Source organism: Pongo abelii, chromosome 15 (genome assembly GCF_028885655.2).
Source record: "Pongo abelii isolate AG06213 chromosome 15, NHGRI_mPonAbe1-v2.0_pri, whole genome shotgun sequence".
NCBI classification, from domain to species: Eukaryota; Metazoa; Chordata; class Mammalia; order Primates; family Hominidae; genus Pongo; species Pongo abelii.
Window position 1 is genome coordinate 98,874,950 of NC_072000.2, and position 59,248 is coordinate 98,934,197.

Here is a 59,248-nt window from a genome sequence, read left to right on the forward strand (position 1 = left end):
CTGGGGAGGGCGCAGAGACCCCCCCACTCACTCTTCAATCGAACTTGCTGACAGGTTTAAACCGCAGGATCTGCCTTTGACAACAAGATAGGGAGGGGACAGGGGAGGGAGGGTGCCAGGATGTTCTTTTTGTGCCTGAAATGGACAAAGCTGGCGGCTACTAGCAGACTTCGTCCTTCTAATGCTGCCCGAGGGGCTGGACTGGCCCCGTCCCTGTTTCCCCATCCACCTGGATTCCTGGCTGAGCCCAGAGCTCCCACGTGGACACTCCGGGGCGGATAATTGGCCAAGGACTCACAGGGTTGGGACCAACTTTGTTAAAGCACTGAACTAGCTTCCTTGGAGCCCCAAAGGGAGGGGCGGGACCTTCACTTCAGAAATAAGAAGACAGACTCAGAGAGGGTTTGCGGCTTTCCCAAAGATACCTCATGCTAGGATTTGAACCCCAGTCTCTCACTCCAGACCCCAGGTACTTGCTGTGGCCCATACCTTCCCCAAATTATCCACCAACAGCCAGTCAACCTGGGGCAGGGTTGGGGGGGAGAAACATTTGTTTATTAAATCACAGAGTCCCTCTGCCCGCTGGAGGGGAGAGGAGAATGCTACCAAGTGGTTGGGGGTGGGGCATTGCATCCCAGCATTTGAATGGGCAGGGAGGAAATGGGGTACAGGACTTCTAGAACTTGCAGTTTTGCTCATTCGGGCAGTCTAGGGAGATGGTGACGGGGAGAGACTAAACTGAAATGTGCCTGTGACTTCCATCTCAGGAAGATGGAACATGTTCAACCCCAAGCCATGTTCGGGGTCTGCGGCAAGCAGGAATTCTCCTTTATTTTCCAATAGGGTTAACAATCTTTCCCAGGAAGAGCACGGAAGGTATTTTCTCGCTGTAAATCAGCAGCAGATAGGGTTTGTCTATCTTGACGATGAGTGGTGTCTCCATGGGCAGAGTCTGTGCTCCGGTGCCAGCGGCTCCCTCTGTACCCCTCTCATCCATCTTCAGCTCAGCCTTGTGCACAGCCTACGGAAGCCAAGGGCAAAGTCAGGGCCTGCCAAGCTGCTCGGCGACCATAGTGGGCCGGAGGCCCAGAGAGGATCAGAGAGGGAGACAACTTGGCCCAAGCCGTCCAGCACAGAAGCAACTTGGTTTACTCCAGGGATCCTGGCTCTTTTGCCATTAATGCTGGAGAATATTTGACAAGCAGATGCTGCGTGAAGGAAAAGATGGTGCAGGGGGAGCATCAGTTACGAGAGTTGGTTGGGGAGAGAGATGGAGTGGGGTTTGCTTCTCTTTCTCATGGGTTGCAGGGAAGCATCAACCATAGCCGTGGCAGAAAAGGTCTACTGGGCTGCAGCTGGGTGAAAGTGAGGTGGTGGTATCCCCACTCTGAAGCCTCCAGCACCTCCTTTCATCCACCTGGTGGATGGTTAAGAGGGAGAAGGATTCTGGATTAGCTCTTTGAGATGACTTGCATCCCAAATCCACTCCAAAGGCATCAACGTCTGTAAACAGGTGATCGGTACTGGGAAACTATTGGGCATGTGTGAAATCCTGGCACATTTCTTTCTAGCCTACAAAATTCTGACAATTTTACTTGCAGAAAACAGGATAGTATCCTGTGTTAGAATCACAGCTATCAGCAAACGTAACTACAGAAAGAAATGAGCCGTTAAACTCAACAAGACCTTCAGAGCTGGTGTTGAATGTTTGTGGGAAGTCTGTGGCAGGAAAGCTCAAAAGTGAGAAAATTCTAGTAACTGTGTTTCTTATGTCAACATGAAAAATACAGTGGAATCTGTGCCATCTGATTCAGAGCAGCGGGCTCAGCTTGGCAAGCTGGATCCTTCCCAGACTGGTTTGAACTTCCCATTTTATCTCCACTAAGCACCCAATCCCCACCACCCACTACTCCATGATATCCAAAAACCCCCAGCCTTGGCCACACTGCTGCACCCATCCCCGCACCCATCTCTGCTTGTTGAAATCTTTCCCCTCCTTCAATGCCTTTTTAACCCCAAAGTAGGGTTGCCATGTGAAATACAGGACATCCACTGAAATTTGAATTCAAGATAAACAATGAATATGTTTTAGTGTAAGTGTGTCCCGTGAAATATTCGGAACATACTGTCACTAAAAAAATTATTCATCATTTATCTAAAATTCAAATTTAATTGGGCATCCTTATTGAAATCTGCTAAATCCGGTGACTCTACCTATACGGTGCTCTCTTCTTGCCCCAGACAGTCAGGTGCTCACCTTTGCCAGAGGCCACAGGCCCCTTTGCTTGGTCATCTCTTCCTATGCAGCACATGCTTACGCCAACTCATATGAAACGTGTGGCCTTGGGCGTGGTGGCTCACGCCTGTAATCCCAGCACTTTGGGAGGCCAAGGTGGGTGGATGACCTGAGGTCAGGAGTTTGAGACCAGCCTGGGCAACATGGTGAAACCCTGTCTCTACTAAAAATACAAAAAAATTAGCCAGGCATGGTGGCGGGCGCCTGTAATCCCAGCTACTCGGGAGGCTGAGGCAGGAGAATTGCTTGAACCTGGGAGGTGGAGGTTACAGTGAGCCTAGAGGCGCCACTGTACTCCAGCCTGGGCGACAGTGCAAGACTCCTTCAAAAAAAAAATAAAAGAAAGAAAGAAAGGAAGGAAGAGAGAGAGAGAGAAAGAAAGAAAGAAAGAAAAAGAAATAAAGAAAGAAAGAAAGAAAGGAGAGAGAGAAAGAAAGGAGAGAGAAAGAAAGAAAGAAAGAAAGAAAGAAAGAAAGAAAGAAAGAAAGAAAGAAAGAAAGAAGGATGTGGCCTTTGGGAGAGGGTCTGGGTTAGACCTAGACCAGTTCTAGGCCTGATAACTGTTCCAGGCCTTGATCAACATTTGCTACATTGAATTGATTTCCAAAATAGCAGCAGTTTTAAAGACTGGAAGCATGAGGCTGGGGGAGGTTATGTGGTTTGCCCAGGATCACGGGGTTGGTAAGCGGCACAGCTGCATTCATTGCCGCCCTGACTAGTGGGTGGAGTCCTGGCTCTGACAGCCATTGTGACCCTGGCTCTGGCCCGGGGCTGGGGGAAGGCCCCTGTGTTGCAGGGAGTGGAGTCCAGGCTAGGCAGGCTTACCTCACCCACTTTCAGGCTGCGATAAGGGGCGATCTTGGTGAGATCACCATGTTCCTCAAAGATTTTGGAGACACCTATGTAGGAGAGAGTCTTCTTCAGGTTGAAGGTGCCCGTCATGTGGAGTCTGGGCACAGACACATCTACGACCCTGGGGAATTGACATGACAACGGTGAGTGGTCAAGTCCTGTTGTGTTGCAGGGCAAGCCTCAGGATACATGACGAATGAAACATGTGTCCTCCCAGCCCCAGAGGTCTCCAATCTCTCTCCATCCACAGAATGAGGAGAGGCTCCTTAACCCTGGGACCTTGGTTTCAAAACACCATAAGCTCTCTGAACCGTGTCCCCGCCTCCCAGCACACCTGCCCCAGAGCCCTCTACAGGGAGTGTTCTCAAGTCTCAAGTTCCCCCGTCTCAGAGCCCCTTCAGCCACAGTCACTGATGATGTCCCCACTGTAGTCGCTGCCATGCCTGAGCCCTGAGCCCATCCTGACCCCGGAAGACCTGACACTGGAGGGAACAAGGCTCCCAGAATCTGGAGCTAGACAGAACTGAGTTCAAATCCACTCTGCCTCTCATGAGCTCCGTGACCTTCCCTCTCTAAGTCACTTGTGTGAGAAGGAAGATGATCATCGTCGCTCCTGCGGGACACTAGGGGTGCTAAGGCAAATGCAGACAAGGCGCTCAGCAGACAGTTGGTGCTTAGCAGGTGTCCATCCTCCTGCCCTCCAACTAGCAGCTTCACATCCTCTGTGGCTGAACCGCGATCAGCCTCCTGCCCGGAGCCTGGGGCCCAGGGGCTCCTGAGGTACCTGCAGACCCTGGATTCCTGTTCACCTGGCCTTGCACCCTATTTTCCCACCTACCCAAGGACCTCATTCCTGCCTATGTGTCCTCTCTCTCCTGCATCATCCTTAAACAGTGCCCCTTTGATCCTCCTCTGGAGGAGGCCTCATGCTAGAGTGACCCTATCCTCAAAAACTAACGCCAAGAGATCTCTCTTGGCCCTGAATAGCCTCTCCAGCTTCCAGCTCATTTCTTTCCTTCCTTTTATAGCAGCTATCTCCACTCTCTCCCATGATTGCCTCAGTCCACTCCAGTCAGCTCTTTGACCTCAACTTTTTATGGAAGCAACTCTTTCCAGAGTCACCGTTGACAACCAGCCCCAAGTCCCAGAGTCAGCTCTCAGTGAGCCGCACCTGACGGTAATCCCTTTCCCCAAGGTGAAGCATTCCAAGTCCACCCCTTGAGGCTTCTCCTCCTTCCCCACCACTCCTGCCCCTGTCTGGCTCCACCCCACCCATGTCTACCAGCTATACTGCTGCTTCGAGGCTCAGACCTTGGTCCCCTTCTCTTTTCCACCTTCACTCCCTCCCCATGCATGTCATTCAGTCTCACAGCTTTGAATATCATCAACAGGCCCAACGACTCCCAAATTTACCTTTCCACTCATTCATTCACTCAACAAACATTTATTAAATCCCTACTGTATACTAGGTGCTGTTCTAGGTGCTGGAGATGCATCTATGCACAGAACAGGCAAAGATCTCTGCTCCTGACTGTGTGTTCTAGCAGGGGAGACAGGTGATAGAATCAACACAACAAAAAGTACCACCTAAACCTACATACATGTACTAGCGGTATGCAGAAGGCAGTAAGTGCTATGGAAAAAAAATAAATAGATCAACTTGCAGGAATTGAGGATTGGTCCAAAGTTTGAGCAAACCTTGAGGCAGGCAAGAGAGTTAGACAAATTGGGCTTTTTTTTTTTTCCTGAATAAAATGGGGAGTCACTGTAGGGTTTTGAACAGAGGAGTGACATAGTCTTGCTTAGGATTTAAAAGGATCATTCTGTTGCCTCTGTTAAGAACATACTCTTGGTGGTGGTGTTGTGTACAGTGGGGATGGGCAAAAATTGATGCTGGGAGACCATTTGGAAGCTAGTGTGGTCGTCAGATGTTGGGAGCCCCAGAGACGGCAGAAAGATACCAAATTCCAGATGTGGTTTGCTGTAGGCTAAAGCAGTTTCCTGACAGACCGAATGAGGCATTTCAGAGTGGTCAGTGTGACTCCAAGGTTTTTGGCTTGAGCAACTAAAAAGATGGAGTCACCATTGACTGAGATGGGCGGGCTTGGGGAGGTTCCTTGGGACAGATCAGGACGCCATTCTGGATGTGTTGACACTAAGCTCCAATTACACATCCAGGGGAGACTCCGGGTAAACAGAAAGATCCATGACTCTGGAATTTGGGGGAGAACAGGGGCTGGGGATGGAAGCATGGCAGTCGTGGTAATAGAGATGGTGTTTAAAGCTCTGAGCCTGTGCGCTCACTCAGGGGTAAGTATAGACAGAAAAGAAGGCTGAGAACTGAGCCCTGAGACACTCACCTCTGAGACCTGGAGGAGGAGAGGGGTCTCCAGCAAAGAAGATTGAGGAGGGAAGAGGTGGGAGGTGCTGTGAGAGCGGAGAGCTGGAAGCCAAATGAAGAGCGCCTTAAGGAGTTGGGGACACCAACCAGCCGAAGAGCGAGGCCTGAGACTGACTGCACTCTGCAACACAGACACCCTTGGGACCCTGGGAAGGGAGGTCTCTGTGAGAAGTGGGTGCAGAAGCTGGACTGGAGTGGATTTAGGAGAGGATGAGAGGAACTAGGGGCTGTGAACAGAGGCAACTGCTCCATGGTATTCACCTGCAAATGGGGAGTGGCGAAATGGAGGAATAACTGGGGGAAAGCAGAGGTCAAGAGAAGCTGTTATGTTGGGAAAAATAATAGCATTGAGATTTCCTGCAGGCCAGCACAAGCCATACAGGCCTGCCTGCACAGAAGGCAGACACCTGCTTTGTCTTCCTGCATAGTAGCCACTTCCATGAGCTGTAAGTTTTCCCTGGTCCCCTGCGAGGTTTCATGATGGGAAAGATAAGGGCATCTTTGTATCGATGGAAATGATTCAGAAGAGAGAAAAACACATGCCGACGTAGGAAAGCAAGGACAGGATTTCTAGGGTGATGTTCCTGAGTAGCGAGGGGCCGTAGGTCCAGTGCGTAAATGAGGAGATTGGCTTTAGTTTGTGCCAACGTGGGAAGGCACTAAATGCAGCTGTGCTGACAGGTGAGTGCATATACCAATATGTACGGAAATGTGGGGGAGGGCACCCAGGCTGGGAGTGGACCCTCGACACTTCTGAACAGGACAATGGCTATTTCAAAGCCACCAGCAGTTTTCTGCTCCTAAAGGTGGACCCTGGGAAACAGAGCTTTTCCTCTGGGGAAATCAGAGCAGCACCTGGCCTCAAATTATGCAAATCCAAAGCAGGTGTCTGCCTCCTGCACAGAGGCCGGTGGAAGTCATCCGAAGCCTAAATTCTGACATGTTCTACCCACATGTAAGTTGGTGTGTGTCTGTTGACTTGGTTACTTCTTTTAGGGAAAAGGTGATTTTTCTGCTCAGTGTCTTCTAGGCCCTCCAGTCTGGAGAGGACTGCAGAAAGAATGCATAGGTATAGCCCGTCCACCTCTGCTCTCCCATAGCGGGCCACTGAGCTGTCTGGACTAGGCTTCCCACCTGTAGATCAAAGCAACTTGACCACTTATCTTCCAGAAATAATGAGCTCAGAAGGTAGGAATATTTGCCTACCATGTTCTAACCAAACGTAATTCCCTGAGGACCGTGGGCAAGCCCCCTGTCCTGCAAGAGGATTTGGAGTTTCTTCTCAGGAAGGTGGACAATACCCTGTCTGTCATTCCAAGGCCAGAAGTGACTGGGTAGGCAAGACATCCCTGGGGTGAGAGGAAACTTCCTCTCCATGGCCTTCCTGGTGGGGAGGCCTGGCCTCAAGTCAAGGAGATGCGGAGAGCAGTCCCAGAGGGATGGGGGAGGCAGACCAGGCACTAGATAAATGGAAGGAGGTACCCTGGAGGAGATGCTGAGAGCAGCCTACACTTGGACTCCACAAGACGCCACTGAGAGCAGCCTACACTCTACACTTCGACTTCACAAGACGCCACTTCTATGCGCTGTAAGTTATCCTGGGTCCCTGTGAGGAGCTTTGGTTCTGTTATTCCCAAACCTCCAGGAAGTCTGGAACTAGCCTACAGAAAATCTTAAAGGTCTATTTCACTCTTGTGTAATGGTGCAAAAGGAGATGAAGCCTGAAGCCAGAGAGATGGTGGCAGTGCCCAGGGAACATCTCTGTGTGGTTGGTGGTGGCCTGATGGTGGTCACAATACCAGGGGCTGCAGAGGGCCCCAGTGAGGGGAATGTGAAGCCCCCAGTGTAGCACTTGAGCTGTAGCCCCATGGAGAAATTGTCAGACATGGCTTGGAGATAGGGGTGGAGTGCACTCAGGATGGTGAGTTCCAGCAAATCAACTGCAGGGTCTCAAGCCACTGTAATTTGAGTCCTACAGGAAATGTCATATTCTGGAGTCCATGTCTCACAAAGCCAGGACTTCTGGATGAAGTGGGGTGGAAGACCTGGCATCCCTCCCATTTCTCACCTTCTCTTCACCTTCTACACCCCCCAATTCCTTAGGGAGATCTCCCAAGACATCTCTTTGAACTCTAAAAATCTGTAGAGTGCAGGCTGAAACATGTCAGTGCCTTTGGGGATGTCCCCATGTTGAGACAACATGGGGGAACCCGTGGGTGGTAACTGAACTGAACTGATGTGACTCCTTTCACACGGAACGTGGCTTGGAGGCATTGCAGAATGCATCTCTGATATCTAGAGTGAGCTGCAGGCTTGAGAAAGGAAAATTATTGTTCTGAATGCTTTCAATAAAGTCACATATATTGAAGGGGGGAGCTAAGTGGCAGGGCATTCCAAGAGCACTGCCATCCCTCGAGATCTGCACAGCCTCACCCGCCCTCCCCACTGGGAACATCTTCTGCAGTGGAAGAGCAGCCAACCTAGGGCTTCAACCTGAGGGTAAGAGGGTCAGATTTGCAGGACACCTGTCATTCAATAAACCAGAAGTTCCAAAGTTCTGCTGAGAATCTTGGAGCTCTGCCTCTTTAGCCAATGGGAAGGAGAGAGGAACTTCATTTGGGTGTGTTTTCTGTGGGGCAATGCTATGCTAAGGCACATTTAATTCTCTCAAGAGTACTGTGGTGTTGGCAATATTATGGCCACACACCATAGATGAGAAAACCAGGTCTCAGCTAAAGGTTGTAACCTGGACCCCTCCTTTTGTTTCAGTGGCCAGACCCTGCCAACCCTTGCAGCTCCCTGGCTCCCAGTGGGAAGGGCAGGTGAGGCTACGCAGATCTCAAGGGATGGCAACGCTCTTGGGATGCTCTGCTACTAGGCTCCCCCATCCCAGTACCGTGACTTAATTGGAAGCATTCGGAATCAGAATTTCCCTTTCTTGAGTCTGCAGCTCACTCTAGATATAAGAGATGCATTCTGGAATGCCTCCAAGACAGTGTTCTGCATGAAAAGAGTTGCATCAGTTCAGTTACCACCCATGGGTTACTAAGCTCAGTCCTAGCATCATCTGTACCTCTCTTGGTACCGTCCTTGCTGCCTGACAGGACATTAGTTGTGGCAGAGGTTCTTAGTAAATACCTTTATGGAGATGCATGGGGAATGATGACAGGGACAAGGTGGAAGAGGGAAAGAGAACAGAGAAGAGGACATCTGACACCTGTCCAAGTGGAAGCTGCCCACTCTGCTACATCTCCTTCACTGCTCTGGCTACTAGAGGCCACTAGCCCAGCCACTTTCAAGGCACTATGTATGTCCATGCTGAGACTAAGTCCCCAAGACTTAAACCCAACACCAACTCTTACCTCTTCCCCCAAAATCTATCAGTAAGCAAGTGCCTGGGAGGAATTCTGTAGGCTTAGCATTAATCTAATATCAGTTTATGTTTTAAAAGAAAAATATTTACTCTCTTTGGTTCTTCAACTCTTATTTGTATAACTTACTTTGGATACTTCATGGGTTTTGTTGTGACACCACAGTTGACAACATCATTCTACTCACAACTCACAGCTCTCTTTTACAGCCCATGTTTGTCCTTGCAGTTTCCTTTGCTCCTCCCCCTTTCATACAGACTGCCACTCAGCCTTGAAGACTTGGCTCAAATGCTATCTCCTCTGTGAAGTCCTCCCTGACCACCGCCCTCCAGTAAGACTCCATCTACTGTGCTCTCACAGTCTTGATGAATCTCCCTCAAAGAGCCAAGCACTTCACTCTATTCCTATGATTTGTTCCCCAGTCTAATTCTCACCATGATATAAGTTTATTATAGAGCCCAGAAGAGGACTTGGCCATAAGGTAAGAGCTCAGACAGAAGAAATAAGAGAGAAGACAGGAGAAGGAAAAAGCTGCGAGGGCTAGGCACCCACTTTACCTGCGTGACAGTAATGTTTTCCATCTGGAGAAAGTGTCCACCTGCCATCCCTTCTCCAAGTGCTTCAGCTTGCCCTCATCAGGAACGATGAAGATGGCTGTGATATTTTTCTGGTAAGGTATTTCTAGGATGGTGCAAGAGAGCTTATCGTCATAGCCAACTTGGTACATGCCACTACGGAACATCATGGGCACCTTGACTGAACTGTTTTTCTCCAGAAAGAAATCTTCCTCTTTAGTTACATTTGGATCAAACTCATGTTTCCACCTGGCTTAGATTGAAGAAAGACAAACAGACATGTTATCCCAAGGGAAAAAGGTGACTAAATCCAACTAACCAGTAGTCTCTGTCCACACAGATTCAGGGTGAAAGGGGGTAGTCCAGGATATCAGGGAAGTCCTTGCCCTCATGCCACGTCCTGGAGATTTCTGATGAGATGGGCTCAGGTGCAATTATTAGTTCCCAAAGAAGCCAGGACTAGACTGCCAAATTAAGAGGGGAAAAGCAGACTACCATAAGCTCAGGTTCCCCTAAGCCTGACAAAGCCCACTGATTATGTCTTAACAGAGGGGACTGCATTACAATTAATGAGGGTTAATTGAGTCTGATATGAGTAGAAACGCTTGATTCTAATCTGAGTTAGTCCTGAAGGAGCTGCTCTCATGTGGTACTAAGAAAACTGGTGAAACAGGCTGCCACTGGGAGCTTGCCAAAGAGCAGTGAACACTGAAGCCTGGGTGCCTGGACTCTGAAGATACCTTGACCTATTTGGCATAAACTCAGACCTGGGTCTTTCAAACTTGCTGCCTCAGAGTCCTCATTATAGGGCCAACTCCCTGAGTTCAAATCTTGGCCTCATTGTTCTATCTACCTGTCCAAAAGGTTATCAAGGGTTAACCTTGGGTAAGTGTCTCAATCTCCCTGGACTTCAGTGTTCTTATTTGTAGAATGAGGATATTGACCGCTACCTCATAGCGATGCCTTGACATGTAGTGGGATAAGGCAGCACAGCTCAGTGCCTGTGTATAGTGAGTGTTGAGTAGGTGCTAGTCATCATCAGCATCATTATTTTCACTGTTATTCCTATTATTATCTAAGGGACATAGGGATTTCAGGAAATTCCAGATTCCCCTCTTTCCTTCTCTGGTTTGGGCAGATAGAGGTTTTAGACTGCCATTGGTCACCTTTTTTCTTCTTTAGCCATCAATCTGCCTGCGGATTTTGAGAACCCTCAATTTTTTATATTTAGTACCATGTTCCTGACACTCAAGCAGTGATTTTGTCTGGACTGATGGCTGTTGGCCTCTGATTCTCACCTATTTTGGCCAACCTGTCTGTGTACACGTGTTCTGTGTGGTGTTGGGGGATCAAGCTGAAATTTGGAAACATTCTTCCATCTTTTTTTTCTGTCTCTCTCCATCAGATCTGGGAAATATATAAAGTCTGATAAGGAGAATTTATACAATATATATATAAGGAGACCCACCAAGTGATCACCATCACCATAACCAATACAATCACCATCTCAGGTGTCTGCTTAGAGTGCTGGAAAGCACACAGTGCTAGGGCCAGGAGAAATGTGTTCCAGTCCTGACTGTCAATGATGGGCTTTGTAACTTGGAGTAAGTCAATTAATCTCTCTCTGAATTTTTTTTCTCATCTAAGAGATGGGAACAAAATGTCATTCCAACTTCTATAACCAATGTTGTGTTAGGATAATCACCAATAATGAAAATGATAGACTTCATAAAGCTCATTTCCCATACATTTTTCACTTTAAATCTCAATAATTGTATGAGTTATGTATCATGGTACCCATTTTACAGATAGGAAAAGTGAGGTTCTGAGAGATAAATCACATATGAATTCAAGGTCACAGAGCAAACAAGTGGCCAACCCAGGTTTTTAACCCAAGTCTAGTGGTCATTGTGTTCTTTCCACACCAACATGCCAAAAGCCTTACCTCGAAAGAAAATATAATTTGCAAGAAGCATCACAGTGCCAGGGTCTATAGTTTCGATCAGGTTGTTAATTTTCCCATGGGTTTTTTTACTGATAAAGTCATTGATCTGCTTCTGAGCCATTTCCAAATTCTTAAAGTTGGTAAGGATGGTTTCGGCACTGTAAAAGTTCTTGGCATCTTCCAAAAACTTATGCTGTGGCTGCAGCCTCTGTTCAATGAACAGCGTGTTCCCAATGCTCAGTTTGAGGTCCTGGGTCTTCTGGGTCAGCTCGTGGATGATGTATTGGAAGCCCTCATGAAGATCTTTTTCTGGCATCTTTCTGAAGTTGAACCCCTGCTTGATCTCATCTAGGGTGCTGTCCTGGGCACCCAGGCACAGCATGGAGAAAGCTGTAGAGATGCTCAAGGGGGATAGGAAGATGTTCCTGCCAGGGTTGTTAAAGGCCAGCTTCTTGAGCAGCTTAAAGCCAAAGTCCATGTTCTGCCTTGCAAGCTCCTTAGCTGCCATCCTTTGCTTCCACCCTTGGGCCTGGCTCAAAACTTTATAATTCCGTGGTGAGAAGCTTGGCTTTAGAAGACCTTTCACGGTGAGGAGGACAGCCAGAAAAATGGCCAGGCCTAGTGTGGGGTTCATTTTCCTTGAAGAATATCCTGTTGAGTAGTAGACCTGAGGTTAGCAGAAAAAAAGAACATGATAACCCCATTGCCTACATGTTACCCAGAGGAAGACAAGATGAAAGAAGAAATACAGTGACTAGTATGTGTTGTACATAGCAGTTTATGAGTGCTTTGACCCCTTTATAGCATTTAAACTTTATAATCACCCTGGGGACTAGAAATGACTTTCTACATTTTGTAAATAGGAGGACTGAATGTAGAAGACATCTCTTGTTTTTGTACCCTCTTTATGGAAACAGAGTCTCAATTCCTTTGAGAAACAGCTCTCCTTCCCTCCATTGGACCACAGTGAGGATACCCCATAGTGTAAGCATGTGGCCCAGACCTACCATCATAATACTTCATTCCTTTGCCACACTGGCTGGTTAAAGATGAGAGTGTGGACCAAAATCAGACCACTCAGTGTCTTTCTAAGGGAATGCAAAACCCCCTAAACTTTGGGGCAGCTAGCTTTGTGAAGTAGCCCTGAAGCTGAATGTGGCCATGGTTTCCACATGTAGAAGGAGAGGAGAGCGATACAGGGAGGTTGAAAGACAGAAATGGACTGACACATCCGATGACATCTTCGGAGACCCTGGACTAAGCTTTAACTCAGTTTGCTACCCACTTCCATGTTTCGAAGTTATAAAAGCCAATAAATTTCCCTTTTAGAGTTGGCTGGTTTGAGGTGAATTTTTCCCCTTCAGCCAAAAGAATTATGACTAATTTGCAGAGATCAAGCCCTTTGTTTAAGCTCGTATGTTCTCTAGGTGGTGGATACTCATTCCGGGAGGACTTAGGTCTCCAGGAAACCTTCTTCCTTCCACCCTTCCCAGGGAGGGAAGAGGATGGCACCATGGGAGAGGAACAGCCGGGTCTGCCTGGCTCTGGACTGCTGCTCCTTTCACCCTCTTCTCTGCTTTGACATCTTCCAACAGCACTGTGAGCTTCTGGGAGACAAGACTGTTTTCCCTTAATCTCCAGCCCTAATGCTGCAGAGAGATGCCAAAAGCGTGTTGGCCTAAAAAGCTTATTGATTTCTCTGGTTGGACATACTACTGTCAGTGATGGTTACACCCATTTATATGTAAAACGAAGGCAGATTTCTTTGCTTGGTCATCTGTTATATCATTTAGTCTGCTTTCTTCCTGTAATTTATATCTTACATGCCTGTAATCCATGGGTAATAGCCAGCCTGTCCACAGTAAAAGTTATTCACGGTTGTCTTAGATTGGGTTCCCTAGAAGCAGAACCTGAGATGGGGATTTAGGTACATGTTATGAATTGAGGCAGTTGTCTTCCCTGTAGGGAAGTGAGGGAAGTGGGATGGAAAAGGGAAGGAGCCAAGGTGACATCTAGCCTTGGCCTGATCCACAGCAGGAGGGCTCTCCAGGCTGGCCTTTTGGATAGAATCAGTCAGTTGGTGGCTGTGATCTGTCCTCTGGATGCAGGTCATGGTGCATAACTGGGTCAGTTAGGTCTTATCAGCCAAGGACAATTTTCTGGAGAGGGGAAGGCAGCTGTGAGCTGTCAGCAGCCAACCCTCACAGCAGCACCAGCAAAAGGGAACTGGGTCAGCCACCAACAGGGTCTGCACAGCTAAATTCCCTTGCCTGGCTCTTTCTGGTTGACTGAATAAGCAGATGAATGAACACCAGGCAGGGCCTGTACCTAGGAGTGTCCCCAGTTCCCAGGTTCTTCATGTCCAAATCCTTCTACACCAAGCACTGTGGATAGAGCCTTGATCACAGCAGAGGTCTTCAAGGAGTTTGTACTATAGTATTGGAAAATTCTAGTGAATACTGCTCATTGCTCCCTCAGCATCCATTCTCCCAGCTTCCCAATAGATCCTCCTCTTCCTTCTTCTCCTCTTCCCCCTCCTCCCCTTCTTCTCCTCTTATCCTCTTCTCCTCATCTTCTCTTTCTTTTTCTTCTTTTCAATAATATACTCTTCTCTCAGGCAGCCCATGTGCCTCAGGGACACAAGCCCCTCCCAGCTCCAAGGGAGGGCCTGATTGGTGCAGGGGCATCTCAACTCTCCTGCTATTGGTTGGTTCAGGAGCCAGACCTAATCCAATCAGTGCAGGTGGGAATTTCTGCCCTGATCCTTGTTTAGGGAGGGGCATGTGGCTTAAGGGGTGCAATGAGGGAGGATTTCAAGACTGTTTGTTGGAATGTTGGGGTGCTGACCTGTCTCTTTCCTGGGATGTCCTGGGCAGGAAGGCATGGCAGGCAGGGACTAACAGCAACTTTGCCCCATGAGGGAAGTGACTCTAAGACAAAGCCATAGCACAGAGGATGCATCCAAGGGCTCTTAAGAGAAACTGGAGCTGGGTCCATGGAAAAAGCTGACCCCAGAGCCCACCCTGCCTCTGGACCCCCAGTGACGTTGAGTTACATGGTCACTTCCTTGAAGCCAAAAACATCCTCACAAATACGGGCAGATACATATTTTTTAAAATGCCAGGACTACTAAGTAGGCAGGAGTTCTGTGCTCTGCTCTCATGACTTCGTAGCTGTGTGACATTCCAGAAAGCACTTTCCCTCTCTGAACCTAGGTGCTCTCTAAGCACCTTCTACCCCCAAAAACCACTCTTTGGTGAAACTTAATAACAGCTGGTGATGAACAAGGGCTCTTTGGGCTGTCTGAAAACAGATTGCAGAAGAGAAATTAGTAAAATTCCCAAGGATGCTTCAGATGAACAAAAGAAAATAGGAAGGATTCCATCTCAGGGTTTAGGGGGCTGCACTGTTTACAAAGGCTGCCTGGATTAAAAATAGAAGCTTCTGCTATTCAGAGTGGGCGCAAGTTCCCAGTGCCTAGGAGTGGAGAAGTTAAGCCATGTCCCTTAAGGAGCTGAGAAAACATTCTCAGCAGCAGTGAAACCAGCAGCCTGGCAGGAGCCTTGGAGGAGGCCGGGCAGGGCAGGGCCGGAGCAGGGAAGGAACCTGCGGAAAGCACCATCCTGGGAACACTTTGTGGCACGCACAGTTTTACAGTGATGTTCAGTCACTGATCCCTAAACATTGTCAAGTTTCAGAAACGAGAACAGATTATGGAATTCCAGGTCTGGATAGTGGTCCTCCCCAACTTGTGTGTTTGTTAGGTGTTTCGAGGCAAGTCTCCTCACGCTTCAGGCTTTCAATATCTTCATCTATTAAATGAGGGGGAGGTGGTGATAATTTGGTTTCTTCCCCCATGAGATGCTGCTGATCAGGTGGCACTGCCACCACCCCCCACCCCCAAGGGACACAGCCCACACCCTGGCCTGGCTGGGTCTCAGCACCTTCCCACCTCAGCATGCCTGTGTCACAGCAGTCTCCACTGGGCCTCCTGCCCTGGCTCCCTGAGTACGAACATCTGGCCTTTCTCCCCCAAACAGCCAACACCAGCCCCATTCCAGGCCTTTCCATCTGTCATCACAGGCTTTAAACTGACCCAAATTTGTCAGTTGGGTTAGATGCCTGAGTAGGCTAATTTTTTAATTCCATCAATTAAAATAGCTGAGCAACTGGTTATTTCCCAATCAATTGATAGGTTGCTCTCCTGTGTTGAGCAATTGTTTGTTGGCTTTTAGTTTGGAATGTGTGTGTGTGTGTGTATCTGTGTGTGTTTGGCTGTCACTCAAAATAAATAAAGAGATAAAACTAAAACAAAACCAAGAAAAAAAAAGAACAAGATAGAAACCGAACCCCATGGAGTATACATGGGACACATGAAGCTATAGTCAGTATTTCAATTCTTTGACCACCCTGCTCCCGTGTTCCCTATTAATTTGGAAAAATAATTTCCTCCTCTTATGACTAGATAAAATAGTGCCTCACTGACCCGGAAGTCATTCATCCTAAAGACAGATCCAAACCAGGTGGGAAGCGTCCACACAGGTAGCACAGGCGGCTTAAGTCTACACGAGAGGGGGTTTCCCTGTGGGAGGGCACTGCTTCCATCTCCCACACCGTCCCAATCAGCCAACTGAAGCAACAGTGAGCTGTGACAGCAGACTCAACAATAATAATATTTCTAATTTACAAAGTGCTTCCCCCATTATCACCACAGTTTGAAGAAACAATACCTAAACAGGGATAACACACACAGGCTATGGAAGGTCTACTCAGTGCACAGTGGTTTGGAACCACAGTTTTCTTTAGAGAGACCTCCCCCTGTCCTCGGGCAGGTCACTCCTCTCCTGATAGTTGACCTCCCTACCTCTCTTCGCTGTGATGAAACTGACTGGCTAGAAAGAGTTGATGTAATATCCTTCCTCAAGCCAATGAGACCAAAAAGTTTAGAATGCTTTGGACAAGTTCCCATGTCTTGAGAACCAACAGAGCGAGCTTCAGGCAACCAGTGTGTTCCCTGCTCATCGGGGAGATGCTTCCTACACTTGGCTGCATGCATCAGACACCGCTTCCTGCCCCAGAAACCCCTTCCTGCCCTAGGAATCCCAGGCCCTCTGAGATGCCACCTTTCCTCAGAAACTTTTCAGAGTGCCCCTTGGAATGTGCAGCACTTGGATAAACCCGGTGCCCTCCTTTGGGCTGAGAAATCTGAGGAATCCTTGCTAAAGATGTGCCTTGACCTCTCAACAGAAGACCCTCACCAGAGCCCTGCGCTTGAAGAGCCACTCTGGGCCTGCTCTGTGGCTCACCTGTTTTAAAGGACTGATATTGCTTTAAGAACAAATTACTCTATATACATTAGAAATTAAATTATTATTTTTAAAAGCACATTTAGAACTAAGTGGTGGTAAGACATATCTTCTCTCCCCTGTTAGAAGTAAGAGAAGCCCCATAAACAAACTCTGATGACCACAGCAATATACTTTCTCCTCCTTCCTGGAAACCAAAGAGTAGAGAACATGTCCCCATTCCACCTGTTAATTTGCCCTGTAGATTTCTGCCTTCATTCTTTAAGAAATATGTTTGAGTCCTCACTCTGTGTCAGGCACTGGGGCACTAGAGCAATGCCCAGGAAATGGTCCATATTGATGCTGCAGACTGACTCTCAGCCCAACAAGCCCCACAGGCTTCTCCAAACCCTCAAGAACCTTCCAGCTGTTTGCCTGACCTGGTCCTCCTCCCCTTCCGTGACTGCATTCTAGGAGGAAGGGTATGTGGGTTGGAAAGGCTGAGAGATCATTGACTTCAGGACTATCTGTGCCATAAAGATGGAAATGAGGCCCAGAGTGGACAATGGAAGAGACTGTGGTTGCAGTGTGCATCAGTGGTGAAGGCAATTCTGCAGAAATGCATTGAACAGGCTGCTTCGCCTCACTTTCTCCATGAACCAGTGAGTTGATGGATCCAGCCTCTGTCCTCAGAGAGAGATAAAGATTCACAAACAGCTCACATACAAGGCTGACTGTGGCCAGCGTCATGCAGCAGGGGTGGACCCAAATTGGAGGCGCCATTTATGTCCCAAGACCTCTCCCATTCCCACATTCGTGAAGCTTCTCTCTCTAGAAAAGCACTGGGCAGTAGACATCCATAACACTCTGCCAAAGATGTTCAACAAATTCCTCAAGAGGGGTTTACCTGGATTTTGGAGATCTTCTAGAATTTTCCTTTCGTACACCCACCTGTGGACAGTGCTATATCCTCCCTCAATCTGAAGCAAGCTTCATGTGGAATAGACAAGAAGCACCGGATCTTTTGGAAGGGGAAGTCTCATACTCACAGTACATTCAGAAGTCCACTGAGCCAGCCAACTGCATCTGCCTTTCTTGCTTTTTTATTTATACTTCCATGGCCTCTTGGAAGAGTAAGGCCAATAAAATGAGCTGGCGTGTGTGGGCAGGTGATGGAGGCTTTGGGAGCAATGGCCACACCACCTCCCTGGGAGTTCTCCCTGTGGAGGCAGCGGCATAATATTGTACCGGCCACACCCACCGGGCTGTGGCTTCCCTAATGAAGTCCACTAGACACCTTTTGCAACGACTCTATTTCCCAGTCGCTCTCTGGGTATGGAAGCCAGAACAGTCTACAAGTAGATGAGCCTGGAGTCCTAATACTGAATATTCAACACAAATATCATCATTGCTGCCCACGGGAACAGGTTGATAACTGGGTTTCCTGGGGTCATTCCCATGTATCCGTCACCATTTTCTTTTGCTATTTTTTCATGTGTTCCAAATTACCTTAGCTCACATGGAGTCCTTCGGGGAAAAAGTTCGAGGACAGACAAATAGACAACTAAATGCATAGGTTCTGTTAGGAATAACAGGAATTAAACATTCACCTCAAAGTTCATGATCATGGGAAATTCCAAATTGTTTTCCTATTGCGTATTTGTTGTGCTAGGGTGATGAGACTATGGTTGGGTTCTCTTGTGCTGGGGTGATGAGACTATGGCTGAGCTCTGTTGTCTCTGCCTCCCCCTTGCTTTTCTATATTTTCCAAATTGTCTTTAAAAAACAGATATTACTTTAGGATTAATTTTTCAAAGGCTTAAAATAAAATAAAATAAAATAAAATTCTTATCTTCAGTTTTATCACTTGGAGAGAGAAGCATTGATGACGTCTGGGAACATTCCAAACCCACTGATCCTGGGATGGAAGAGCAATAAGCTCAACATGCCTATCTTCAATTCTGCTTAATCTAATGAGCTCCAGTGAGCAGAAAAAACATTCACATATTTCTTCCCCATTGAGTGGTGTTTCACAGTAGGTCGTATTTGACCGAAACACCTAGGAGGCCTTGGAAGAGCCATGGGTATTGTTTTTTCTTCCTTTGGGTTGCTGCTTTTAGCAAAGACATGACTCTCATTCCCAGAGCTATTCAGAGCAGGTGACCCAGACAAACCTTCTTGGAAAGAGGAGACACTAGTTTATTCCCAGGCCTGGTTCAGCCACAGACTGTATGCACTCAGGGCCTAGATGAACAAGGACATGGGGATGTGGGTTCCAGAGCTGCCCAGATCAGAAACCTCCCCTGAAGAAGCCCCTGAGCCACCACCTTCTCTTGTCCAGGGAGCAAGGCCTGCCTGCTGGGATGCATGGGTCAGAGACACCATGTGAACAGCGAGACTTCACACTGGCCGGCTCTGGTCACCAAGGGGTTGCAGAGGACACAGAAGGACAGGCTGAGACTAAGGAGTACAGGTGGTCCTATTGTGACTGTAGAGTCTATAGAGGTGGAAGATTAGAGCCAGTGAGGTGGACACTGACCCAGAATCCAGGTCTGTACGTCTGGTTTGGGAGGGAAAACCTGCCCTCTAATGACAGGGTGAGGCCTGTGTGAGTCTGAGGGCCATGCCTCCCTGCCTGCCCCAGACACTCTCTGCTCCAGGGCAAATTCCCATGGGAGACATGCAGGGAGAGGCCAGTGTAGGGATGCCCACTGAGCAACACGGGCAGCACCGGGGATGCTTGAGTTCAGACAGTGCCAGAGGCCAGTAGGCCAAGGGCAGAGGGTAGCCACAGGTGGGCTGCCTGCCAGCCAGGTGCTACACCTTGGTTGGGAGTTGCCCATCCTGCCTGGGGAAAAGAGCCCCGGAGGAGGTGCATGTCTGCGGAGAGCAGTGAAGGAGATAGGCATGGGAGGGAGCAGCCCCCTTCACACGCCCATTAAGGGACCTCAGCCTAGACTTGAGGCTACCCCGACTGCCTGTAGTTAAGATTCAGGTCCCATGGATTTGTGCCTGGTGTTCATCGGGGGCTAGGAGGATGAAGGCGATTGTCCAGCCTGGGAAGATTATTGTTATAAGTTAATGGGCCTAAGGCACTGGCCGGAGGCTGAGGGGTGGCCTGAATATTGTTTACATTATTGCCTTGTGTAGGGTGAGAGGGGAGTTAGGAATTTCTGGTCCTCATCCTCACTCTTTGGATCTCCCAGATGCAAGAAACATGTTAGTGGCCATGCCACACCCTAACTCCAAGAGCTCTGGTCTGATGGGAACACAGAACACAGAGATACAAGTCACACTAGGTAACGGCCAAGGTAGAGGTAACTTTGGGAGGTGAGGAGATGCAGGAGGCGCCTGATCCTAGCTGGGGTGCTCTGGACTGCGTCATAGATGGGGCACTCTTAAGCTGGGTTTTGAAGGATAAGTAGGTGTTCTCTAGGAGAAAACTGAGGGCAAGAGAAGTATATCAAGGATTTTGCATCCTGGAGAAAGTGAGTGAACAATCTAATGCCTCCAGAAATTGTATATGTGACTTTGGGCTTCTGGTTCTTTAACTGCAAAATGGGAATAAACTATTTCTAAAGCAGTTGTTTCCATCCTGGGAGTGCATTAGAATCATCTAGGAGCTTTAAAAATATCTATTTTCAGAACATTCCTCTAGAGATTTTGAGTTAGTTGATGCAGGATAAATCCTGGGTGAGGGTGCTTTTAAGAACTTCTCTCCAGAGGATTTAATGAGTACTCAAGGTTGAGAATCCCACTCCAAAGCAAGTGATTCCCAGGTCTTTTAAAGCATTCAGCCACAAGGTATCAAAGTGGCTATAAAGCCACAGTATTAAGGTATTGGAACAGAGGCAGACAAGTTGACCAATGGAATAGATTAGAGAATCCAACAGAGCCACACAGGAAGTCACCTGATATGTGATAAGGGCATCACTACAGTTCAAAGGAAAGGATGATCCTTTCAATGAATGGTGAAAAAACAACAACAACAAAACACCAGTGAATGTCCATACAGGAAAAAAATAAACAGTGACCATTTTACTCAACATACAAAAATTAATTTGAGAAGTCACAGACCTAAATGCGAAAGGCATTAGATTGGACTATATGAAACTATTGGTCTTTAATATATTTTAACCTCAAAACTCACAAGAATCAAAATGATAAAGCTTCTAGAAGAAAATATATTTATAGTAGACAATCTTCGTGACCATGAGATAGGCAGAAAGTATTAACCATTTTTAAAAAATGATAAATGGAACTTCATTAACATTAAGAGCCTTGTTCCTCTAAAATTACCTAGGACAGTACAAAGGCAAGTCACAGACTGGGAGTGGTACGTGTAATGTCTGTGTCTGATAAAAGGCTCATGCCTGTTTTTAAGCACCTCTACAAATCGACTGAAAAAAGACAACAACTTAAAAACTAAGCAATGACATGAACAAATACTTCACAAAAGGAGACATCCAAATGGCCAGTAAGCATCTGAAAAGGTGCTCGACATCATTAATTATCAGAAATATGCAAAACAAAACTACAAGAAGAGCTCACTACACACCCACTGGAATAGCTCAGATTAAAAGGACCAGAAACACGAGGACATGGAGCAAGTGGAACTCTCTTACACTGTGGGTGGGTGTGCAAACTGACACCAACGTGTTGGTTGGAAAATTGCTTGGCAGGATCTATAAAAGGTAAACATATGCTTACCCTTTGACCCATTTATTGTACCTCAGGGTATATGCCCAACAGGAAATGAGTGCTTGTGGGTTTACAAAGACGTGTACTGCAATGTCCATAGCAGCTTTATGTGATAGACCTAAAGTAGAAACAACCCAGATGTCCATTTATAGTAGAGTAGGGAGAGAGAGAAAGAGATTCCTGGCCACTATCCCAGATCATACTTTGCATTTCCCTGGGTGGCCCCACTCTTCTTTGGTTTCCACAGGATCCCCAGTTGATGCTCATGACAGACAGCTATGGGAGCCAATGACCAAGAGTGTGAAACACCGCAAAGCCCAAATCCCACTAGAATAAATTATACTGTACCTCTGAGCAATAAGGCAAAGACTGAGTAAATGCAACGTATTTTCAGTCATTGAATTCAACTCCAATTGGGGAGCTTAATCAATAAATGATTTAAAATTAATAAATAATTGATTTTGAAAGAAAATATTTTTAAGAAATCTCCGGTAAGATCCTAGGTTACCCTAAAAAGCTTCTAGTACAAAATGTTGAAAATCTTTCCACACAAAAATCTAAACAAGTAAGAAATAAAAGGAGAGAAATATAAATTTTTTTTAAACGGGAAGCATTCTGTAAATAGTAAAAAATTCAAGCTGGCATTTCAGAACATTCAAGAAAAGGTGAACAATTCCATAAATGCTATTAGGAAACAAACAAATCATTTCAAAAATAAAATTACAAGTGTTGGAAGAAAACCTTTTCATAATGTTAGAGTGAGAAAGAACTTCCTAAGCGTGATACACAAGCCAGAAACCATGTAAGAAAAGATGGCATATATGGATATACCATCTTTATGCAACGTGTTAAAACTCTACAGAATATGTAAAATTTGGAATCACAAATTGGAACATGTGTGCAAGATAGAGAGCTAATGTTCTTAGCAATTAAGAGTTCTTATATATATCAATAAGTAATCACATGTATTTCTCAATCAGCAAAAAGGTAAAAAAATTGGGTAAATATGCATTGAAACATTGTGGGTGGGGGCCAGCTTTGATTTTCCTCATCTTATTTTCTTCTTTGTCTTTGTCTCTGCAGAACAGGGTACTTCCATACACATATTAGTAGATACGGTTATTCATAGACATTATATATTTTTCATACCAACTTTGCAAGTTTGGGTGCTGCTAGACCCATTTTTACACATGAGAAATCTGAGTTTCCTATAGCTGGACAGTTAGCAGATTCAGGACTCAAAAATCAGGTCTTCTGGTTCTGAATCCCTTGTTCCATGGCTAGCTTTCTGGTAGACCATAAATAAAAGCACGGCCACAGCATCTTGGCAGCCAGCACAGACCCATGGAACTCTTGGCCAGACTGGTGATCCAGCCCTAGGGCTAGGCATGAGAAGGACGCTCTGTCTATTTGAGTGATCACCTTGGCCCTTGGTTCTCTTCTCTAAGACAGAGAAACAACACACACACACACACACACACACACACACACACACACACACACACTGCCCCTTGGACTAACCCCACCTCCCCAGTTCCTCCTTTCCCCTCAGGTCAGTCTTCCTTGGCCTTCCCCAGGTGTTGCTGATCCCAGCCTCCTAGTCCTTTTTTGGTCCTGGTCCTGCAGCCTCCAGGTTCTAAGTATGTTCCTCTAGGCTCCCCAGCCCCACAAGCCTTGTCTACAAACTGGGTGGACTTCTGCCCAATGACCTACTGAGCCTGCCTCTGCCACCTGCACCCCTTTCCCAGGATCAGCCTGGCCAACTGGCCCTGCCAAGTGTCTCACTCAGAGAGCAATGCGTCTGGGAGTTCCCTTCCTCACCCCTTGGGAAAGCTCAGGCCTGCTTTTTCTCTCCCATCCCAAATAGCAAGGGGCACTGTGCTAAGTACACCCAAGGTGCTCTGTAGATTCACTGATGAGGGCCTGGCTTGCTAGGACCTGAGTAAACCTCATAAAAGTGAGTGCACCAGAAACCAGAGTGACACACGCCATCCCCTCCCAGCTCCACAGCCCTGATCTCTGTGATCATCTTTGAGCAGAATCTTCCACCCCAGATTCCTTCCCTGGGGCAGGACAGGAATAGGTGTGGGCACCCTGGCACTGCTGTAGAATACCAGCCTCCTGGCACAGATGTTCACATGGCTCTCTCGCACCTCCCAGGTGCAGCCTGGGAACAGGCAGCCCATCCATCCAACCCTACCCCCCTCCGGAGCTCTGGGAGGTCTCACGGCCTGGGCCTATGGTCTGGGTACCAGACATAATGCACCTGGTGGCTGGAGAGGCCATCCTTTCCTCTGATTCTCAGTGTACCCACCTGTACAATGGGCAACAGGAGACTGCACTGGATCTGTGGTTGCCTGAGAGAGCCAAACTATTGGAAGTCATGCTGTCAATCAATTTCACTTAAAAAAATACAGACCCAAGTCCGTGCTAAATGTCATTCAAGCCAGATCTAGATGCTGGTAGAAGAGCAGAACAACAGAGGATATTAAAAAAAGAGCATTTGCTCAATGTTACTAACCATCAGGGAAATGTAAATGAAAACCACAATGAGATACCACCTTACTCTTAAAGATGGCCATAATTAAAAAGTAAAAAAAAAAAAAAAAAAGATGTTGGCATGAATGTGGTGAAAAGGGAACAGTTTTACACTGCTGGTGGGAATGTAAAGTACTTACAACCCCTGTGGAAAACTGTATGGAGATTCCTTAAAGAACTAAAAGGAGAACTACCGTTTGATCCAGCAATCCCACTACTGGGTATCTACCCAGAGGAAAAGAAATCATTGTATGAAAAAGACACATGCACGCACATGTTGCATAATTCCAAAGATATGGAACCAACCTAAGTGCCCATCAAACAATGAATCAATAAAGAAAATGTGGTATATACACACCATGGAATACCACTCAGCCATAAAAAGGAATGAAATAATGTCCTTTACAGCAATTTGGATGGAGGTGGAGGCCATTATTCTAACTAAAGTAACTGAGGAATGGAAATCCAAATATTACACATTCTTGCTCATAAGTGGGAGCTAAGCTGTGAGCACAGGTATAAGAATTATATAATGGACTTTGGGGACTCAGGGGAAAAGGTTGGGAGGGGGTGGTGAGGGATAAAAAACTACATATTGGGTACAGAGTACAATGCTCAGGTGATGGGTGCACTAAAACTCAGAAATCACCACTAACAAACTTAATCCAAGTAACCAAAAACCACCTATACCCCAAAAACTACTGAAATTTAAAAAGAGCATTTCAGAAAAATATTTATGGAAGGAAAATCGCAAACTGCAAAAAAGTCCATAATTTAATGTTTTTCTGCACTTTCAGGTAGCCCACCAATTTGATTTCAGCGGCATGTGTACTTCTGTGCACACCTCATGTACACACACACACATGCACACATATATACATACACACACACACACACATTTAATTCTTACAAGTCTATGAGGGATCATTGTCCCACTACACAGATTTGAAAGCTGAGGTTTGGGATAGTGAGTCATCTGTCAAATGTCGCATGGTTATTTAATGGATGTGCAGCTTCATAAGAATTTCTTAATATAAAAGCAGAAAAAAAATATGTGGATACCACTAGTGCAGAAAATTTGGGAGAAATCAAGGAAATTCTGGAACTGTCTGCATGCCCCACACAAGGCTGCGGCTGTGAAATGCTGGCTCCTGGGATGGCTCACTCCAGTATTTGTCGGGTTGGTTCGTGCAGCCCAGAACAGAGCTGACACCACCTTCAGTTTTCCGTCTCTGAGCCATTCGACTTCTCCTTTGGAAGGTGTCCCACCCACCTCTCTCACCTGCCTTTCCCTCATCCTCCTTTCCTGCTTCCTTCCAAAGAGGCAGAACTTGAGTTGAAAAGTAGATTGAATGTCTATAACGTACCAGGCAGCAAGCCAGGTGCGGGGGAGAGAGAAATAACCCAAGTCCTCATAAGCTCACAGACCAGGGAAGGGACAGACACTGGGGGGTCACGCCTGTACTCCTAGCACTTTGGGAGGCCAAGAAAGGTGGATTGCTTGAGGTCAGGAGTTTGAGACCAGCCTGGCCAATATGGTAAAACCCCATCTCTATTAAAAATACAAAAATTAGCTGGGGGTGGTGGCTCGCACCTGTGGTCCCAGCTACTTGGGAGGCTGAGGCATGAGAATTGCTTGAGCCCGGGAGGCAGAGGTTGCAGTGAGCTGAGACTGCGCCACTGCACTTCAGCCTGGGTGACAGTGATACTCCATCTCAAAAACAAAACAAAACAAGAGTTCTGTGGAGGGGTGAGTTCAACATCGCTGGCACCCACGAGAGGCAGATATTGAATCAAATGAAGGCCTCCAAACAAAAAAAGCAGCAGCTCCATCCCCCACCCACTCACGGGTCCCATCTCAGGGGGGCATTGTGACACTGAGGTGGAGCACAGGTCCTACAGCCACAGCAAGCTGGGCCACCTCACCCAGGTCACCTCACTTCTCTGTGCCTCAGTATTTCCATCTGCCCAATGGGACTACTGAAGTACCTGCTTTGTTCATTTCATCAGATTGTTGGTAGTGCTATCAAATGCAATGGCCCATGTGGAGAGGATCAGTTAAAACTAATTCGTAGTAATCATAGCAATAGTTATAATAGTAGTAGTTAATAAAATAGTAATTAATTACTATTAATGGGCATTACTAATGATAAACATGATGACAGGGAGCTGATTCTGTTCATCCAAGTCACACTCTGCTCACCATTCTCATCCTCCAGCATCAAGAGTGAGAGTGTTGGGTGCCTAACACTGCTGGAGCCCAGGAGGACAATTCTTGCCCCTCAAATGAAACATGTGCTATCAAGAATGGATCAGACAGCAAAAATCAAATGTTAAGGATGGCTGAGATCCTTGAAATTCAGGAGGAATTTGGATGGATAGTCAGTAGTTACCCAAATAGGGTTATCTGTTCACATCTAACTACTGACTATTTTGTGTGCTATTATATAGTTAAGGATGGGAAAAGCTCATTTCTGAGCTTTCAGAAATTTGGGAAAACAGAGTGGTTGTCTACTTAAGACCAAGGAAAGGGCCAAGTCACAGAGAAGATGTAGTGAAGAAATACACAAGCCCACACATCTATTCTCCAAGAATGTTCCACACATTCCCCAGTGGGTTCCATTACCAGCTCAAGCCACTAGCATAAGAATGAGGAGTGATACCGAGGGTAGCTCTGGAAGCAGCCATCCCACGGCTCACCATGCAGGTGGAAGAAGGGATGTTTCCCTTCAGTCATCCAGGTTTTCAGCTCTCCTTCCAGGATAAGCGAAAGAAGGCTGATAGAAACCAGGTGTGGGCTGGTAAGCAGGTCACCCTTATTTGCAAGGGCATACTCTGAGCTGCCACGGCTTGTTTGCTGATACCAGACAGTCCTCTTACAGAGAACTGCCTTTATAATCCAAGACAAAATGAAGGACAATTACTTTCGGAGAGAGAATACAAAGATGCAAATGGCTGATATCAGATACCTCTAAGCAGTGCAAACCAAGAAACAGTAGAGACTCAAGAATCTGAATCAGGGAGGAGGACCTGAGAGCGGGAAAAGACTATAGAGAATTCTATGTAGAGACAGAAAATCTGGATTCAGGTTCCATGGCTGCTGTTTCCCAGCCATGCAACCCTCCTCAAGTTACTTCATCTTTCAGGATTTTGATTTCCTCACCCATAAAACTGAGGAAATGTTTGAGAAATCCACTGGGAGGATAAATTAAAGTAGTGACTGTAAAAGGTGCGGTGTAAACCATAACCGCCCATGCACAGGCTGCTCTGTGACTTCGGAATTTTGCAGGGTTCCCCAAGGGCTGGACCAATGGCTTTCATTTTCCTCCACTCTGGGATGAATTTTTAAAAAATTACTGGATGCTCAGCTTGAAATCTGCGGTGTTGGGATGAAAACCTAAACACCATACAGCTGCTATTGTCTTCCAGTGGTGTTTCCAAATGCCAGAATAACCTGACCAGTGGGACTTCAGCCAGTCAGCCCCTCTGCATCACTTCCCAAGACCAAAAATGCTTTCCCTCCTTGGATGAACAGCCTGGAGGTTGCTCCAGTGGCTCCCCGGGGAACTCACAGTCCGAGAAGGGGTATGGGTTTGAGAAGGGCAGCATGGGGCGGGCCTACACTCCCAAGGCCACCCCACATCTCAGTACATCTGTGCCTCAACCTACTCACCTGTGAAATAAGGGCAATCATACTCACCTCCCCACTGTTGAGAGGCTGAGATAATTCATGCAAAGCCCTGGGACTGTGCCTGGACTGTGCCGCTTACGTACTCCATGGCGGCTGACTTGTTGTTTTATTATTATCAATCACTATTATTCTTATCCTCATATAACTTTAATTATTATTTTGTGATAGCACTGATGACAGAGACGGTTGTTTTTGGCAGCAACCCCAAAGAACCACAAGTGTGTCCACACCCACCCCGCTCCCAGCCACAGCTGTCTCCCACCTGGCACACACTGACAGCCCTGGGTGTGCCAGGCCAGATGGGACTCGTGTGTTGCAGGCACGTGACAGAGCTGGACACCACAGCTACTGGTGGGCACTCTCTGCCAGCCACTGGTGGCTGAGATTCATCTCCTAGTTGTGGCTGAGATTCATCTCCTAGTTGTGGCTGAGATTCATCTCCTAGTTATGGCTGGCAGAGGTGGGAGAACAACCTTAGAACTCAATGCAAGAAGTGGGCAAACTGAGCAGGGCTGGGGCCGGCTGGGGACCTGGGTGGGCCCTTGGAGGTGGCTCTAAAGGGCTTGCTTTGGGCATTGGGGGTGGAGTGCAGTTGGGTCCATGTAGGTGTCCGGCAGTTGGAGCCAGATGCTCTCTGAGCCAGTGGGTCTATTCCAGGGGCTTGGTCTGGGCAATGTCCCAGATCTAAGGACTCAGAGGAAGGGCAGGACCAGGGAATTCGGAGGTGGTGGCAGTTGGTGGCCAGAGGTAGGCAGGTGGTGGGGCTTTGAGTCTGTAGTTATTTGACTCAGGGCTTCTGCAGCCACTGGTAGGAGTGCAGTTCAGCAGGGGAGAGTGTGGAGGTGGGCAAGGATTAGGCTGGATGTCAAAACAGGATTGCAGCCCAGTGGGAGAACAGGCAATGAATCAGGGCCCCAAGGCAGAGGCCAGCTTCCACGGACTGAGGAAACCCACGGTGGCCAGAGAAATGGTGCTCTCTGGCCAGAAAAGAAGTCCAAAGCAACCAGCCACACACCTGCTGCTGGGCCTGACTCAGTGGCTGAGTTGAACACCTGGGTCAGGGTCTGCTAAGCCTGGAGTGATGGTCCCCAAGGGCCAGCACAGCCAAGGTTACCAATGTTGGGCTGAAGGTGACATGCCTGGGGGATCCTGAAACTATGTGACATGTTTCTGTGGGAGAGGCAGATGATTGGGAGTGACAAGCCATAGACTGAAAGTCTATGAAGCAGAATGACAAGGGGTTGCTGCTTGATGAGAATTTAAGCGTCAGAGTGTCAGGAAGACCTAGGGCTGTCTGGGTGATCCGGGAAGGCTTCCTGGAGAAGGTGGCCATAAAACGGGAGGAACCCAGAGTTTCTACATCACCTCTTGCAATTTGATTGCAAGAGGCAATCAAATCCACCTCTGTCATCCCCTCCCCCCACCCCCATGTCTAGAGGCAGTGAAGGAGCAGGAAGCCGCCCACTCAGCATCGCCGTGGACGGGGATGCCTGCCCTACAGAGCCTCGCTCATGTTCCCATATCCCAGGGTCTGCACCTGCACAGACAGCAAATGCTGCTCCACTTGGGCCCTGCTCCAGGAGCTGGGGACGGCAGAGACAGCCAGGTTCTGTGCTCAAGGAGCTGATACTCAAATGGCCAAAAACCAGCAGTGCAGATGTGGGCAAGCAGTGCAGATGCGGGCAAACAGAGCAGATGCGGGCAAGCAGTGCAGATGTGGGTCATTTCAGGGCAGGGAAATGCTGTGGATTTTGAGTTGAGCAGACCGGGTTTGAACACCAGCTCTGCTCCCAGTTACCTCATTCCTGGAAAGCTATTGCACCTCCCGAAGACTCTTTTTACTCATCTGCTGAATTTGGATAAAACCATCCACTTCCTGGGATATTTGGAAAGAAAAGAGAGGAACCCAGCCCCGCAGAGTTTTGCAAGTGGGGAATGTACCAGCCCGCAGCATCCAAGGCAGTGCTGAGCAAGCAGGTTACACCTGGAGAGAGTGGGGTTCAGGGACGCCTCGGATAGGAGCCTTGACATGATGTCACCAGAACTTTCCATCTGCCCTTGCCTTTGCTCCAATGTGTGTGCTGGCTCTGTTCTTGCTCTCTCTGCAAGCTGGCTTCCTCCACATGAGCTGGGCTTCCACCAGGCCAGCAACACTGCAAAGAGTGATATGAGTTAGAGGTTACTGCAGGGATTAGGTCCCCCAGTGGTGGGAGTTGGGGAGAAGTCTGTGGAAGGCTGTCATCCTGGGTCTGGTGGTCAGCCCAGAACCTCTGCAGGTCAGCCAGGTGGGGAGGGAGAAGAAAACCTGGGTATGAGATGGGGCATAATGAGGCCTGGTCAAAGCTTGAAGGACAGACCAGAACCCACATCTGTCACTCCAGCCTGGCTGACACAGTGACCCGAGGAAGGGGCCGGTGCTCCTCGCCTGACCTGAGACCTGGAGAACTGAAGGAGGAGGCCTGGTGAGGGCTGTTAGAGCCCTTGGCACAGATGCTGTTCACAACAACCAGGTGCACCAGCAGGTGAAGGGGGGCAGCGCCTAGCATCCCACAGCAACCTCAGAGCGTTCCTGCTTAACTTCTGCCTTCCAAACCAGAAGTACCTTTCTCTTGTAGCCAACTCTTATCTGGAACCACAGAGGGTGAGAATTCTTCGCTACAGTGACACATCTGGCTGGAACTATCTCCCCCAACATCTTCCAAAGCTTATACCTTACGGTTTCTGTCCCCAAGACCTGCTGCCTTTGCACTCTCTGACCCCAGGTCCTAATTCCAAGGCTCAGACCATCCCCACCTGGTTCAGGTGCCCCTGTTTGGGTCAAACACTTCTGGACACAGGGCTCAGGGCAGAACAGGTGATAAAATGACAGCTCCCACAGGCAGGCACCTAGGGAGGGGCAGTTTCTATAGGAAGGAAAAACTGTATGTGTCACCGTAGCTATTGCACACACACACATTAAAATAGTAAAATAGGGATAACACGGGGGAGGAAAAAGCCTCGGGGGAAAAGCAGTGAACTTGATGACCATAAATGTGAACAAAATTGCCCTTTGGGGGCACAGCACGTGGCTCTCTGCGTCCCAGCAGCCAAGGACCCCACGTAGTTCCACAGCTCTCAGCATAAAAGTGTGTGTGTGTATCTTCCTCACTCTATCACAGGCATCAGACAGTGGGACCATGTGTAGCAGAGCCTTGCACCCAGGCAATGCCTGTCACAGCAGGAAGCACAGTGGAGAATTTCAAATGTGTGTTTTGGAGGCTTTTTGCGAGCAGCATCTTCTCGCTACTCACCTCTGTCTCCGAAAGCAAGCACGGCGGCTTTCCTGGGTTCTTCCCTACAAGAGGTACCTCCTAGATTTCTGGTTAGCTCCCTCTATAACTTCACTCACCTTATTCATTTACAAACATGGGTTTGGCACCGACTGTGCACCAGCATGGTGTCTTCCCTGTAGGGCTGATGAGTCAGAGGGAGTGATACTGATCACCATTGTCCCAGTGTGTCTACGGATCCGGACGCTTGACACCTGGGGATGCTTGCATCCCATATTTTCCCATATATTGGGCTGATATTTTTTAAAAACTTCTCCCCACATCCCCAGTACTGGAAGCTTTTGCTCTTTTTTTCTCCTGGAGATGAGTGATTTCCCAACTTAAGAAAAGGCCCAGCGCCTGGGACTGTGGGTTCTGTTCTGGAGTGGAGCCTGCTCAGTTTCAGATGAAGAAACTGGTTTCTTATGCTGCTGTTTTGCTTCTTGCCATGTTCGGTCCCCTCAGATGCCAGCCAGACATCTGGCAGGGGGCTGGTGAGGACTGTCTGCCAGGCACCTGGGAGTCTCCCTAATTATCTAGTGATCCTCCCAACTTGTGACACCTCCAGTCTCCCAGAGACAGTTCAGGCTGAAAGCCTGCATTGGAGTGTGTGGGGAAGAAATGGCCCTTTGAATGTGTTCAAAGCCTCCGTGGCCGCTGGCTGGGGAAAGCCAAGGGCAGTTGTGCTCAGCAAACTTCCTGGGGGAGCCTGTGGTGTTCTCAAGGGGAAATGGGAAAATACTGACAAGAGAGAACTTTGTCATTGTTCCCTGCATTTAAGCAGGAGGGAAAAGAAAGGAACATGAAAGCATGTCCCTGGCAAGCACATCAAATTAAATGTCAAAAATATCCCAGTGCTCATAACTCACCAGCGGCTGATGTCTGAAGTTACAGCTTCAGGCATTTATCACAGACAGCACTTTGAAAGGGAAAAGTCACGAGTTTTGATGTCAGAGCAGCTTGGCTTTGAATCCTGGCTATATTCCTGATTAGCTGGATGTGTCTGGATAGTATGTTTAACCTCTTCACACTTCAGTTTTTTCTGTAAAATGGACTTCGCACACCCCACAGGAGACCACCATGAAGAATGTGAACATCGAGTTAGGGCTTAGAAGCCTTATTTGCTAACAATACCAAAATGGACATTCTAGGTTTATCGTGAGGGTTAATGAGATTATTTAAACAGATTTTTGTGGTTTTTTTCTTAACTATATCCGTTGAACCTTGAACCTTGCACATAAAAGGCACTCAACACATACCTGTTGAACAAATTAACAAATAAACATATGAATGAAGAGGTGTTATTTCCCTCTCTAAACTCCTTTGCCTGTGACAGAAAATTCAAGTTTGTTAAATAGCAACAGTGAAAAAATGTTGGGATTGTAATGGAACGTCTACCACTCCCCAAGCCCTCAGTCCACTCACCTGTTCAGCCTCTCTTACCTTTGCATTAGGGAAGGGCCAATATTCTTAGCCTTTTCCACCCCAAACAAGCCCTTCTTGTCTTTACACACTGTGGACCTTGGGTTTGTAATACCTGCTTCGTGTCCACCTAGGAAATTCTGACCCAGCTTCAAAGCCTAGTTTACACGTCACTTTCTCCATGAGAAGAGGGTGATGGTGCCGGCAGTGATGGTAATATTAGTTCTGGTGGTGATGGTGGTGGTGGTGGTGAGAGTGATGGTGGTTGTAATGGTGATGATAGTTCTGGTGGTGATGGTAATGGTGATAATAGTTCTGGTGGTGATGGTGATGCTGGTGTTGGTGGTGGTAATGAAGGTGGTGGTGATGGTGCTGCTTGTGGTGGTGATGGTGGAGATAATAGTTGTGATGGTGATGGTGGTGGTGAGAGTGGTGGTGGTTGTAATGGTGATATTAGTTATGGTGGTGGTGGTAGTGGTGAGAGTGGTGGTAGTTGCAATGATGATAGTAGTTCTGGTGGTGATGGTGCTGGTGTTGGTGGTGGTAATGAAGGTGGTGGTGATGGTGCTGCTTGTGGTGGTGATGGTGGAAATAATAGTTGTGATGGTGATGGTGGTGGTGAGAGTGGTGGTGGAGGTGGTGATGATGGTAATGATGGCGCTGTGGTGGTGATGAAGGTGGTGGTGGTGATGGAAGTAATAGTTGTGGTGATGGTGATGTTGATGGAGGTGGTGGTGATGGTGGTGGTGGAGGTGGTGGTGCTGGTGATAATGGAGGTGGTGGTGGTTATGGTGATGATGGAGCTGGAGGTGGTGATGCAGATGATGGTGAGGCTGGTGGTGATAGTTGTGATAATGATGGTGGTGTTGATGGAGGTGGTGGTGATGGTGGTGGTGGTGGTGACGGTGGTGATAATAATTGGGGAGGTGATGGTGGTGGTAGTGGTGGTGATGGTGGTGATTATAGTTATGGTGGTTACAGTGGGTGCTGGAGAGGATGGTGATGGTGGTGATGGAGGTAGTGGTGGTGACAGTGGTGATAATAGTTGTGGTGGTGATGGAGGTGATGGAGGTGGTGGTGCTGGTGATGGTGATGATGGAGCTGGAGGTGGTGATGATGGAGATGATGGTGGTGGTGGTGATGGAGGTGGTGATAATGGAGATGATGGTGGTGATGGAGGTAGTGGTGATGGAGGTGGTGGTGATGGTGTTGATAATAACTGGGGCGGTGTTAGTCATGGTGGTGATTATAGTTATGGTGATGACAGTGGTGGTGATGGAGAGGCTGGTGATGGTGGTGCTGGTGATGGTGATGACGGAGCTGGTGGTGGTGACAGTGGTGGTAATAGTTGTGGTGGTGATGGAGGTGGTGGTGATGGTGTTGATAATAACTGGGGCAGTGGTGGTGATGGTGGTGATTATAGTTATGGTGATGACAGTGGTGGTGATGGAGAGGCTGGTGATGGTGGTGTTGGTGATGGTGATGATGGAGGTGGTGGTGGTGACAGTGGTGATAATAGTTGTGGTGGTGATGGAGGTGGTGGTGATGGAGGTGGTGGTGATGGTGGTGATGGAGGTGGTGGTGCTGGTGATGGTGATGATGGAGCTGGAGGTGGTGATGATGGAGATGATGGTGGTGGTGGTGATGGAGGTGGTGATAATGGAGATGATGGTGGTGATGGAGGTAGTGGTGATGGAGGTGGTGGTGATGGTGTTGATAATAACTGGGGCAGTGGTGGTGATGGTGGTGATTATAGTTATGGTGATGACAGTGGTGGTGATGGAGAGGCTGGTGATGGTGGTGTTGGTGATGGTGATGATGGAGGTGGTGGTGGTGACAGTGGTGATAATAGTTGTGGTGGTGATGGAGGTGGTGGTGATGGTGGTGATGGAGGTGGTGGTGCTGGTGATGGTGATGATGGAGCTGGAGGTGGTGATGATGGAGATGATGGTGGTGGTGGTGATGGAGGTGGTGATAATGGAGATGATGGTGGTGATGGAGGTAGTGGTGATGGAGGTGGTGGTGATGGTGTTGATAATAACTGGGGCGGTGGTAGTCATGGTGGTGATTATAGTTATGGTGATGACAGTGGTGGTGATGGAGAGGCTGGTGATGGTGGTGTTGGTGATGGTGATGATGGAGGTGGTGGTGGTGACAGTGGTGATAATAGTTGTGGTGGTGATGGAGGTGGTGGTGATGGTGGTGATGGAGGTGGTGGTGCTGGTGATGGTGATGATGGAGCTGGAGGTGGTGATGATGGAGATGATGGTGGTGGTGGTGATGGAGGTGGTGATAATGGAGATGATGGTGGTGATGGAGGTAGTGGTGATGGAGGTGGTGGTGATGGTGTTGATAATAACTGGGGCGGTGGTAGTCATGGTGGTGATTATAGTTATGGTGATGACAGTGGTGGTGATGGAGAGGCTGGTGATGGTGGTGTTGGTGATGGTGATGATGGAGGTGGTGGTGGTGACAGTGGTGATAATAGTTGTGGTGGTGATGGAGGTGGTGGTGATGGTGGTGATGGAGGTGGTGGTGCTGGTGATGGTGATGATGGAGCTGGAGGTGGTGATGATGGAGATGATGGTGGTGGTGGTGATGGAGGTGGTGATAATGGAGATGATGGTGGTGATGGAGGTAGTGGTGATGGTGGTGGTGGTGATGGTGTTAATAATAACTGGGGCAGTGGTGGTGATGGTGGTGATTATAGTTATGGTGATGACAGTGGTGGTGATGGAGAGGCTGGTGATGGTGGTGTTGGTGATGGTGATGATGGAGGTGGTGGTGGTGACAGTGGTGATAATAGTTGTGGTGGTGATGGAGTTGATGGTGGTGGTGGTTGTGATGATGGTGCAGTCACTGAACAAATCCTTACCCTAATAATATTAAATAATTATTAACAATTAATAATTAAGTAATTATTAAATTATTTCTGTTTTGAACCATAGTTTTCATGTGGCCCCAAAGAGAAAGTTCTTTATTGTATTCTCTTTCATCCTCTTAAAATTCAAACACATTTTAACCTTCAGGACTTCCAGTTTTGAACTCTTCTTGGTCAACTATTCTATTCCTGAGTGAGAAAAAAGGCTTTGAAGGTCGCCTTTGATAGCGAAAGATACAGCAGGAGGAGATAACAGGTCATTCCAACAGTGAGACAGGGAATAGAAAATTGCTCTAAATGGCTGCTCTAGATGGAATCCCCTCTCTTGGCCTGCCACTGCCATTCATTAATTCATTCCTCCATGTACGGGTTCTTACTGACTGCCCTCTCTGCGCCTGGCACTGTGGCAGGCGCTGAGGACACAAGGCTAACCCAAGTTCCCCCAAGCTGCCACATGTGCAGGCCTCTCCTGGGGGAAGTGCAATGGCCTCACCTTGTACCTGGAATCCAGTGGGAGAAATGTCTGTAATTCATCTATGGCTTCACTGTGCCAGTTGGCTGATCTAGATAATTAGGTCCCTGCTATGGTTTAAATGTTCATTCCCTCTGAAACTCATGTTGAAACAATGTAACGTATTAAGAGTTGGGCCTTTAAGAGGTGATTGGGTTATGAGGGCTCTGCCCTCATGAGTGGATTAGTCCATTCATGGATTAATGAATTCATGGGTTATTACAGGAGTGGGCTTTTTTATAGAAGCCAGTTTGGTTTTCAGTGCAACCCTCTCGCCCTGTGATGTCTTCTGCCAAGTTGTGACGCAGCCTGAGGCCCTCACAAGAAGCTGGTCGGATGTGGCTACCTGATCTTGGACTTCCCAGCCTCAGGCTGTAAGAAAGAAACCTTTTTTATTTTTAAATTACCATCTCAGGTATCCTGAATAGCAGCAGAAAATGGACTAAGACAGTCCCCAAACTCAGAAATTTAATAAAAGAAAAAATCAAACCATGCACATAATTCCTCAGTGGAACTCTTAATCTAGTAAAAGATTAAGTGACAGTCCAGAGGGCCCACAGTCTCCAGAGTCTTTGCTGTGTCAGGCTTAGGCATGGGAGGAGGTGAGACGGTCGGGAGAAGTAGGCAGGTGTAGCTGCGGGGAGTACGAGCAGGCAGAAGCCCCTCTGGGACCTGAAATGCCACCTGGCATGAGATCCAACCCCACTGCTTCCACCCAGGGAGACCCACTGGGGACAGGTGGCATTGAACCTGGCCACATCATCTCCAGTTTGGTGGTGCCACCTCCGATGGCCTTCCCCATTGTTCCATCTCTAATCAGAAGGATAAAATGTGCCAGCAGCTCTGTCTCCCACCCTGGAGGGTGACAGCAATGACCATCAGGGGTTTTCTTAGAAGATGAAAGCTCTGTTTTGTCTCTGGGCAACTGTGGCAGAAGACAGATTTTTCTGTCACCTTGTGGGTGACTTGTGATCCTGTTTCCTTAATGACCTTCCCAGTGGTTTCTAAAGAGATGCCCTATGCCAACATTCTCTTGAACTCTGCTTCTCTTTTCTTTAAACGGGACTTTGATTCTAGAACAGTTGCATAACATGATGTTCTGCAGAAGCCCAGCCTCCCAGCTGCATGCCCTGCCTTGGGCTGCCCCGTTCCAGTTTCCTAAGCAGACCCTGTATTACTCAGCTTCCCTGCTGTGTCTTAAAAGAGAACGTAATGGCCTTGCTGGGAAAGAGCTTGTTTTCTCACAGAGCCTGTCCTCACATAGGCTGTCGTGGCCCATCATCTGGGACCCGTTCTCTGTGGATCTGTGGGCCTCCACCTACCTTTCCAGGAATGTCCACACTGCAGCTAAGCTTTGCACATCCCTTCTCATAAATATGAAGAGGCGGCTCCCCACCCTAGGGCTGCCTCCATTCCAGCTTCCTATATCTACACAAAACAAACTCTTCAACTCAAACTCCACCATCCCACAAAAGCCTCCCTGAATTTTTTTCAGAGTTAGAAGAGGCCACACCCTTCTCTCTTCCCCACAGTGCCTGACCTGTGCACTTCCTGTGATAAGGACCACAGGCTGTTTGTGGACTCAACATTTGTTCTCTGTCCCTGGTTTCATCCCATTCACAGACCCTGTGAATCTGTGCGTCCAGCTTGGGTTTGGAAGGCGTGGAGATGGACCGCCTTCAGCCACGGCGAGTGTGGTCAGGGCTGCCTGCTCCTTCAGGGTCTGCCCTTCCTGGGGCAGGCGTCACCCAGGGGCTGAGCAAGATGAGATTCAAAGTCCAGCCATTTGAGCCCAACAGGGAACTCAACTGAGCAGCACTCGCTCTCATGCTGAGGAGTGAGTAGGCCAAAGCTTTGCAGGCTGGCCTTGCAGCTCAGCTTCTCCTTCTGCTCCACCCTTAGGTGGGGATCCCTGACAAGCATCTTGTACCCCTAACGCCATCCCAGCCTCTGCTTCCAGACAGCCCGCTGGCTATTTGGGCTTTCTCTATTTATTCTTCCATTCAGCGAATACCAATTAAGCACTGACTGTGTGCTGCATTGCACTGGGCAGTGGAGATCCAGCAGCAAACAATGTGGGATGGACAGACTAGAATGGTGAGACAGGCTAGAAGAAGCAATACTCACAGACTAGAAGCAAGTAATGAATGATGATGGCAAATGTTACGGGAACAGACAGGGTGATGGGACAGAGAGTAACTTGCAGGCAACTTCCCGTGTTGCAGAAAAGCTCCTCTGAGGAGGAGACGTTTGTTCTGAGTCCTGAAGGTTGAGGAGCCAGACATGGGAAGAACTCTTCTCCTGGCCCTGTATGCCCAACTGTCACCTGGACACCTCCCCAAATGCCCTCAGCCCCGAGTAGCCCCAGGTAGGCTCCCCTGTCCCCAGTCCTTGCTACCACTCCTCTGCCTGTGTTTATGATCTTAGTGGATGCCACCCAGATCCTTGGTCATCACCCTAACCCCTCCCTCTCCCTCAGCACCAGGTCCTGATGCCACCTGTCCTTGAGGTGGCCACACCTCCCAAGCTGATTGCGAGGGCTTGGTTTGGGCAGGCCCTCAGCACTGTCACCAGCTGTTGCAATACTTGCCTGACAGGTGGCCCTTCTTCAGTAGGTCCAGTGTCCTGTGCCATACTCCACCCTCACCTCCTCACAGAACTAAGCACTCCGAGCTCTGGGATCATGTGTCACCTGCAGCATCAGTGTGCTGCGAGTAGCACAGGCTGGTAGGCTAACACGACAGATACTTGTCTCTCAGTTCTGGTGGGTGGAAGTCAGAGAGCAAGGTGTGGGCAGGACCACGCTCCTTCTGAGACTCTGGGTAGAACCTTCCTTGCCTCTTTCCAGCCTATGGTGGTGGCAACAATGCTTGGTGCTCCTCAAACGGCAGCTGCATCCGTCCAGTCTCTGCTTCTGTCGTCACGTGGCCATATTCATGTCATCTCCCTCTGTGCACCTCTGTCTGTGTGTTCTAATTTCCCCTCTTTGGAAAGACAGCAGTCATAATGACTTCATTTTAACTTTACCTCTGTAAAGAATCTGTTTCCAAATATGATCACATTCTGAGGTGCTGGGGATTAGGAACTCAAACCCACTTTTATCTGGAGTAGACATAACTCAGTTCCTAACACCTGTTATGCCTTCATCCTAGTCTCACTCACATGTTAGCATAATATTTTCTAATAAGGCCACCTGCCCCTCTTACCCCCATCCCAAAACCCAGTTCTGTTCTTTTCAGTGTTTGGTTTTGCAGCACAACCATTTTTTCAAAAATAATTTTACATGGAGCCCCAATAATACAAGCACAAACAAACTAGAGGTGCTCTCTGATTGCAGGGCAGGCTGTGGAGGGTTAGAGGGAACACCCCACCCATCCTGCCATGGCACCTGACTGGCTGGCCTCCGAGGAAGCTGTGGGTCACAGTGTAGAAGCCCTGGCTGGAGTGTGAGTCCCGTGGAGCTGCTCCTGGGCCTGGAACCTGGGGATTCCAGACCACCACCTCACTTTCTCAGGCCTCTGCCTGAATGCTAGCTTCAGAGATGTCTCCCTTGGTGACCTACGGTATGTAACAAATAGTACATAATCCCCTACCTCTACCCCCTGTTCCTGCCTTATTTTTCCCTCTAGCACTTATCACTGTATTTGTTTATTTGCTTATTGTCTGTCTCCTCCCTGTACTAGAACGTAACCTCAGCAGGGAAAGATGCTTCCTTGCTGTTCTTCCAGGGCTTAGAACAGTGCTTGGCTTGAGGTGGATGATCAAGAAATATTTGTTGGGAGGATGGTTACACAGACTTTTTCTTCAACAGCTTTATTGAGGAATAATTCACATTCTAAACCACGAAAGGGCACGATTCTGTGTATCTGTAGATACACAATTTAGCATATTCATAAAGGTTTGTGAAACACAACAGATCATTGTCCTGGTCTCTTTCTCTAGATGACACAGGCAAAAGAATATTGTTGTTGCCATCAGAACAGTTTATTACACATACTCATTCATGGAAAAGAGAAAATCAGGGGTTTGAATGAGGAGACACACATGGACATGGAGTTTCTGTAGATATTATTTTTCTGCTTTTATTTTATGAGAAAATATAGGTATTACACTAAGAAGCTGAGGAATGTATATATACTGCCCCTTATGAATAGATATTAAAAGTTGTTATGTCATAAAATACTGCAAGTTCATTAAAGTTTAAAAATTAAACAGTGATAGTTGATACCTGTTGTTTTTGTTGGCTGATGACCCCCTTAACTGAAAACTTTCAATTTTCCATCTACTGGATCTTTACTATGGCAGCTGCTATCATGGTACGATGTGTCCCCAACCTCTGCACATGACTAGTCTAGATGATTGACCTGAGATGGGTCAGTTAGCCTCCTTCTTGAGGAATTTGGATTCCAAGCTAAGGGATGCTTAGTGTGACTGCTCTCTGAAATGAAAGAGATAAAAATTTGGAGCTCTTGGTGGCTTCGTCCTGCCAAGCGGACTAAGGAGGGGATAAAATTCAGTTGGCAGTAATAGAGAAAAACAAAACAATGAAAAAAGTATAAAAGGTTGTGAGAAGGAGAAGAGGAAGGAAGGGGCTGGATTACATCACTATCCATTTGTTCTAGGAGACAGCCCTTGGGCCACAGTTGGCTTCTTATCATCCAAAGAAACTTACTTAAGGAAAGCGTCAAACAATTGAAATATATGTGATTAAATTTGACAAGAGTGAAGAGGATCATTTGCATCATGGAGTTTCCTGGAAGCTTTTTTCTCCCCTCTAAATTATTCCCTGTTTTCTGTGATCTCTCCAAGTCTGCATCTCAGGTGGCAAAGGGAAGGGCCTTTGGGAAAGGTCTTCTTTACCCAGACACTGCCACTCCAAGCCACTATGGCTCACAAGGCAAGACTTAGCTTAGCCAAAGCCACTCTGTTTCTGCTGCATCTCTCCATCCTGAGTTTCTACCTCCAGCTGAAACAGAAATCCTTCAGGGAAATATTGTTTCAGGCTGCCTGGTGGTAGCAGAGCCCCAGGGTCTCTGAGCCCTGACCTGGACATGACCAAACTTAGGCCATGACACTCTCCCTCCCTTCACCTTACTAGATTCTCTCTTTTCAGAATAGTCTCTGTGCCTTGAGGTGGGTCCTCTCTTTTCCTTATGGGAGCTCCCCAGGGAAGTATGGGGACTTTGTGAAAACTTAGAAAAGAACATCATACTGAATTGACAAAAGCTGGAAGCATTCCCTTTGAAAACCAGCACAAGACAAGGATGTCCTCTCTCACCACTCCTATTCAACAGAGTATTGGAAGTCCTTACCAGAGCAATCAGGCAAGAGAAAGAAATAGGAATAGACATTCAAATAGGAAGACAGGAAGTCAAACTATCCCTGTTTTGATGATTCTATATCTAAAAAACCTCATAGTCTCTGCCCAAAAGCTCCTTGATCTAAATAAATTACTTAAGCAAAGTTTCAGGATACAAAGTCAGCATACAAAAATCAGTAGCATTCCTATAAACCAACAACATCCAAGCTTAGAGCCAAATCAGTAATTCAGTCCTGTTCACAATTGCCACAAAAGGAGTAAAATACCTAGGAATAGAGCTAACTAGGCAGGTAAAAGATATCTACAACAAGAATTACAAAAACTGCTCAAAGCAATCAGAGATGTCTCAAACAAATGAAAGAACATTTCATGCTCCTGGATAGGAAGAATTGATATCATTAAAATGGTCATACTGCCCAAAGCAATTTACAGATTCAATGTTATTCCTATCAAGCTACAAATGAAATTCTTCACAGAATTGGAAAAAAACTATTTTAAAATTCATATGGAACCAAAAGGGGCTCAAATAGCCAAAGCAATTCTAAGCAAAAAGAACAAAGCTGGAGGTATCACATTATCCGACTTTAAACTATGCTACAGTGCTACAGTAACCAAAACAGCATGGTATTTGACATGGTTTGGCTGTGTCCTCACCCAAAGCTCACCTTGAATTATAGCTCCGATAAATCCCACATGTTGTGGGAGGGACCTGGTGGGAGATAATTGAATCATGGGGGTGATTTCCCCCATATTGTTCTCGTGGTAGTCAATAAGTCTCATGAGATCTGATGGTTTTATAAGTGATTTCCTCTTTCACTTGGCTCTCATTCTGTCATTCTCCCCTTGGCCATGTAAGACACAGCTTTGGCCTTCCACCAAGATTGTGAGGCCTCCCCAGGCACGTGGAACTGTGAGTCCATTAAACCTCTTTTCCTTTACAACGTACCAAGTCTCAGGTGTGTCTTTATCAGCAGCATGAAAATGGACTAATACAGTAGTGGCACCAAAACAGCATGACGCTGGTACAAAAACAGACACATAGACCAACAGAACAAAGTATAGAGCCCAGAAATAATGCCACACACCTGCAACTATCTGATCTTTGACAAAGCTGAGAAAACAAGCGACAGGGAAAGGACTTGCCATTCAGTAAATGGTGCTGGGATAATTGACTAGCTATAAGCAGAAGATTGAAACTGGACCCCTACCCTTACACCACATATAAAAATCAATGTAAGATGGATTAAAGACTTAAATGTAAAATGTAAAAATATAAAAAGACTGGAAGACAATCTAGGAAATACAATTCTGGACATAGGACTTGGCAAAGATTTCATAAGAAAGACTCCAAAAGCAATTGCAACAGAAACAAACCTGGACAAATAGGATCAAATTAATCTAAAGAGCTTCTACACAGCAAAATAAGTTATCAACAAAGTAAACAGACAACCTACAGGATGGGAAAAACTATTTGCAAACTATGCATCCTACAATGGTCTAATACCCAGCATCTATAAGGAACTTAAACAAATTTACAAGCAAAAAACAAACAACCCCATTAAAAAGTGGGCAAATGATGTGAACAGACACTTTTCAAAAGAAGACATACACATACATGTGGACAAAAAGCATATGAAAAAACACTGAATATCACTGATCATTAGAAAAATGCAACTCAAAATCATATTGAGATACCATATCACGTAAGTCAGAATGGCCATTATTGAAAAGTCAAAAAATAATGGATGCTGGTGAAATTGTGGAGAAAAGGGAATGCTTGTACACTGCTGGTGGGAGTGTAAATTAGTTCAGTTACTGTGGAAAGCAGTGTGGTGATTCCTCAAAGAACATAAAACAAAATTACCATTTGACCCAGCAATCCCATTATTGAATATATACCCAAAGGAATATAAATTGTTCTACCATAAAGACACATGCACGTGAATGTTCACTGCAACACTATTCACAATAGCAAACACATGGAATCAACCTAAATGCCCATCAGTGGTAGATTGAATAAAGAAAATGTGGTACATATATACCATGGAATATTGGAATACTATGCAACTATAAAAAGAACAACATCATGTCTTTTGCAGCAACTTGGAGCTGGAGGCCATTATCCTAAGCAAACTGAGGCAGAAACAGAAAACCAAATACTGCATGTTCTCACTTATAAGTGGGAGCTAAAAAATGAGAACACATGGATGCTAGGAAAGGAACAACAGACCCTGGGACCAACTTGAGGATGAAGGGTGGAAGGAGGGAGAAGATCAGAAAGAATACCTATTAGGTACTATGCTTATTACCTGGGTGATGAAATCATCTGTACAACAAACCTCTGTGACACACAACTTACCTATATAACAAACCTTCACATGTACCCCTGAACCTAAAATAAAAATTAAAAATATTTTAAAAATAAAAATGCTAGTGATTCTTAACCTAAAAAAACTTAGAAAATTTAGTGATGAAGAGAATCTAATTCAGCATCAACCAGTGACTATCTTTGCATCCAAATCTACCCTCCCTGACTAAAGTTAACAATATGATATTGGGCACTTAAACATTTGTAAAGAGCATAGATGTCATATTAAGTGTTCTTTTAAAAAAAATCATAAAGGGACACAAATAAACTTTTGGACATGATGGACATGTTTAACACCTTGACTGTGATGACAGTGTCACAAGATGCATATGTCCAACTCATCAAATTATATATATTAAACAAGTGCAGCGGTGTTTTGTAAAGCAATTACACCTCAATAAAGCTATTTTTAAAAAGAAAAAACTTTCCCACCCCCACTGAGGCACCTCAGGGAGAAAGTCTTTCCAAGATCCACCTAAACCCAGGTGAGACTGACAGTATCAAGACTAGGGTATGATGTGAACCTCTGCCATAAAACTTCTTGACTTCATGAGGATAATAGTATTGGCCAAGTTGTTGAGAGCTATCTTTGTCTTTCCTCTCCTATTCTCCTATCCCAGGGTCTCAGGGACCCACAGCTGCCAGGAAAGGTGTCAGGCTGTTCTTGCATTACTATAAATAAATACCTGAGACTGGGTAATTTATAAAGAGAAGAGATTTAACTGGCTCACAGTTCTGCAGGCTGTACAAGCATGGCACCAGGATCTTCTGACTTCTGGGGAGGCCTCAGGGAACTTACAGTCATGGTGGAAGGCAAATGGGGAGCTGGCATATCATATGGTAAGAACGGGAGTGAGAGAGAGAGTGGGAAGTTCTCACACTTTTAAACAACCAGATCTCATGAGAACTCGCTCATCACAAAGGGGATGGTGCTAAGCCATTCATGAGGGATCTGCCCCCATGATCCAAACACCTCCCACCAAGCCTTACCTCCAACACCAGGGATTACATTTCAACATAAATTTGACAGGGACACAGATTCAAACCATATCAAAAGAGATCCTAGATGTAACATCCTTGACCAATCAGAGCTCAGACTTCTCATTGGAAACTCAGCAAATACAGACAGTTCCCAGTTTGCACAGTTCCAATGTGCATGAATTTCACTTACATGATTTTGCTAAGTAACATCAGTGTTCCAACAACACGAATCAGATTTCAATTGCCACAGTGTACTACCTGTGAATAAATTCCCAAAGTACAAACTTCTCCACTAGCTATTCAGTAAATAATAGAAGTGCATCACGATCAGTTGTCAGTCATGTCACTTCTTTCAATGTCTGTCAACCACCGGTTCATGTGCATCTGTTGTTCAGGTCAGGCACAGACAGCAAAGTGTGTAGGTATGTTGCCTCCCTGTTTCCCAGTTACAAACTCATGTGAGATTTCACAAAAATGGACAGTTGAAGGAAGGAATTGGCCAGCAAAGACAGAAATGCAGCAAAGCAGAAAAATGTGAAAATACTAGAACTGAAATCCAAATAGAACAAAAATGGAGTTATGAAAAAGATAGCTGGTGATGAAAATGTTGACATCCACCATTAGAAAGGCTTTACAGATAATGCAGCCAGAGGAACTTGGTGAAGACCAGACTCTCAGAGATATTTCATGACATCAAAAGAACAAAAGATAAAATCTTAGAAGCCTATCTAAACTTAGAAAGGAGTAAGTTAAAGATCCTTGCTCTGGATCATGAAGAATACAATAAGAAGACAAGCATTGCTCTAACTGTTGTTGATAAGATATTTTTTAACAAATAAATAAAACACTTTAATGCTGTATGTTTCCATATTTTAAATTGCAGTGTACTAAATAAATATTAGTTTTACTATTTTTTTCATTTTCTATCCATTTATAGCCAACAGTAGGAGAATATTGGTGTTTGACAAAATTAAAGAACAATTGTGATTTTTCCCATCAATTGTTAAGATCATGGTGCAGGACGTCAGCTTTCATGGTCATGTTTACTGTCAGGTACTATCAACCTGCAAGATGAGATAACCATATTATAACCCTTAGTCCATTGCTTGCCTCAGAATAATCCTGCTGAGGATATTAGCTGCTCTCATTCTTATCTTCACAATGGTAGATTGAAAAACATGGGGTTATCTTCCTGGGGTATATAGGAAGTCACAAAGTCCTCTGACAATGTTATCTAATTCAATCCCCCTCAATAACCCTGTGAGATGAACATTCACCCATTTCACAGTTGAGGAGAATAAGATAGGTTAGACCATGCATTTAAAATCACACAGCCACAGTGAATAAATGCTGTAGCCAGCCATTAATCCAGATTCCCTGACTCTACCTACCCACACCCATTTTCCCACCACTTTCTGGTACGAAGGCTTTGCAAATACCAGATATAATAAACTGAGTTATGAAGAATGAAGACAGCTGATCTAAGATGAAGTAGGCTCTACACATACGCATTTACTCGGTAAACATTTAATTTAGTAACTATTTGTGCCATATCTGGGGTAAACTCTGGAACTGCAAAGATTAAAGAGACACCTCTTTGTCCTCAAGGATCTCCCAGGCTAGTACGACAGGCAGACTAGGAAACAACTGCCAATAATAAGATAAAAGACCCACTGACTAGGCAAAGGATTTTGTTGTTAATTTGTAGATTCTATTTTTTAAGCTTTTTGGATATTAATCAGCTTGCATTTATCAACAAATTGGCAACTGGTGTATTTTTATATTTTTAACCAACAAGTCATGTATCAGTCAGGACAGATAAGACTATGCTGCAATAACAAACGGCCCCAACATTTCAGGGTCTTAAAGCAACAACAGTTGATTCTTGCTCATGCCACAGGTCAGTCACAGATTGGCTGCTGGTCCACATAATCTTCCCTCTGCGACCCAAAATCTTTCCCAAATATCACCAGCTGTAGTGGCTAGTGGCAGTGGTGAGAAAAGCATGGTGAGCCATGTGTGGCTCGTGAAGCCTACTTCCAGAAGTGATCACATCACTTCTGCACTTATTTGACTGTGGAAGGTCAACGTATAATCTTTTCCCAAGGAGGAGCAGCAAACACAACAGTCTACCCCAGGTTCAAATTCACTGAAACACTTTGCTTGGAAAAATTTTTTAATAGATTAAAAGATTTTAAAACTTTTTTGGTTGTAAAAGATTCTGCCAAACCTGAGGCTTTTTTTTTTTTAATGTCTTTTGAAAAATTTTACTTTCTCATTCATAATAAAAGCCTATCTTTTATATCAGAGGGATACGCAACTTTGGGGGGGTGGGGAGTAAATCCACTTTGAAATGGGATCCATTTCAAATTGAAAAAAAATTTAACAAATTTAAAATATTTGTTATGTGAAAGAAAAATTATGCAACTCATTTTTAAGGATCACACTTGCGAGTATCTTGCACAAGATAAGCAGAAAATTTCTGTGTGGTATCAGGGCTTTCCACGTATTTCCTGATCTTGTAAGGATTCCATTTTATGATATTCTTTTCATAAAATCAGGACTTTTAAAATGACTCTTCATCTTTTTATAAAGAATTCTAAAGGTTTAATTTTAAAGACCTCTTTTTATAAAATTTAACACATTGATAATATCTTGTAGCTTGCTTACAGGAAATATAAAGAAAGAGTTTCATGTACAGTTTTATTTCTAGAAACACACCCCAGAATTCTTTGTATATTCTAGTCTAAACAAATACTGTGTCTGTATCTGCACATTTTTCCAAAAAAATATTGTTTTGACTTTAGAATAATACAGTGTTGAAAAAATACATACTCTCCAGTACAACTTTCTTTTAGTGTTTCATAGAAAAATACCAGTTAAGTATTATGCAAAGCTGAAACAGAATCTAAGCCTCTAGCAAGCATCCCAATTGAGACATATTGGATTCATCAGTGCTGTTACCCAACTATACAGCAAACAGCCCACATGAGAAATTCGTTCCAGCAATATTTGCTTTGATTCTTTAACAATGTTTTCTCTGCCTCATTAAACAGTATTTGCTGACAAATGAGTTTATTTTAGCATGCTATTATTTTTCACAGACTATTTAAGTCATTTTTCTATGACCAGCAGGATGTGGCTTTTTTGTTTTCACAATGAAGAATCAAATCTCAAAAGAGGTTTCTCCTAGGAAGCTGATCACATTCTCTTTCTTGATCTGGGTCTTGTCTGCTTGGATGCATTTGATTTGTGAATAATTAAGGAGCTGTATACTTACGTGCTTATTTCCATATGTGTATTACACTTTAATAAAAATGCTTAAAGAGATAGTTATAGTAGTGTGGAACTACTATTAAATAATGTGTTATTAAAATTGATACAATTTTCTAACATACCAAATTGAATAACACATGATTTTAGACATTACTGAAAAAAACTTACAGATGTTCAGTTTAGTTCTAATTTTTTTTTGTTTTTTTGAGATGGAGTCTAGCTCTGTTGCCCAGGCTGGAGTGCAGTGGCATGATCTCAGCTCACTGCAACCTCTGCCTCCCAGGTTCATGCAATTCTTCTGCCTCAGCCTCCCAAGTAGCTGGGCTTACAGGCACCCACCACCACGCCCAGCTAATTTTTGTATTTTTAGTAGAGACGGGGTATCACCATATTGGCCAGGCTGGTCTTGAACACCTGACCTCCAGTGATTTGCCTACCTCGGCCTCCCAAAGTGCTGTGATTACAGGCTTGAGCCACCATGTCCAGTCAAGCTTAGTTCTTAAATAGCTGGCTAATTGTGATGGTTCCACACTACTGTAACTAATATTTCATACAACAACATTTGCTAAAGAGGAGTGAATCTTTTAGAATTGTGTTCAGCTGCAAGTGACACAAAACCTGATCAAACAATCGCTTAAACAAATTAGAGGGTTGTGCTTTCTCACATAACAGAAAGACGACAGTTCCAGTATTGTTCCAGCAGCTTGAAGATGTCACAGATGAGTCTTTATCACTGTCTTGTCCTTTCTCTCAGGAGGACAAGACGGCTGCCACACCTCCAGTCATCACATCTATATTCCAGAAGGGGAGAAGGAGGAAGTCATGAGAAGGAAGGGTATTGCCTATGTTACAAAAAAAAAAAAAAAAAAGAAAGAAAAAAAGAAGCTTTTTCAAAAATCCTTGAGAGACGTCCTATTATTTCTCTTTAGCCATATTTGTTACATGATCACCCTTAGTAGCAAGGGAAACTGGGAAATGTAGCTTTTTTGCTGGGCACATGGCTACCTCACATAAAACCAGAGTTCTGTTAAAAAAAAAAAAAAAAAAAAAAAAGGCGGGATTGGCTATCGGATAGGCAACAAGCAGTGTCTCCCAGTCAAAACCTGGCAGAGTTACTGATCATAGCTATAAATCTGATTTCTCAGTGGTCTTTGTGGCCTCTAGTGTGCTTTAGCTGACTCCTTGTCAGATGTGGCTTGGCCATCAGAACTGATGTGGCTGATGAGGGGCCAGAACCAGGGGTGGGAGCCCACACAGGAAGCGCATGCTAGCCTTTGTACAGACGGCAGAAGACATCCACCCAGGTGATGGAGGAATCTCTTTACATGGGTTGTCCATTGTGAGGGTTAGTTTAGTTAACCCCTGGTAATAGATTCTATATATTTGGTAAATGCACTTACCCAGGCACATAGAAACTGCCATGAGAGACAATAGTTGGAAGTTGAACTAAGGACTGAGGACAGCACTGCTTCCCACCCTCACTGCCAACCACAAGGCTCTCACTCTCCCATCAGCATACCTCAGATCCTGCATATGGCAGGTACCTGAGTGACCTGTGAACCAAGTGAGGGACCCAGACTCAACCCATTTATTACGTATTAGTAGAGATTAATATCTTTCTTTTTTATTAGAATAGTAAAAGTTAAACCAAGATCTAATATTTTCTTCCTACCCCGCAAAGGATCATCTTGCACGCTTTGCTTTAGAGACCCTGAGACTCCTGCATAGGCAAGTCCCTGCCCTCATGAAGGTTCCATGCTAGTGGGGAAGACAGCAAATGAGCAAACAGGTACATGGACACATGATTTTGTGTGAAATCATTGCTTTGAGGGAACTAAATGGGACAATGTGATATGGGGTGACTCTGGGCAGAGAATGGGCAAAGCTCCTTCCATAGGGTGTCATGGAGGGTCCCTGAGGAGGTCACACTTGAGCGGAGACTCGTGTGACAAGGAGGACCAGCCTGGAAGAGTTCCCCTTGAAGGAGAAATAGGATGTGCAAAGGCCATGGCGTAGACTGAGTTTAGCATGTTGGAACAGAAAGAAAGTGGGGTTTCTGGGGTTGGGGCTGGAGTGGGGTAAGTGAAGGGGAGGGTGGTAGAAAGTGAAGCAGGAAAGTATTTAGAGGCTGAGCATTCAACGGCTCCTGGACAATATTAAGAACTCTGGACATCACCTTAATTGGAACAGGAGGCCATTAGACATTGGAGTGGATAGAGTGGCAGAGCCTACTCCTTCCCAAATATTGACCACAAAGTCTGTGAGTTCCTTCGGAGTGAGGACTATATCTGGCATGGTGTTCCCAGAGCACTGCATGCAGCTGGCACACAGAAGCACTTAACGAGGGCTGGGTGGATGCATGGCTGACTGGCCTTCAGGTATCTCACGAAGCTCCTAAGCTTGTCCCTGTACTATCTTCTGTCTATGTATCTGCCACCTTTTCCTCAGCTGGGTTTCAGGACACAATCCCAGAGAGCCCTTATCATCCCTGTCTGTATTCTCCAGCCACATTCCCATTGTCTCTGCCTGCAGGAGGGAGTACTTATTTTGGGACTCTGCTCCAGGCAGGCTCAGAAACAGGTAGAGGACAGAGGACTTCCATCACCCTTTATTCTAGATTCTGTTTGCTTTCAGTGCAACTTATAGGTATGACACAAGCAGATTAGCATCAATTGAGTGCCTACTATGGGCCAGGCAGATTATTGTGGATTATGTAGATTATTGCAGATTATGTAGATTATTTCATTTACCACAGACCTGTGGGGTAGGTGTTCCCACATATAAGTGAGAAATCTGAGGCTCAGAGATCTGAGTGACTTGAACCGTCACTTGCTGTTTGGAAACAGAGCTGAGATTCTGACCTTGTTCTGTAGCCTCTGAAGATCACACCCTTTCTAGAGATACTGGTTGGCTTCAGAGGTCTCTGTTCAAATGCCTCCTTCCCAGAGGGGACCTGCCATGCTCTGCTCCCCTCTCTGGGCAGCCACTCTCTGGCTCTCTTTGGCGACCTCCTTTTACTCCCCTTTTCACCTCCTACTTCTGTTTTCCCACCTGCCATTACCCCAGCAAATGGCAGCAACCTGGCCCCATGATGTGTAGGTGGAGAGTGCAGGGGGGAGTAAGCCATCTCAGCCTCACTCAACTGTGATCCCATCCTGCCTTACTTAGTGTTGCACCACTGCAGACCTTGCTGGTCCTCAGTTCCCCCAAAGATTTGGAATTGGCCAGTTATTCTTCTCCATTTTGGGGTGAGCAACCCCTTGGGGAATGTAGCGAGAGCTAAGGGTCCTCTCTTCAGATCAAGACACAATGAAAGGAGTCTCACGTGGGGCAGCTGCTGTTGGAGCTTCCTTCTTCAGATCAAGACACAATGAAAGGAGTCTCAGGTGGGGCAGCTGCTGTTGGAGCTTCCTTCTTCAGATCAAGACACAATGAAAGGAGTCTCAGGTGGCGCAGCTGCTGTTGGAGCTTCCTTCTTCAGATCAGGACACAATGAAAGGAATCTCAGGTGGGGCAGCTGCTGTTGGAGCTTCCTTCTTCAGATCAAGACACAATGAAAGGAGTCTCAGGTGGGGCAGCTGCTGTTGGAGCTTCCTTCTTCAGATCAAGACACAATGAAAGGAGTCTCAGGTGCGGCAGCTGCTGTTGGAGCTTCCTTCTTCAGATCAAGACACAATGAAAGGAATCTCAGGTGGGGCAGCTGCTGTTGGAGCTTCCTCTGGCTCCAGGAGCAGGAGGCAGGGGCACAGACCAGACAGGGGAGCACAGAGGAAAACTCCAAAAACCCACATCAACTCTTGTTGCAATATCGTTTCTAGAAAAGTCAACCCAACCAAGGCCGTCATTACCTAGTAAAAATGTGCGACAATAAAATGAGAGAAACGTGGGGCTACAGCTAAAAGTTCCAAAGGTTTATCAATCTCACAGTCTCTGAGGGTTGAAGAAACAAAGACAAAAACAAACCAACAACAAAACACTCACAATTATGCTTCTCATAGGGAGATGTGATTGATGCAGGACAGGCAGCCCCCAAATTAGGGCTTAGCCCAGGAAGGTTCTTGACTGCACCCAGGAAAGAATTCAAGGGTGAGCCAGTGGTGTTAGCAATAGTTTATTAAGTGGGACTCCTCCTTGTGAGCAGGGCTAACTCATTGCAGTGTGCCCAGAGTCAGCAACCCATGGGCTGTTGGCAACTCTAGTTATAGTCAGCTATACCAACTTCAATTACATGCAAATTAAGAGGCAGTTTAGTGCAAATTGAGGGGTGGGTTATTTAGAACTTTCTAGCAAAGAGGCAGTAATTTCCAGGTTGTTGCCATGGAAAGGGGTGGTAACTTCTGGGTTATTGCCATGTCATTTGTAACCCGTCATGGCACTGGTGGGTGTATCTTATGCTGATGAGAAGTGAGGGTAACTAGAGGTTGCCTTCAGCACCATCTTCTGGTTCCTGCTGATTTTTTCACTTCATCCATCGGAGACTGGGAAATATTATCAGGTTGGTGCAAAAGTAGTTGCAGTTTTAATAATAAGTTCTGCAGAGCTCCGACCTCATGATGACATCGTCCAGTTGCTGCCCAGTTCATAAACGGGTCCTGACAGGTATGTGGCTCTTTGAAGCTCATGAAACATGTCTCCTTCCTTACCTCAGAAAATCTGGCCAACAGTGCTGCAAGTAGAGAATTATTACTCCCATTTCACAGATGAGCAACCTAAGGCTAGGCTGGGACTTCGTCAAGCTGAGCAGTAGCAGAGATTGAAGTCAGAATATAACGGGGTGTGAGGCTTCAATGCCACAGATTGAGTGGTAAGCAACAGTGTAACTGGATGCACCAAACTAAGCAACTATCAGCACCTCCTCAAAGGCAGAGTTCATTGGAAAAGTGATTCTAGCCCGCCAAGGGGCCTCCGTCTTGTTACCATGTAAGTATTCCTTTCATGCTTCTATGAATAAATACCCAAGACTGGGTAATTTATAAAGGAAGGAAGCTTAATTGACTTACAGATCCACATGGCTGGGGAGGCCTCAGGAAACCTACAATCATGGCGAAGGTCACCTCTTCACAGGGTAGCAGGAGAGAGAAGTGCTGAGCGAAGTGGGGAAAAACCCCTTAGAAAACCATCAGATCTCATGAGAACTCACTCACTATCATGAGGACAGCATGGGGGGACTGCACCATGATCTAATCACCTCCCGGGAGTTCCCTTCCCCAACACAAGGGGATTACAATTTGGATTGCAATTCAAGATGAGATTTGGGTGGGGTCACATAGCCAGACCATATTACTGCCCCAAAAGATTAAACCCTGAAACATCTCTATAACAATCTTCATGACTCATTTTCCACTGTTTCTTATGACCCTCTAAATGCATCTTTATGTTTAGTTGTTTTACAGTGAATCAGTTCAGAGGACTTACGATTTATAAGGAAAATCCTCTCTAACCCAATCTTTTCCTCCCAGTATTCTGATCCTGTATTCTACGACCAGCAAACAGGCTGAATTTCCCATCCTCTTATTCTGCACCAGTAGCAGACATTACTAGTCAATCCTAGAATTCTGTGCTACTGAGCTCAGTGCTCCAGGCAACCATTAGAAGAGCTTTTCAGGAGGTGGTGCTGAGATGCACCTGTAGCCATCATCCACCTGCAGTGTGGAGGAGTTGATTGAGCTGACTTCCTGAGCACCACTGGGGAATGCACTGGGGAGAGACACTGAAACCAGGCCCTCTGCCATCAAGCAGCCTGAAGCCCAGAGCCAATGAGTCTGGCAGGCAAGAAATGTGTCAGGAAGCTATGAAAGTGAACCCGCAGAGGAAGGTCAGCCTGGGGTAGGACTATGAGGGCAGAGGCAAAGTGAAGAGGAAAGGAACCAGAAATATCCCAGTGGAAGGTGGCAGGCCTAGGCAAATGCATTTCTTTCAGTTAATTTGTTTATTCTTTTCCCAAAGCAGTACAGGAGACACCACCCCTGGGAAATAAAATGTAGCATGAGTCACCAATGGTGGAGCTGGTGGCAGTGGGGAAGAGTTGTGGAGAAGAGAGTGATACTGTCATGCACTGGGCTTTATTTCATTCAATCGCTGCTATAGTCATTTCCCTTTCCTTCCCTTGGGAAGTGGGTGCTAGGACCCACAGGACTTGGAAAGAGCGGAAACCAGCTCAGATTCCACTCCCATGTTACCTGTCAGCTGTGTGTCCCAGGCCACCTTACCTCACCCAAGTCTCAGTTTTTTCACCTACAAAATGAATCCCCTGCTTTAACCTTTGAAGGCAATTATGTAGTTTGACAGGAAAAGGTATGGACAATGCCCAGTAGAATACCAGGCACTGTGTTTGAGGCCCCCCATTTGTTGAAGTTAGAGATGTCCAAAATATTGTTTTAAAAAATATAATGTGCTTAGGTCACTGTAGTGTGATCAGTTCTAAGACAGCCTGGTTAAATACATCTAGATATTTCATGTGTATGAGAACCTCCAATTACATAAAGCCAAACCCACAGACTTTGTGTGTTGATGGAACTTCCAAGACTTTTCCAGAACTCTCAGTTTTGTGGAGTGAGAGGTGTGTGCATGGGATGGAGAGAGAAGCTGAGGTCCTGGGGAACAAGCTCCCGGGAATCTGCCCTGCTTTGCCCCACCTCTCGATCTGTACCTTTCCTTCTCTTCAAAACCCAGCCCCATTCTCCTGCCCTCCTCTTTTCAGAGCCTGTGGCTTCCACACAATAGGGCAATAAAGGGCAGTGTGTCATGGTAGAGGACCCCAGGCCAGGGCAGAGCCAATAATCAGGAAAGTTTTTCCAGAAGGACAGTGTCTGAGCAGGGTCTTCAAGGAGATGCATGGGTGGAGTAAAGCAAGCAAGCTGGGATTGTGCTGCAGGGTGAACAGACTTTGCAAAGCACAGAGGTGCAGGGCACCCTGAACATTCAGGGAGGGACCAGGAGGTCTGTTGTTTGACCAGTTAATTTCATGATGTCCAAATGGCCTTGCCTCCCCCAGCTCTGACCATCACAAAGGTAAGTGCAAGACAGTGTGTGATGGGATGCAACCCCTTAACAATCGCGCTGTTCAGAATATGGTGCACAGAGCTTCAAACCTCAGCCACGAAGAGGTTTCTTCCCATCCTATAACCACATCATGAAACCATGTTGGGAAGCCAACACACTGCTAAGCTACCCCTCTGTGTCCTCCGTTCATCCATCTGTAAACTGGAGTTTTCCAGGCTCAGCATGATTGACATTTTGGACTGGATAATCCGTTGTCATGGAGGGCCGTCCTGTACATACTAGGATGTTCAGCAGCATTCCTGGCATCTCCTAAATGCCACTAGCACCCTCCTCCAGTTGTGAAAACCAGAAGTGTCCCCAAAGGGAGCAAAAATTACCCCCTGCTGAGAACCATGGCTCTAAGGTCCCTCTCAGCATTATCCCAGCATTATCCAGTTCTGAGAGTAAATCAGGAAACACAGGAAAGTCAGCATCTGTAGAAGCCTTAGAAGTATTTCTGTGCCATCTGCTGGCAATCCAAAGCCTTATCCTCCCTCACCTCAATCCCCTGCCTGTCAGTCAGCCTGGAGAAAGCCCAGGCTTTCTCTTGACCTTTGGAAACAGCGGGAAAAGAAAACCAAGAATGCAAGACTCGTGTGTGGGTTTTGTAGATGTTAGAGCAGACATCGGGTCATTTGGGCTAATATGGTCCTGGTCAGAAGAGCTGCAGGCTTCTTTACACTAGCAGTTCCTAACTGGGGGCAACCCCCCTCCATGGACCCAGCAATGTTGGGGGTGTTGGGTTTCACAACTTGTGTTGGGGGTGTTCAAACTGCACCAGTTTGTAAGCCCTCTCGCCATTTCGCAGAGCTTGGTCAAAGTGAAACATTCCACGGGATTCGAGCCGTGAGAAACACCCTGTCTAAACACCTCACCACAAGGCACAGGAACGTCCTTATCACACCCTGCTGGGCAAAGGCCCCACTGAAGGAACATCCCTACCATACCCTGCCGGGCAACGGTCCGGAGAACATCCTATCACATTCTGTGGGGAAAAGGGCCAAAGAGTCTCATTCATGGGAACATGTAATCAACATTTTCCCAGGTGGCAGGTCTTGCCCCGCCCCTAGACTCCTCCCACACAGGCCTACCATTGCCCCAGCCTGTAAGCAGAGATGGGCACTGCCATTACGCTGGTCCTCCACCTCTGCAGGTTTTATGCTGGACATAAATGCCAGCAGTTGCTATAGAGCTTCTCTCTCTCTCTCTCTCTCTCTCTGTCCCTTTGCGTGTCTTTCTTTAACTCTCACTTTCCCCTTAAAAAACCTAACAGCAGGGTGCTAATAACATCTAGCCAGTAGAAGCCAGGGATGCTGCTAAACATGCTACCAGGCACAGGACAGTCTCCTCCATTCTTAACATAGAATCATTCAGCCCAGAGTGTCAACAGCACCAGGCTGAGAAGCCCCACTCTAAGCTAAGCTAAGTGCTGAGCTTCCCAGAGAGCTCCTAGCCTCTTGAAGGCAGTCCCTGGGTCTTGATGCACGTACATACACTTGAACACACACCGACGAAACTACAGAAATGCCCCAGACCTTAGGAGAAATGATTCTGGAACAGTTTATAGTCACAGGATCAGATGAGAGTGAAGATTATAAGCCTGCCAGAAGGGTGCTCAGCTGCCCTTCTTGTGAAATAGGCAATCTGCCAGAAGCTTGCCTTTCCCTCACGATTTCTGTAGTCCCAGCCCTGTGCTGAAAGCAAAAGACAGTTGGGCACTCAGGCCAGAGTTGTTGAGAGTCACACAGAGCCCTGAATTTGAGGTTAGAAAGACCACATTGGCTTCCAGAACTCTCAGTTTCCTCATCTATACAATGGGCTTAATACTAGTTGCCCTAAGCTTATAGGGCTGTTGGACTGATTCAGCCGAGCAATTTTATGTTTGCACGTGGAAAGTGCTCAGTAGATATCCGCTATCGGCATTGCCTGTGCCCTGTGTTTGTCTTGCAGGAAGCCCTTCTCCTTTATCACCTCACTTGATTATCACTACGTTGCTATAAAGTGGAGGTTCTGGGGCTGGCATTCTGTGATTCTCAACTTATGTGACGGGCAAGGAATAAAGAAAGACACTCAGGATGCTACAGATACAGAAGCTGACTGCACAGGGACCTGAGAAAGGAAAGGACTGGAAGGGGTTCAGCAGGAGCACCACCAGCTCACACGCAGAGCCGGAACTACCCTGGAAGAATTGGGCCAGCTGCTGCCAAATCCATGGAGGGAACTCGGGGCACACAGGAGGGTTCCCCTTGGTGGGGTTGAGGGCATGGCAAGGACCCAATGATGCAGTCAGTGAAAGGAGACCTGGTGAATGGCAGAGTAGCAGCTCCCGGAAAAGAAGGAAGGTACCCTGGGACCATGGGCACTGACTTTTGCCGTCTTTCAACCCCAGTGCTTTGGGTGACAACTGTCGGAGATAAAGCACCCACGGGCCCTACATTTGGGCAACACTTGAAGATTCACAACGCTCTTTTAGGTTACTTCTTCCAGCAAACCCTCAGAGCAACCCTCTGTGGTAGGAAGGGTGGTTCCCATTTTCCAGATGTGAAAACTGCGTCCCAGCTGGAGAAATCATTTGCCCCTGGGCATGCAAACAGCAGTGGCAGGGCCTGACTTGATGGGAGTTCTGTCCAGCTGCAAGTTTTGCACAGCACAGCTGCCTGGAGCCAGAGGGTGCACGGGAGGAGAGACAGAGGTGTCCCCTCCTAGGCCTGGAATTCATCATGTACTGGTAAATAGGCAGAGAGCGTGTGCTGTGACTCACTGAGACAAGCATTTCCAACCAGAAGGAAGAAGCAGAGTTTTGACTGCAGCCTAGGCATCAGGGGCTGACACGTCATCCTCTCCCTGTGGCCTCTGCATTGAGAGCATCTGTGTGGTGGTGCGACACGGAGGGAAGCACTTCTTGCCACAAGCTTCTGGGGACGTAGACAGGGTAGACCCCCAAATCAGATTAAACACCAGAGCCTGCGAAACTCCTGCTTCCCCATGTCTGCTCTTTCACCAACAGAGGATGTGAGGACCCCAGGTTCATGGGTGTCTGCCGAGAGCCCCGAAGGTCAGGGCCTACCAAGAGGGAAAGAGAATTAGCTTCCAGAAAGTGCTTCCTGAAGAAGGTGGCCTGCGCATGGCCCTGTCCCCCCGTGGAGGACCTCCAGCCCATCTACAAGGACAGAACTCATGTCTAAGAAGACTCCCGTGTGATGGTGTGATGCCATCTGCAGAACGTGTGTGCCTTGAACGCCAGGGGCACCCCAAGCCTCTGTCTGCCATCACTGCCTGTGCCTCTGTTTCTGTGGGTGCCGGTGACCAGCTGTGTGCACCTGTGTGCACTTGGGAAGCTCCCTAAACACGACATGACCACGACACCAGCAGGCCTTAATCAAATGCCTCCTACAGAGGTCTGACTGCCACTTCCTGAGGCCCATTCACCAGCTGGCCTCCTGCGGGAAGAAAACCCAGCAACGTTAGCACTTGGGGGCCCTGTTTCTATGAAGTCATAAGTCACTATCTCCTATCTCCTCCTTCGAGTGTGTGTGTTCACAGGTGTCATATAGTACTCTATGCATGCATGGCTGTCTGTGTAACATAAGTCACCCATGTCCATAGAAAGAGACAGAGATAACTGCAGATAGAAGTGTGTGCGGGCCTGTCGTAACCAGCTACACACATGGGTGTGAACACCTACAGAGACATGGGGTGGAGACGGAAAAGCAGAGCTGTCCAGGTCAAAATCTTAAATCCAAGGCATTCTCGGCAACCACAGCATTGGGCTTCTCTTTGCCACGTCTGCCACTTTGATTGCTGGTGGTGAGGTTGATGAGAGGCCTGAGGGGTGTCCTGGCATCCCTGAGACATGCACTCAGCTCCCCGATGGCACAGCTGGGCTGGCCTGCTCTCAGCTGCTCCAGAAATCCCCAAACCCTGTGGGCATCCCGTCACCCTGGAGACCGAGTCAAACATCCCTGGGCCCGTCCTGGCCTGCCGAGTCAGCTCCCACGGGGTGGGGTCTGCAATCTACGGGTAATCCTGGCAGGGCCAGGTGGGGCTGTCTGGGTGATCCTGAACGGTGAGGCCAGGCTGGCATGGATTGGAAGGAGCCCTCGCTTCTCATTTAAGGGCAGAGCTGCCAAGAATAAGTCCCAGATCCCCGGCTCTGCCCTTCCCAGGCATGTCCAGCCCTGAAGCAGGAGAAGGTGGGTGTGTGGCCAGCAGGAGCCACAGACATTCTGAAGTCAAAATTTTCCTTCCAAGTTAGGGGCTGGGACACGAAGAACCAGTATCCCTTTCTCATCATAACAGCGAGAACGACACTTTTGACCTTGGTCTCTTGGAAACTTGGAGGCAAATAGCTGCATGATGCCTTCGAGCTGTAAACACGCACTCTCTACACACTGAGTCCACAGCCTCCTGGCTGCCGCATTCTGTTCTGATTCCTTGACCGGGCCTTTGTAGTCGGTCCTGCAGTCAGGTAGGGTAAGTCCTCTA

At 46.7% G+C, this 59,248-nt stretch overlaps 1 protein-coding gene across 3 annotated transcripts; it reads right to left on the reverse strand.

Moving 5' to 3' along the window:
- Nucleotides 1-483: 483 nt before the first annotated feature.
- Nucleotides 484-31,486, reverse strand: SERPINA12 (serpin family A member 12). Of its 3 annotated transcripts, XM_003778365.5 has the most exons (6): nucleotides 31,044-31,486; nucleotides 29,454-29,808; nucleotides 11,441-12,091; nucleotides 9,478-9,748; nucleotides 3,122-3,269; nucleotides 484-1,021 (listed from the first exon to the last, which is right to left on the reverse strand). In XM_003778365.5, the coding sequence occupies exons 3-6, from the start codon at nucleotides 12,072-12,074 to the stop codon at nucleotides 830-832; spliced, it is 1,245 nt and encodes a 414-aa protein (XP_003778413.4). In that variant the 5' UTR covers nucleotides 12,075-12,091; nucleotides 29,454-29,808; nucleotides 31,044-31,486; the 3' UTR covers nucleotides 484-829. The 3 variants fall into 3 exon arrangements, with proteins under 3 accessions (XP_003778413.4, XP_054386945.2, XP_024087628.3); XM_054530970.2 differs by lacking the exons at nucleotides 29,454-29,808; nucleotides 31,044-31,486 and adding an exon at nucleotides 22,948-23,331 and having other exon boundaries at nucleotides 11,441-12,107; XM_024231860.3 differs by lacking the exons at nucleotides 29,454-29,808; nucleotides 31,044-31,486 and adding an exon at nucleotides 17,677-17,866 and having other exon boundaries at nucleotides 11,441-12,107.
- Nucleotides 31,487-59,248: the final 27,762 nt, after the last annotated feature.

What these genes read in the sequence shown, in the direction of transcription:
- SERPINA12 (XM_003778365.5), bottom strand. Translation starts at nt 12,074, where the DNA reads ATGAACCCCACACTAGGCCTGGCCATTTTTCTGGCTGTCCTCCTCACC. An exon ending in AAAACATTACTGTCACGCAG is followed by an intron (nt 3,270 to 9,477) that starts GTAAAGTGGGTG and finishes TCAATTCCCCAG; the next exon opens with GGTCGTAGATGTGTCTGTGC. An exon ending in GCAGCCTGAAAGTGGGTGAG is followed by an intron (nt 1,022 to 3,121) that starts GTAAGCCTGCCT and finishes TGGCTTCCGTAG; the next exon opens with GCTGTGCACAAGGCTGAGCT.